Raw genomic sequence first — 72,089 nt, forward strand, 5'->3', positions numbered from 1 at the left:
CTGGTGGTAGGAAATCACCAAATTTTCCAGATGGTTAAAAAACATAATTAAAAATGCCAGCCCTCTTTACCCACAGCGTCCCTCCCCAGTAAGATCATGAGATGTATTAGTGAAGTTCACAGGGTCACAGAGCAGATGTAATCCATGACTGCACAGTGGTTCCCTTCCCAACACTTTACTGCTTTCCGGAAGGCCTATTTACTTTCACTTTTGTTTTTGTTTTGTTTTGTTTTTTGTTTGGTTGTTTTGTTTTGTTTTTGTGGATTTGGTTTGGTTTTTGTTTTACAATAATAGCAAATTCAAAATAGTCACAAATATAATTTATATTAATCTAACTGTATAAAAACTCATCTTCATCAATATTGTGGGTTCACCAACATTAAAAGGACACATTACTTTGGATTAAAGTGAAAGCAAACATAAACTACCATATGTTTTCTCCATGAAACACACTTTAAGTATAAAGACATATATTAATAGCAGAATAGAATAATGCTTATCACACAACACTAATCAAAAGTAGAAGTAGCCTTATTAATTTTAGAGAGAGAAGACTATGGAACAAGCATGATTCTATTGATGCTATATCTTAATGAAAGAGTAAGTACTAGTGTTCTCAACTTTGTCAAAATAAGTAACCAAAAAAACCTTATAAAGCTGCAAGAAGAAACAGATGAATCCACTATTATAACTGAATACCCGATTATAATTAAACACACTTATCACAATCTCCACCCTACACAAATGGATAGATCCCATAGGCACAGGACCAGTTCTTCACTGAACTCACAGCATGCTACATCCATCAACAGATTATAATCCACACCTTGTTCACGTGCAGCGTCATATTATCTGCTCTTCTCAAACTAACAAAGAACATTCACTGAGACAGACCACACCCGGGATGTGATACACATCTTAAGAACATTAAAGTAAATGACGGAATGTCTCCTCTTACACCACAAGGGAATTGAACAAGAAATTAATAGGATAGATTAGAGAGAATAGAATATATAATAGAATAGAAAATATAGAAATAACACTAGAGATCAAATACATGTCCTAATTGTAAATTGCTCAAAGAATAAATCCCAAGAGCAATTACAATTCTGGGTGCTCATCTACATGAATTCATCCTTTGACATAATAAACCATCCATGTTGAAGTCTCATCCTTGGTTATTGTTCTGAGTTTTATTTGCCAAATCTTTCTGTCGGGTTAATGCCCAACAAGATGTCGTGATTTGATATACATTATTATTAATTTTAAAATAATAATTCACATGTGATTTTTAAATCACTGCTTACTTTATGTACACATTAATGAATGTTCATTTCTTGGGTTTATTTACAATAATTCTAAATTTAGCTCACATAAAGCATCAAATGAGCTACGTTCTTTCACTAATACATAAATTTCCAAACTAAATAATGCAAAATATGTAGCTAAAAGAACTTTCTATGTATTTTTAAAATGCCTCTATAAACAAGATCAGAGCTATGTTTGTGAAACAAAGATAAATTTAAACTATAATACTAAAACATTGGCTTTTGATCCTAATATGAATAAAATATGATACAGTTGCCTGAGCACAATGCCACCCAGTATATACATATTACTAAGCACTTAAAGCACTCTGGGTGCACAGCTATACATCTACTGTCTTTACATTTTGCCTCATTTGACTACCAAAATCTCAAAATATTCAGATACTCTTGTTTTTCTGACTTCTGTTTGTTTGCAAATAAAACTACAGGCATGATGGTACATACCTCAACTCCAGCACTCTGAAGCAAGAGGTCAGTAGATTTCTGTGAACTAGAGGCCAACCTGTTCAACAAAGAGAATTCCAGGTCAGACAGGGCCACATAGTAAGACCTTGTCTTCAAAACTCATTTAAATGAACATAAAAAAAATATATCTATTATGTTTAACTTAAAATTAAATTCATATGTATTTCATATTATCTGTTGATAGGAGAAAACTCTCTCCCATTTTAATGCTTACTGACATTTTGAGATCTACATTAAATCATGCAAGTATACAATGAATTTTCTATTTCATAATAGTAATAACAATATCAGCTGATGCTTATCGACAATAACTAAAAACAACTTAGCTATTTCCAACTCAATGTGCTGCCTTAAAATAGACTTCATAATCCTCTTGCCCAAATATGTTAGGATCAAAGACCAAGATGGAAGAGATTTTGAAAATAACATTAGCAAATATGTGTTACTTTCTTGACCCTGGAATCTCTAAAAGAGCTGAGGTGCTAGCAGGACTGTATCTGACTCCATGAAGGGCTTTGCTGAAAGCTCTTTGCTGCCCTTGCATTTCAGTGTCTCAAGAGAGCTGTTAAAGCATTTGGATAATTATAAGCATTATTGACAGGCAATAACTGCTTTTCAAAATATCCATTTAAAATCATAATAATACTCATATTTGCATTACAAAAGAGCTGCTTAAGCTCTCAGCCTATTTAGAGGAGAGGGAAAATGTGTTGTATTCGTTGCTCCCTATATGATATTCAATTTGAAAATTCATTTTCACATCAAGGAGGAATATTGTAGGAGATTTGAACAGAAAATTCAATACGTTGAAACTTTAATTTTTTTGTAAAACCCATCATTTATGCATCATTAAGGCATTGAGTACAAACATTAAAAACAACTTATTTTTATCTACCCAAAATATCCACTTTTCCTGCCTCCTCAAATGATTCAATTTTTCAAAAAAGGACATTAGATTTCTTTTCAATTATGTTGTATGTATTCTCTAGCCTCAAAAAATGTATATATCCCATTTACTATTAACCATCAATATTTAATAAATATATGCATATTTTTCTTCTTTTAAAAGTGATGGCTGGCATCATAAAATATATATTCCCTAACTTGCACCAATACATGAATGGATAGTATACAATATTGCCATTGAGGTGAAATAATGAAATGTGGTGAAATAAAAGACAAATAATTTTCTTTGCCAGTTACAATGTTCAAATTTATGCACAGAATTTTCATGTTCTAAAAACATAGTATAGCTCAAAACTGCAACTGCGAAAGTCAAGACATATAAACACATAAACTGTGAGATCATAAAGGAACACAGCATTTACATGGGGGCCAGTTGGGATTCCTGGTGAGAGGGATGGCTTTCACTTGACTCTATGGTTTCTCAGATAAGTTTACCTAGCTGTGGGTATCCATCCCACAAAACATGCCTTGCTTGAGTCCCTGTATGTATGTTGTCACTCTGAGGTGTTAATGCAGAAGCTTCCAGAATGTCTGCACTGATCAGCTCCTTAGCTTAAAAAACAATGACATGTTCTGCTTTTGTATCCCAATGGCCCCATGAGACCAGGTTACAATTCCTCTTGGAATTCTTTTATGCCCTGTTTTCTGTCTGTGATAGGTTCATTTCACTTAACATATGGCATGTAAAGATTTTTCTATCTTACCACATTCAGACAATCAAGAAACTGTGTAGCCCAAGTGCAGTGGGTAGAGGTTTGTAAACTCCTATTACTGGTAGACAGCAGACCTCCATATAACAGGGATGCTTTATTATTATTATTATTATTATTATTATTATTATTAATTTATTATTATTTGCAACAGTAAACTTGCTCAGCTCTTTAATGAGGTCAAACTACATCTCCACTCAGGATGTGTCTCCCTTCATACAAAGCAAAACAAGTATATTGCACAAAACATATGGGAATTTTTTTTCTCTGTAGTGATTCTGGTATATTCATTGAGAGGTTGCTGATACCACAGTCTATTTTTGTGCAGCACTAACAAATAATAATAAGTCATCAAAAGGTGCCACATCACCCACGTCATTTACTCTTTATTGTCAAAGGAAATCATGACAATCTTGTATATATATTTTGGGGCCTATATAAAAGTTAATGACAGGGTTGATTTGTTCGTACAAGTTTTTATCCCCCACTTAATGTAAGCACTGATAACTTGATAAATGGGTAAGGATTGTGTCCCTAAAAAGCACAAGCCTCTATAACCAAAGAGGACCAGCGTATGCTGTGTATCTTCTAATGAGTGAGATGCAGTGCTGTTCTTATCTTTGCCTTTCAGAAGGCAGCAAAACGTCCTCATTCTTTGAAATAGAAACTCTATGAGTTGGCACAATGATAAAATTTCAAATTTCTCACCTTCAACATCTGTTGTCTGACAATGACTTCTAGGTTTCTTGTACATTTGTGTGCAGAAGTTCCCATCGTATACTGCCATCACTCTAAAGAACTACCATGTGATAGCTCCCACTTGCTAATATGGTCAGGGTACCTGTCCGTATCTTCCTTGAAGAGTTTCACTATTGTTAACTAACCTGTTAGAAAAGTTAATTCTAAGACCTCACCCCAGAACTGCTGAATCAAAATTCCTATTTTAATAAGAACTCCAGGGGATTTAAATGTATGCTTGCTTAGGTATAGACACCTTAGATTTTTGATATGAAAATGAGAAGAATAATTAAGATAGCCTGGAGGCAAGACAGTTGAAGTGCAGGTCTGCTGTTGCCAGGTGAAGGGGAACGCCTTAAGACACGCACCTGAGGTTGAAAGAAAAGAGCTTTGTCCAATAAATAGATACACGCCGAGTGCTGCTACGTGGCTCTGGATTAGAGGGAATCAAAAATACCTGACGTAGCATCCAAGATTCACACACCTTCCTTAAGACAACATGGGCTTAAGACAGGCCACAACCTCAAGCTTTCCTGGTGGCCATGATCTTTCTATTGCAAAAAAAATTATGTCCATCTTACTTTAGATGAAAATGTTGCTCCCTGCCTTCTTGTCAATCCAGAATCCCATAACCATCACCTTGGCCTGTATCACATATTTACCATGGAGCTTTTTAAACCTGCCAGTGCCTTGTTTAGTGAATTCCCCATTTCCTTGGTTAAAGGTATTATTTGTGCTTGCAGAAGGGAAGGAGCACAGTCAGCCACTGTTCATGTCTATGTACAAGGCAAATCCATTATAACATATGGAGCACAGGTCTTCCTGATGTACACACCACACACACACACACACACACACACACACACACACACACACACACACACACACACACACACACAAATATGTATATACGTATATGTGTGAGATATAATTATATATCTAATATCTCATATAATTCTCCATAGGCCACATTAATGTATACATTTCAAAGAGACATAAAATAAGACCAATGAGACTGACTTCAAGAACTCTAATATAGCACTGGATGTTTTATTACACACTAGCATTTCTCTATTGATGAGATCTATTTTTAATGTTCTTACAGCGGTTGCTTCTGGCTTTCCACCTTAAAAGCAAGTTTGCATTGACAGTCTGCCATCTCTTATCTAGTACTTTTGATCTGTAGGCTACATGTAGTGCATAGCCCATATTTAATTTGATATTTCTATCATCAGCTTCTAACTCTTAAGAGTGAATCATTAAGAATGAATCATATAGACTGCCTAGCCTTCTGTCATCTCATTTGTTAAAAATAAAAACAGAAAACAAGAGAAAAGAGAAATTACTAAAAGTTAATAGAAATTCAACCATACTCCGAGTATATGCACATTGGGTATAAGAATATAAGCATAGAGACTGGATGCAAATACAGAGGTTAAGTTCCAATTGGGGTATAAAGTAAATTAATGAATGAATGAAAAATAAAACTCATATGGCAGATTTTTTTAAAGGGAATTTTATAGAGATGTTGGAATTTTAGCGAGGTTTTAGATATTTTAAAGAAACTTGGAACTTTGAAAAAGACTTTAGGTGACTTTTTTAAAAAACTGGACTTTATACATGTTTGGATTTTTAAAGATTGTTAGACATTTAAAAGCTTGAATGTTTTATATTGTAATATTTGTATTAATATTGGATCTTGGAGATAAACAAGGAAGAAGATGCATGCCTTAGCAGTAATGTATCTGTGTGTCAAGTGGATGAGGAGTCAGTTATGCTGGCTAGTTTCATGTCAACTTGACACAGCTGGAGTTATTTTGAAAGAGGAAAACTATTGAGAAAATTCCCAACAGACTGGGCCTATGAGGAAACCTACAGTGTGTGTTCTTCATTGGCGATTGATATGGGAGGCCTCAGCTCATCTGGGCGGTGCCACCCCTGGGCTGGTGATTGTGGTGCTATGAGAAAGCAGGCCAAGTAAGTCATGAGCACCAAGCCAGAAAGCATTGTTCCTCCATCGTCTCTCAGTTCCTTCCTCGAGGTGCCTGCCTCGAATTCCTGCCCTGACTTCCCTCGGTGATGGAGTGAGATCCGAAAATTAACTGAAATAAACCCATTCTTCCCTTAAAAAAAAAAAAAGAATATAAGCATAAAAATGCTCTATTCCAATGGGGAAAAAAAAAACAACAAATATTATTAAGGCACAGTCACATATTGCCAAAAAATGCAAACCAAACTATGATATCCAGTATCCATGTCTCCAAAATTCTTTGATTAATAATTATAATTATGTTCCATTAAATACACAAATATGTTTTGTGTATGAATAAAATTTAAGAAGTAAAAAAATGCAAAAGTATAGAACATGTACTTAGTTCCATGTACATTTTTTTACCAAAGACACGCAGACATAAGGAAGGATAAGAGCATCATGGTGGTAGGCAATAGCTCAGTCAGTAAAGCTCTTATTGTGAGAACGTTGGGACCTGAGTTCCACCACCTCCCCAATCCTGTAATCCTAGCACCAGGAGGAGGTAATAGCAAAATCCTTTGAGCTCCTAGCATGCTAGTCTTTCCAAATGATGAGCGCAAGGCTCTCTAAGAGCAGGTGAGCCTCTAAAGAAATCAAGTTGGTGAGGATCCAAGAAAGCCCTGATACTGAGTTCTGGCTTTCATGTGCACACACCTGTCTATGCCTCCAACACAGACATGAACATGCAACATGCATACACCACCACCACCACTCATACATACAAAATAAATATTGAAAAACCATACAGAAATATCTACTGAAAATGAAAGAACGATAATTTATTAAAAGAAACTCATGAAGGCTTTAGTAATGCTCTAATCCTTACTCTGGGTAGTGGGTACACAGGAGATGTTTTCAGTACATCTTAAAGCCCTATGGATACTTCACATATATTATTTCATATATATCAGTAATAATAAAACAAATGCTAAAGTTCAAGAGTGAAAGGGCAAGTGAACAACTTCACAGTGAGCTGTGTGTTACTAATATCATTGGTTCTCTATATTTATTTCTGCTGTCTATAAATGTAAAGAGTGTAGCTATAGGACTCTGGTTGGCTGATGTACATCAGTGTGGTGAGGCATACATTTATGCTGAGGTCACCATGTAGTTCATGGAAGCAGCAAGAGCAATGAGGGGAAAAAAAAAAGGTATTTCATATTCAAATGAAAGGCCAGAAAAGTACATGTAAACTAAAGCCTCCTCCTTTCTCTTTCCAAGAAGAGCCTATGCCTTTCACTGAGAAGAAAGCGAGTAGTTGCACACGTAAATAGTCTCTGAAAAACATTCATTACAGAAGCATGAGTAAACTTTTTATTTATTGCCCATAAATCTGATTCATTTATTAAGCAGAGCTTGGCATGCTTCAAACTAGACACCCCCCACCTCCCTCCCTCTCCCTCTGCCTCTGCCTTTGCCTCCTCCTCTCCCCCACCCCTCTCTCTCACACACATGCTTTCATTTAACTCAGCTATGCTCAGAACTGGAGACCATATCTCTCAGAAAATATTTTACCAGAATAGATTGGCCATTACTAATTGAAAGCCTTCCAGCCGAGTGGCCTCCACCATCCAAGTGTGCAGCAGAATCTCATCAGTCTCTAGTGTATTGAAATCCTGTTAAAGATCTGATTTTTGTTCCAGATATGTTTTAACTAAGTTTTTCCACAACTTTATAGCTTGTGGCTAAAGAGGGTAGCAACTGGTAAATGCTTCTATTTTACAATAAAAGAGAAGTCATGCATAGTTGATGGGTTTTATTCATATATTTAGCATACAACATTTCCTTTCTTATTTAGATATTAATTCTACATTAAATTTTTCACCATGTTGGAAAAGAAACATACAGCTTGGAGCTAATTTGGAAAATAGTTTCCCCAAAAGAAATTCCTAACATTTTTCAAAGAACTTAAAAATTTTTTAACATATTTCTATCAAAAGGTCAGTTTATGTTTTTAGTGTTTAATTTTTGTACGTATGCAGTTATGTTTTATATTTGCATATATATGTGAGCTGATGCCTTATGGACATATATGTGTGCATGTGGGTGCAGACGTTAATGTTTGGTGGCATCTTCAATGGTTCTCTGCCTTACTTTTGAGACAGGGTGTCTCACTGAAGGTACCACTCACTGATTCAGCTTGAATGCTGGTCAGAAATCCTTAGGGCTCCTGCCTAGGGTAGAGTTATATGCCATCTTGCTTGACTTTTTATACTGGGGGCTGAACACATGTCCTGTGCATGTGACGTGAGCAATTCTTGAATGAGCTGACACTCTATCCCCTGATATATTATGTGTATATAACACACACATATAACTATATAACATATATTATATATAAAGAATACACATATTTCACTATTCGAGGTTATAAGGGGAACTTTCACTCAGTGTTCACTTGACTCAGATTTAGAAGTAAACTTTTTCAGTTTCTACGATCACCTCATTTGTTCCTATTTTTTGTCATAGTTAAATCTAAGCATGTAGGACTACCAAAGAGATCTTAAGGGGGGAAATGAAAACAATACACTACAAAGAAACGAGCAACATGACTTTTTCAACAATAAAAAGACTTGATGTACATAGCATGTAAATAGGTGAATTTTGGCATCCACAAAGCCATTGCCAGATTCATGTCTAGGGTAGATAAAAAGCCCAGAAAAACATGAGCAGGTTGCACCTGAACTTCAGCCTGAGTTTTTGAGGTATGAAGCTTTGAGGCCTGTGCATGAGTGTTTAAATATAAAGAAAAGAAAGAATTACGGATCAATAAAAAAACACACATTAGTGAGAATTGAACTTCAGACTGATGTCTGTGATATTATTGTGTCTTTTCCTGATGGCTTGACTTGTTGAAATGCTTGACTATGAAGTGAGCTTCAGAGCAGCTCAAAGTCATTGGCATTTTTATGTAGTTTGTCCAGATGTCATTTTTAATATGTTCCTTCTGCTACCTCAAATATTAAAATGAGCCATGGTTGAATACACTTTGGGCTGTGGAATCGACCACTGTTTCACCTGCCTACTGTCACAGACCTACATAAAATCATGGGCAGGAGTTGGAAAATAATACCTCTAAATAATGATGGTTCATCAACTGTGGCTTAATAAGCAACCAGTTTTGAACATGCACACACACACACACACACACACACACACGCATGCATTGACATACAGACACACACACACACACACACACACACACACTTTTAGATGATATTTAGGAAATCTATGATCTTTTCTATCATTTGAACATATTGATATTTCATTACTTTTAAAATTTAAAAAAAAATCAAGTTATAGATTAGCATAAGAGTTAATGAGCTTTATCATAGTATCTTTATAAATGCATGCCATTATACTTTGCTATTTTTCTGTATCACTAAATATAAAATAAAAGAAACAATCGAAAGCAATTTAGCATGATATTCTACTGTCTGGATGTTGATGGCTTGCTAGTCATTGGATCTGAAGGGAAAATAGACAAACGAATATTAGTATATATAATATCTGTTTTGGGGAGTATGCTTAGAAAACCCAAGGCCGAGTATGATTGTAACAGGAATATTTTAGGCCGGCCACTACTTAATGCCACTGTTTCTAGCTTTGTGTGTTTTTATCAGATGATAGGATGGTTAAAATTAGTCTATAACAACTCGAGATGTACTGGCTGCTTTAAATAAAGAGTTCAAGGATCAATATCCTAGGTAGATACTGCTCAATTATCCCTCTACAAATGATGCTCAGAGGTCCACTAAAATTGCAAAGGTCTCCAACAGGAAAAAGATATTGTGTCTTGTTGGCTCTGAGCAGTACGCCTGGGTTATAGATGGAGTTATACCTAAAGTAGTCACAGAATAAGGAAGTCTTATCAGAAGTATTAAGACCTAAAATGACTTTAGGAGGCAGGACCAAAGTCAAGTGATAGAAAAATGGACTGTACTTGGGTGGCAGGGACATCAAAGACCTCTATGACATCACCTGTACGCTGCCTTGGCTCCTATGCATGAAGGAGAGCATTTGATTCTATAGGATAAAAATCGTCATGGGAAGAAGCTGCTGTGCAGGGTTAGGGAGATTGCGGTGCTGCTGGATATGCTTTCTGCAAATCTAGTTGTGGCCACGACTGCTGCAAAGAGATTTCAGGGCTAGAGCAAGGAAAAGGTGAGACCGTCATTGGTGTGACATTCCATATGCCCTGCTACAATCCATACGACTATGTCCCCACTGTCAGTCTCAAGTGCAAGTCTCAAATTGAAAGTGAGTGAGGTTACTTTATTGTAAAGTTGTCTTGTCATCAAGTGCTGAACTGGGATCTGATGCCAAGTATCAGGACTCACCAAGGGAGACCTGACTTCTGAGTGGCTTTCGATTGCCTAGATAATTCAACTCAGAGATGTGTGGAGACAGTGTGACTACAACATGTGGAGGTCGGTGTTTAACTCCCGTTCACTGTATCACTGGAAACAATGATGTTGCAGGGCACCACACTTTGACTAAACACTCAGTACTTTGTCCAAAAAGGTAGCCAAAGCAGCAACAGCTAGGGCTCTATAAAAAAAAAATTCAAGCTTTTCAATCACTCCATGTTTTACTGGAAAAATTATGGAAGGAAAACACAAAGTCGAAGACGATAGTACAAAATTTGCTTGGGATACTTCTTAAATCAAATGCAGTCCCAGATACTGACTTCTAAATATTTATCAAATAAAAAAGCCAGGGGTACCTGAAGAAACATGTAATTCTAAGATTCAAGGAAGAAAAAACATAAGAATCATGAGAAAATGCTAATGTATAAATAATTAATGAATAATAAAGCATGGAGATGTAAAATGAAATTAAATAGTAAAATGTCATTGTTAATTTTTAAACTAGAGAATATTTTACCAGAGTATACTTTTATAAACAATAGAATAAGTTCCAAAGAATTGTCAGACTTCCCTTAACAAATAATTAAAATATTTTAATGTATAAAGGATTATATGTTTTTAAAAATAACCTAAAAAAGTAAAAACCATTTTTAAACATGGTCCACTAATTTAAAAATTCTCAATAATCATAATATTGAGGAACATTACAGTACTTGCATAGTTACAAACGATTACTGCGGGATTTAATATGTACTAATGTTATTGGCCTAATGGCAGAGTCATTAGTGACACAACCTTAGAGAGACCATCTTAATCAGTACTTAATGATGACACCACCATAGTAAGACATTTAAAACTGTAATTGTTTAAATGGGTACATCCCTTCAGTGGTGAATATGTCAGTATCAAAAGTCATGTAATATGTGATATTAAAATGGACACATCCCTTTAGTGGTACATAAGCCAAAAATACCTTCATTTTGGGGGTATTGATATATGAAATACCATTTTATGTTAGTAGGGCTAACAACAGCAGCAACATATTAATTTATACCTAATTAATATTATAACCTTGCTTTCATTTATGGAGAGAACCTAGGACCATAATGAGTATATTTCACAACTAATAGAAATATGAGTCAGAACATTTTATTGGATAAAAACACAAAGGCAACCCTGTTTTATGTCTAGGACTACCATAATTAATACTTTATGGTCTTAAGAATGGAGAAGACCTTGTTGAAATGGGCTGTGCTACCTTCTCTGTCCGTTTAACACTTTCAATTTGAGCCAAGACATTCCTTATCTTTCAAGGTCAAACTTATGTACTTGGTGAGGTTTTGTTATGCGTATCGGAAGGGAGTATTTTGTCTTTGTTGAGATTATTAGAATTTCAGAATGAAAATGAGATATTATGAGGCAAACTCTTTAAGATAATATCATATGCATCTATTACTTAAAATTATATTGGAAAATACAAACTTACAGATATGAGAGAAAGAAATATATTTGTGGGGATAGAAAAGTGGAAATTTTTCCAGACCCTCTCTCAAGGAGAGAGCTTTTCAATGTTCCTCTGTCCTCATCCATTACTTTGCTAACCAAGCCCCAACATTTAGCAGTACTTAAGACAAATGTGATATCAGCATTATCTCTTCATTCATCTGAAGCCATCCTTTGTAGTTGGCCAGTCACATTTATCACTGAGGTCTTATTTATCATGGAGGTCTCAAGACATGTGAAATCCTGACAGTGGAATTGCTGTGTCTAAAAAATTTAGTTTGACTTCCCACAGGAGGAGTTTGGACAAAAATTCAAAAACTTTAGAGGTGAGGAAATCACAAGTACAAGGAAGAGACATAACCAACAAGTCCATCATAGACCTAGGTTAATTGTGGATGGCGTGATGAGGAAGTACAAACTAGGGTGCAGCACTTCCTCAGAATTACTGGAAATATTAAGCACAGTGGACTAGATTACCACCCTCACAGCCTCTTCCTACCTTAAAACACCTGCTAACCATATTGCTAATAATCCGAATTCTTGGTAAACATGTCTTCTTTAAAGTGCTCTGGTATAGTGCCCTGTGTGCAATGGAAACCTGGTTAAAGAATTCATAGTTTGAAAATTCTATTAATGAAGTCTAATCATGTGCTCAGGGAAGTCAGTGTGGTTTAAAACGAAGTGGCCACTGTGCATTGCACAGCTGCCCATCAAAGGGTTGAAGTGACAGGCTTTGGGGTGAGCGGCTGTGTGTCCTTTTCATGGTTCTCCTTTTCTTGGAAAGGTGGAGTTACCTTTTCTGGTTTTCACAGATAAATTGATACAGTGAATATTTTACATCTATCTGACCTTTTTATGAAAATGACATTCAACTTCAAATAGTGTCTTATCTCATATTAATAGAATAATCTGTCCAGCTATCATTGAGATAGACAGAATAAAAGCATCAGACAAAATACAGCATACTCTCATGAATAGAGAAAAAAAAGGAGGTAGGGGACCACTCTGCCAGCTTGGGCTAATAACAACTCTGTCAATCTGAAGAGAGAGAGAGAGAGAGAGAGAGAGAGAGAGAGAGAGAGAGAGAGAGAGAGAGAGAGACAGAGACACAGACAGAGACAGAGACAGACAGACAGACAGACAGACACAGACAGAGACAGACAGACAGAGAGAGAGAGACAGACAGACAGACAGACAGACACAGAGACAGAGACAGAGATAGAGATAAAAAACCCACAATGGATATGGTATTTAACTGTATATATATTCCTTCTAAAGTTAAGAATAAGACAAGGGTGCTCATACTCACTAGGTTCATCATCCTAAATGATCTCTCTAGTTAGAAGAAATAACAAAGAAGATAAAATGAAGTGAATTCCAAATACAAAAGAAGAAACAAGACTTTGTTGATGGTATAACTGTGAGTACATATAACCATAAGTAACGGACAAAAATAGTGATTAAACTGGGTAGCTATTTGCATTGTATTCACTGTACAAGCATCGACTGCATTTGTATTCAGTAGCAATAAGTAAACTGGAAGGGTGGTGAGGAAAACAACTGTCTTTAAGACAGCATTTAAAAAATTGCATCCAATAGTGAGAATAGTGAGTCAAGTGCTTGCTGTTCAAGCCCATGAACCTCAGATAAGAGGACCAGAACCCATAGGGAGGCCCCAGGAAGTCTATGGGGTCAGCCCAGCTGAGACTTCTAGCAGAGAGGAATATGGAGCCTGAAGTGACCACCTCCTGTAGCCAGGTAGGATTTCCAGTGGAGGAATAAGGACGCCAACCCACCCACAAAACCTTCGACCCAAAATTTGTCCTACCTACAAGATGTGCAGGGACAAAGATGGAGCAAAGATTGAGGGAACAGTCAACCAAAGAGTGGCCCTGCTTGAAACCCATCCCATAGGAGAGATCCCTGACACTATTAAGGTTACTCTGGCATGCTTGTAGACAGAAGCATACCATAACACTTCTGAGAGGTGTCACCCAGAAGCTGATGGAAACAATGCAAAGACCCACCACCACACATTAGACAGAGATCGAGGAGTCCCATGGAAGTGATGGGTGAATGATTGGGGGAGCCAGAAGGGTCAAGGACTTCACAAGAAGACCTACAGAATCAACTAATTTGGGTCCATAGGGGCTCACAGAGACTGAACCACCAACCAAAGAGCTTGTATGGACTGTTCCCAGCCCCTCTGCAGGTATGTAACAGATGGGCAGCTTGGTCTTCATGTGGATCTCCAAACAACTGGAATAGGGCCCTCTCTGACTCTGATACCTTCCTTTGGATCCCATTGCCCTAACTGGTTTGCCTGGTCTGGCCTCAGTAGGAGAGGAGGTGCTTAGGCCTGATGTGACTTAATGTGCCAGGGTTAGTTGGTACCCATGGGGGAACTCCCCCTTCTCTGAGGAGAAGAAGAGAAGAGAAAGGGGGTAAGGATGAGTGAAGAGGAGTGGGGGAGCTGCAATTGGGATGTAACTGAATAAATAAATAAATAAAAATTAAAAAACAGTATCCCAGAACCTACGTAAAAATACTTTTAATCTATAGTTAGATAAACAAGGACTGGCAGATGAATCCTTGGAGCTCATTGCCCACTCAGCTTTGCCAAATTAGTGAGCTCTAGGATCATCAAGAGACCCTGTGGTAAAGAAAGGCACCTGACATTGACCTCTGGCCTCTATTTTCAGGTACTTATACACATGCACACACACGAGCACTTACACCACATATGCACTAAGAAAGAATTTCAGTAATAAAACTACTTAGACATACATCTAGAAAAAATAAAGCAAGCCATATATTCTGAACACTATACAACATTATGGGGGAAAATTACAGGGGAATTAAATAACTGAAAAAGTACCCAGGTCCATAGACCAGAGGGCTAGACTCCAGGAATTGATGCATAGACCCAATGCAAAGATCATTGATATATTGCATAACATCTTATAGAAACTGTTATCTGAAACTGAAACCCTTGGGGAAGTTGGGTTGCTCAGAACAACCAAAATCAAATGACGGGTGGATTGGGGCCTGGGGGGGGGGGTCTGCTCAAACTATTGCACTAACCAAGGACAATACAAGTAGTAAAAATCGAACCTCTACTCTGACCTACCCAATGGACAGGACATTCTCCACAGTTATGTGGAGAGCAGGGACTCACTCTGACATGAACTCTGGTGCTCCATATTTGACCACCTCCCCTTGGTGGGGAGGCCTGGTGGGCACTCAAAGAAAGAATAAGCAGACTACCAAGATGAGACTTGATAGCCTATGACCATATATTGGGGGTGGAAGGCCCCCTCGGTCATAGACCTAGGGGAGGGGAATAGGGTGAAAGTGGGAGGGAGGGAGGAACAGAAGGATGCAAGTTCCTGACTTCAGAATTTACTCAAAAGAAATAGCAGTGAAGAAGATAGATTCAGAGAGGGAAAAAACATCCAACTCACAAATCACTATAAAGAGACTTTGAGTATCCAGAGATAAATATTCAGACATTAAGTAAATTAATTTCTTTCCTGTCATTTTTTAAAATTAGCATGCAGAGAATGGGTTTCTTCATATCATTTTCAGGTCTACACCAACTTTTCAGATGTCTCTCACCAAACTCCCACTTCTCTCCCGCTGCCACCTCTTCCTGCTCCCAGTAGCCCATTGCTGCCTTCATGTCAGAGGGGGCCAATTGTTCTTTTCACTGTTCCCTTTATGTTAAGGTCTCTTTTCACCTTTTCTTGGCCTTCTTTCTAGTTTCATGATCTCTCTCTCTCTCTCTCTCTCTCTCTCTCTCTCTCTCTCTCTCTCTCTCTCTCTCTCTCTCTCTCTCTCTCTCTCTCTCACACACACACACACACACACACACACACACACATTTGCATTTGTTAACACTTACACATATAAAATAAATTAAAATACATATAATTACATAACTCTACTTTGTTCTCCTCCTTCCAGCTACTTCTACATTTCACTATTAACCACAAAATTGACAGTCAATTGTCTTGATTATTATTGTTATTTACATATAGCTGTATTTACATATCTATGTACTTACATATATATTCTATATTATATATGCATAAATATCCGAAAACAACCAGCTGTACTTATCATGTATAGCTTGTGTGTTCATGATTTCAGGGCTTGTTCTTGGTCATATTTTAAGAGTCAATTAAAATTTCATTGTGCACACATATCACATTTTCCTTACACAGTCATCAGTTGATGACACACAGGCTGTTCCCAGTTCTTAGCAATTGTCAACAATGCCAAAATAAATATAGATATAGCAAGGCTTAGAGTCCTTCAAAAATATCCTTAGGAATATTATAACTGGTTCATATGACCATTCTATTTCTAGCTTTGAAACCTTTAGTCTATATTCCTGGCTACACTGATTAGTACTTCTACATATACAATCTTTAAACTCAATGAAGCAATTGAAAAAAAAAAAAAGAAAAAAAGAAAAAGAAAAGAAAAGAAAAAGAAAAACCAATGAATGCAATTGAATGAAATATCTTATTTCAAAAATTGCAATAGGAACATAATTGATGTACTAATAATGTAGTTAAAATTCATCTCTGCTTAATGCAACCTTTCCTTTTCTAATGGAATGTTTACCAATTACGAAATTAATCATTCTAAGCTGAATAGCACCACAATAAGTGTGTAGAAGCAAATTTTAAGTTCAGGTATCCCATGTTTAACTCCCAACCCGCAAGGACCTCTTCTATAAAGTATTTGTGGGAAAAAAAAAAAAAAAAAAACACCTAGCATGTAGATTTCAGTGGCCACTACATTTCTAAGGCATCTCTGCCACTCTTTAATTAAAATACTTCCCTAGAACTTTCTAGGTACTCTTATGGACTAAGGAAACACAAATATGGTTCTTTCATTCTGAGTTTTGCCCTTGGGGTTATACCAAAAGGAAAACAGTGCCACCTAATGTCAGCCATCACAGTAATAGCTCTCAAAGTTTATGTAGTAGCAGAAGGAATTAGACTTTCCAGGAGGCTTGTTCCAACATTAATTTATGACCAATTAAACCACAGTTTGAGAATCATAGGAAAGAGAAATTCTGTATTTGAAGTTATATTTAAACAACAATTACAATGGCATTAGTGACATTGTCAGCAAGTCATTTGTTCAATGTTCCAAAAAGTGTAACTACTACACCAAATGTAAAGGTAAACATTGTGGGTGTGTCTCCCATCACTTGTCCTGAGCGTATGTGTTGGTTAAATGCTTAATATGTTGAACTCTCCTATATAATATAAACTATGACACAAAGTATTTAAATGCCAAATATACTTAATAATAGTAAAATAATAAAAAGAGGAAATAGGTTCTACTTGTTGTTTGCTTTGCTGGGATACGATTTTAGGTATCCTAGGCTGCCCTCTTGAGCTCGCTGAGTTTCAGAGGAAACCATGAACTCCTGGTCCTCATTCCTCCACATCCTACATGCTAGAATTTCAGACTATGACTTGTAATAGTTAAATCAATTCAGGCTGTGGTTTCCTGCATGTGATGTGACACTGAAAACACAGCTACATCCCCTGCCTCAGCTCTTCCTTTTTTAGGGCACAAAGAAGATTTATCAAGATCTCGGAGATTGGATGACCCTCAAAGCAGAGAAGGACAAATAAATGGCCTCAGTGGAAAATAATTACTGTTCATTTCAAGACCGTTTCTCCCTTCATGTATGTTTATGCACCACATACCTGTCCGGTACCCATGGAAGTCAGAAGGAAGGGGAAGAATTTTTGTAACTAGGATTACAGATGGTACTTAGCTACCATGTAGGTCTGGAAACTGAAAGGAGATCCTATTGAAGAGCAACCAGTGCTCTTATGACAGGACTGTCTCTCCTGACTCTAAGTCATTTTTTTTTCTTGACACAAAGCCTTCATAGAAAGTCTCAACTGCCCTCAAACTTAGCTCCCCTTCCTTCCACTTATGAAACACTGAGATTGCAGTCACACATCACCATTGCTTGGATGTATCAGTTGCCTTTTTTCATTTAAGAGGCAAAATCCATGTCAAAAGTAAAGGTTTGTTCTGACTAAGGGTTTGGGAATAGAGGAATGTCATGGTGGTTGGAACAATGGGGCAACTGGTCACACTGCAACCATATTAAGGAAGCATAGATAAAAGCTGGTGCTCAGTTCATTTTCTTTTTAATTTTTAAAATTAATTTACTTATTTTGCAACTTCTCCTTCCTCCTTCCCCCCTCCCAGTACCTCCCTCCCACCTTGCCTCCCCACAATCCTCCTATCCTCTCTTTCTCATCAGAAAAGGCTCAGAAAAGTGGGGACCTTCCATGGATCACATTTTCATTTTTATTCAGTCCAGAACAGAAGCCAATGAGGAAATGCTCCCCACATTCAGCATGAGTCTTCCTAGCCACTGGTTCTCATGTCATGGATGATTCCAAATCAAGTCAAGTTGATCTGGAGATTAACTAACACACTGGCCTAGTTCTGGACTATTTCTTTAGGAGCTTTTGTAGGTGTATTTTATAGTGTTTGGTGTAAAACTTTTGCAAGGTATACTCTCAATCTTAGAATAGAATTTTCTCTTTTCAACCCAGCAATCATACACAATTACACTTTATTTTAAAATTTTAGGCAGTCATCTAATTGCCTTGTGCTTATTCAAATGAAATGGTGGCCTTGAATTACCCAGTTCACCCTGTTTGGACACTCACAATGTATTGCATCTAATGCACTTAGACAAGCATATATTTATGACAGAAAAGATTGCTCAGTGGTTAATAGCATTTGCTGCTCCTCTAGTTGACCTGGATTCCACTCCCAGCACTGTCATGATGGCATACAACCACATATAACTGGTTCTAGATGTTTTGATGCCCTTTCCTGACCTCTGAAGGTACCAAGAATGCATACTGTGTACAAACATGCAGGTGGACAAAACGCCTATGCACAGTAAATAAATATTAAGAACACATATTTAATATATAAAAGCATGCACAATGCTTTATCTCTGATGTATTGTTTGAAGTATTTTATGTGTGTGCGCATAAGAGGGGGCAGCACCTGTACGTGTGCTACAACACACATGTAGATCAGAGGACAACACTTTGAAAGTCAGTTCTTTCTTCCTAGTTTTGTGTGCCTGTATGCAAGCAGCTTCACCTACTCAACCGTCTCCCTCTCACACACACACACCAAATCATATTTTATAATATATTTTTAGTAAATTATACATTAGGGGTAAATTCTCCTAATTCCATGAATGTCTTGGTGTTCTAATTTGCTCCATTTATAACACTGTCTTCACAAAGTTATTAAAGAATAGGAAAAAACTCAATATTTTATATTTCATTGAGCACAAACATTTTAATTGTATAAAATAAGAATTTTCAAAAAGATTCTCTACAGTACAAAGATCACTTTTTTAATGTTTCCCATCCATAAATACTTTAAGTGATACAAAATCATGAAGGATATCAACAGTAGCTATGTAAACTTTTCATCTGAAGGACAAGAGAAAGAACAGAATGTTTTCAGAAGGAAACCAAAAGAAAACAAGACAAGCTGACCACACTCATAGAAATCTTGAAAGAAGGACTACAGTAAATGACCAAGACAATGAGAAAGTGGGATAAAGATAGAGAACAGCTCAAACTGATCAAGGGGAGGAAACCGAGAATGAATGCTGGCTTTTGCCATTATCTAGGTAAATCTCTGTTTTGTTTTGTTTTGTTTTGTTTTTTTTTTTTTTGATCCCATAGGTGACTTTAATAATCTTGTTACAAAACTGGCCCAAATTCTATGGACCTTGTTGACATGTTGCATGTTGATGGTGCCCTCGGTTCTATTACACCAAAAAAGAAATCAGTTCTGACAAGAAAACTCCACTGTGTTTTGATGTCACCATTGGTAGGAAGGTCTTGAGCTGGGCCAGATATAACCCAGTGACTTTCTGCCAGCTGAGACCAAAGGAGAGAGAAGATTGAGCCTCATTGCTCTATCAAGTCCTTGGAGCTGAAGAAGCAACACAGGTAGCTGGTGCAATGAGACAAAACATGGAAGAAAGAATGCTAAAGTACAGAACGTGGGTGTTTGTGTAATAACTGGTGTCAGGCATCTCCTCTTTCTGCTTCTTCCTGTACACAAATCCATTAATGAATGTCTCTCAAAGGTACTCTAGGAATCATGATAACTCCACCTCCAGTGGTGGTTTGGGTTTCTCGGCATTTGGAATGTCTTCACAATTCTTAGCCTACCATCCATGCTTCATGTGCAGAATCATGAGTTGGTTCCCTTGCTCTCAAAACACACTTCAAATACCATAATCTTCCACAGTAAAAGCAAAATTCCGCTTAGCTGCATCCTCCTTGGTGCACAGAATATGGCTAGCAGAACCTGTGATCTTGAGTGGGGTGAAGGTTGCCAGAGTTCCCAAACTGGCCAGTGATCTTGTATTTGTCCATCTACTGACATTCGTCCATTCCTTGCAGATCTCCTCATGGAGACACTTGAGAGAGTTCAGGAGTAGATGGAAGGAGATGGTGAGGACAGAGTGGGACCAAGCAGTAAAAGAGAGAGCAAAGCTGATGGGCAGAGCAAAGGCAGGATTGTGGGCCAGACAAAGGACAGCTGGCCTAAGAGCCTAGTTCACCACCTGGGGCTTATAGTAATTTATATTTTCATTTAAGGAGTGCAGAACCTCCAAGTTCCGACCATTTCATAGTCTAATTAGAATATAGCTTTTGTTTATTAATTTAATATTATTATAATATGTCTTCCAGTCTACTACTTTAAAAAATCATGCTTTAGATTTTTTAATATTCACTTATGATTGAATATGACTTGAAAACTTTTGACAGGGTTTGGTTTTATGGTTTCATTTTAAAGGTAATTTAATCTTCTTTCATTTTTCTACCATAATGAAATAAATTTAAATTAGTGTATGAAAAACCTGAATGCCTGCTGCTACTCGATTAAAGGGTATGAACCATCCATTTTCTTAAGACCATCCTTCCCCATGGAACAGAGCCATATGTACTGATCAGAAACACTTCATGAATCGCTTGATGAATTTTCACAAGGTAAAATGTATTTCTAGCCAGGAGCTAGTTTGAAAGAGAATAGCATTAGCTATTCAGAACAGTCACTCATTCTGAACTCTCTGCTCAGACTTCCTGCATAGGCTGTTGCTAGTCTACTCACAAAATCACATCAACACACATGCATGCATGCACACACACACACACACACACACATACACACACATACACACACACATACACACACACACATGCACACACACATACACACATACACACACACACATACACACACATACACACACATGCACACACACATACACACACACACACACACACACACACACACACACACACACACATACACGGGGGAGCCATCCTTCTGATTTGCAGTACCATAGTTGGCCACTTAATACACAGAATATTACAGTCTGAATATTTACAGGTGTGCTTTCTTTTTTTTTTAATGCAGAAGATCCATCTATGTGGATTATGTAGCTATAGTATTTTATGGCCTTAGGTTTTTAATACCCACTATTTAAATATGTAATGTTTACTTATCTATTCCAAATTAATGGTAAGGAACTCCTTGACCAAATCCAGTTAAACCACCTGCTTTTTCAACCAAACTGTTGAAATACAGCTATGCAAAGTTAGTTACAGATTTTCTAGGTTTGGTTTTACATTACAAAATAAGAACTGATTATTTGTGGCAGAGACCACATGGCCTACAGAACCTAAATAGTAGCTGATTCTTGCTCTATTCTGCAAGATGGGCACTTGGTTGACTTCAGTCCCGACCTTTGCACAGCACTACATTAAACACTAGTATAACTATCTTTCAAGAATATATGAACATATTTATCCTGTCAAAGAGGAGAATCCTGGATCAGTATTTCTGGATATATATAATTTTAAAATGTGTGAACTTTATCAGTTTACATTTCCAACAACCAAGCTGGAGTGTACCATTGATCTCTCTGCATTGAGGCTGAGTTAGGCATGTTTTTTTTTTTTTTCATTAGAGATCTTCTGTCTGGGAGCTCCACAAAGAGACCAAGGGAACCAACAAATTTGTGTGGGTGAGGGAAGTGCTGCACCAACCAAGGACCATGAATTGTGAAGACTTAGACCCTCTGCTCAGACGTAGTAGCTAGGCAGCACAGTTTCCTTGTAGGTCCCATAATACTTCTGACATGGGCTCTAGTACCCACTCATTTATCACTACTTCCCCCCTGGGCAGCCTTCCCAAGTGACAGAGGAAGAGGATGGAGGCAGCCCAGATGAGACTGATAGGCTGAAGTCAAATGATAGGGGAGGAGTTCTCCTCCTTTTTGAGGACTAAGGGAGGGGGGATGAGGGAGGGAGAGGGACTGGGAGGTGACAAAAAGAAAAAGGAAATGGGTATATGATAGTGTTACATTGTAATCTTAGTTTTATATATCTTCAATACATAATAAAAAGGATGTTAGCCACTCAATTACCCCTCTTTACAAAGGAACTGTCTGGGCATCCAGTTTCCTAGAGGGTGATCTTACTTTCTCTATATAACACAAAGTACATATAGCTCCGTTGTAGATATGTTTATTATACCATATTGTCCCCTTGACTCTAATTTTCTTTTTTATTCCATGAACTGTCTCTTAAAATTATAAATTATTAATTTTAATATTTCTTCTAAGTGGTCTGTTTGTTATCTATGCAATTAGATATTAAATGTTACTGCAAGGAGGAAGCATCACCATTTTATTTAGCATAAAAATCAAATTCATCCAATATTATTAAATGAAAATGAAATTCTCTGATTTTTTTTCTTTCCTCTGATACACTGTGGTGTTATGTTACCACATTCAGGTTAATGTTTTCATTGTACGCATTCATCTTCCTTATATTTGTGAACTAATTTGCAGTTTCTTTTGTATCTATCTATTTATGGGAAGATGGATGGATGGGTGGGTGGATCTCTATCTCTCTATCTCTATCATCTATCTATCTATCTATCTATCTATCTATCATCTATCTATCTATCTATCTATCTATCTATCATCTTTCTATTTATCCATCCAGCTATCTATCTATTATCTATCTATCTATCTATCTTTCTATCTATCTATCATCTTTCTATTTATCCATCCAGCTATCTATCTATCTATCTATCTATCTATCTATCTATCATCTATAGTCCTGGGGTTGGACCCTGGTTCTGTAACAGTCCAGTGCTCTATTACTGAGCTACACCCTCCCTTGGGGTTCTTAATAAGAATCAGAAACATTAGCTTGTTAAGTTTTAGTACCCACACACAAGTAGCCTTCCACAATTCCACAGATGGTTTTAGATGTTTTATAAACCAATACTTTATTTATCATGTGTGCGAGTGTTTTGTTTACATGTATATCTGTGTACCACATATAGGCCGGTACCCAGGGAGATCACATAAAGACAGCAGAAGCCTTGAGTGTGAAGTTACAGGGGGTTGTGGGCCATCATACGAGTCGTGGTATTTGAACCCATGTCCTCTGGGAGTGCAGCAAACTCTCTTAACTGCTGAGCCATCTTTCCAGCCCCATTTTAAAGGTTTTTTTTTTTAACAGAGATATTAATTATTCCTAAATATTTCCTATGCTGCCTTTCATTGTCTTACCTCTATGACTCTAGGCAAGGTCATATGACCAATCTTTCTGACCAGGCTTCAGACTCTGGTGTAATTTCTCAGCTAAAACAACTGGAGACAAAAGATAAAAGTATTGAAAGTATTCCCTTCACTTCTGTTCTGACTGCAGAGTGGAATGACCAACAGGCATTTACAAACCTTTGACCCTAAGTCACCGTAAGTTATTACCCAAAGAGTCACCAAAGCCAACAGATACTGAATACACAAGAAAATGTCCACTGAGATTTTTGAGAGCTATCCCGCTCCTATACCATTACCCTATGTTTCTCAGACTAATTCAATTATTCCTGGTAGTGATTTATTTCCAAGAGAAAAGTGTCACTATCTATTGAAGTCTAATTACATGCTAGCCAGAGAAGTAGATGCCTTATTTATGACAACAGCCATCTCCCTTCGATAGATTATGCTGTCACTTGTGCAAGAAGCCAATGCTGGGGGATAATATATGCACACAGAGCAAATGTACTCAGCCAGTCAGATTTTTTTCTACAAAGTACAGCAGGATTCATTTCACATAAATACACAGGCTTTTAGCACTGTATGGACATCTCTGTCTCAGGATCCTTACAGCATCTTGACTGACCATAAATTATGTAAAATCTTAGGTGGTGTTATTTCTTCCAGGGTGTTTTCTTTTCCTTCTCCTGAGTCAAGAAAGCACTGACCAGCTCAGCAATAGAGTTCTGCACAGATGGTTTCCCTCCAATGTTTGGAAGTGTACAGTAATCCTCTTGGTTTTTACTAGTCACTATCATACCTTCTGCCATACCGAGCAGGAGAGCCTATAAATATACACATTTTATTTTCCCTAGGATATCTTTACTTGTTGCATTCCAGGAGCAGTATTGGATACTTTGTTGAAATTTTATCCATGTATTTTTTTCTTTTTTATTATATGAAATAGGGCACTAGCTGGCTACTTGGGTGACTCACACTATAAATTTAAAAAATACATATGCACACCACTCTTTCTGCCTACTTTGGGGAAAGGAGTGGCCATTGAACGTCAGTGAATATATTGTTAATATTAACATGCTATGATATCGATCAGCCAAAATCCATTAAACTAATTTTGAGAAACAAAGCATCTACCTTTATAAATATTTATTTATTCATATGTTTGTTTGTTTGTTTGTTTAGGCTTTCTGAGACAGAGTTTCTCAGGCCTGTAGGCCTGGCTGTCATGGCACTTCCTTTGTAGACCAGTCTTACCTTAAACTTAGAGATCCACATCCCTCTCTTTCAAAAGTGCTTGGATTAAAAGCATCATATCTCAGCTCATTTTAATTAATGTCAAGGATCAACATGCTTTCCAAAACTATGCCTCTTACTGGATCAATTATTTTCTTGGGGAAAGTACTTGTATGAGTGATTAAACTTATATCATAATATACAGAGGGTATAAAAATTGGTACATGTCCACTCACATAGAAAACTCTCTAGTGAGAATTAAATAATCATGATTATGTGGTTTCATATAAAACTCAGTTCTTAAAAGAAAGAATTTTTAAAAAAGAAAAACACAATTTTAAGGATAAGCTTGGATCAACTGATAACTGAGGAAGGATAACCTCGCAGTTACTATAGAAACCCACATAGGGAGACATGTCTCTCTCTCTTATGCTTTCACCCTATTGCTTTCAAATCCTTAGAACATTTGGGCACAGAGCTTTAAATTAGTTTCCAGCCATCATGGTTACATAGTCTGAGGATAAGTGATGAGATCACAGGGTGGGTTTGACCACTGATCCATGCCTCACATGGAGACCCCACAGCAAGTTTAGACAGCTGCTAAGGAGAGAACAGATTTCTGAGATGTGAGATATAAATTCAAAAAGAAAAAAACTGAAGAAAACCAAACATACACTATACCTGTGGTACTAGCAAAGCAAGCTGTGCCACTCACCTCCTGTAAACCAACCTACGATAACTCCTAAAGGATGAAAACATCATTAAAAAGAATAGCTTAGAGAATAAGCCCTTCAGCCGCTTAAGACAAATCAGTAAAAGCACACGCACACACACACACACACACACACACACACACACACACACACACACACACACACACACACACACACAAAACTTAGAAAAGTTAATGGCAGCAAGAGAGAGAGAGAGAGAGAGAGCAGAGAGAGAGTGTGTTCCACTCTTAGGGGCATTTCCAGTTCTTGAAGCAGATCTCCAGGTCTCCCTGAGTTTATTTCCCAGCACCCATAGGACAACACCTAATGCCAGTAACTCTAGTTCCAGAGGATCCTGTGCCATATCCTCACCTCCATGAGCTCATGCATGCATGCATCACACATGTGTATACTCAGACCAACATGTGTACACACAAAATAAGTGTTTTAAAAATGAGATTTCTTTAGACAATATTGTATGTAACAGAAACTTATTATGTACATATAGCTAGTTTATATGTATGTTTTGTATTTACTATCAGAAAACGTTCCTCCAAGGTTCATGTATGTTGTTCTATTGAGCTTGTCCTAGGAATAAAGATGTACAATATGTTCATACATTAGTTACTTGAGTATTGTTCCTATTGATTCTGATATCTCCTGTGTATTTCCAGGTACACATAAGACAGGTCTTTTGACTTTTTTTTTTTTTTTTATAGTGTCCCTGTGCTGCAATAACATGTATCTGGGATTTTCTTTCTTTCTTTCTTTCTTTCTTTCTTTCTTTCTTTCTTTCTTTCTTTTTTTCTTTCTTTCTTTCTTTTTTTTCTTTCTTTGTTTGTTTTTTGACACAGGGTTTCTCTGTGTAGCCCTGGCTGTCCTAGTCACACTTTGTAGACCAGGCTGGCCTCGAACTCACAGCAATCTGCCTGCCTCTGCCTCCTGAGTGCTGGAATTAAAGGTGTGCGCCACCACACCCAGGCTCTTGACTAAATTTTGAAGTTTGTGTAATGTAGAAGAACATGATAGCACACAGAATTCCTTGTTCCCTTGATGTTTACAGAAACCACAAAGAAAGAAATGTCTATAAATATAGTTAATACTACTCACTTTTCTTAAAGGAGTAAAGAAACCAAACTACAGAAGTGAAGGAGCTAGGTGGAATGGACTGTACACCTTTGTAATATTTACCAATAATTATGCACACGATGAGATAGATCCAAGTGTGTCCATCACTATATTTAAATTATGAACCATTTAAACCTCAAACACAAGATTTGGTTCTATTCTGTGGTCTCCATTACACGGAACGGTAATAAAACATGTACAAGGACAACCAAGGAGAGCTTCTATGTATATGTGGGGATGTCCAAGGTCTCAAAAGCCTATTTCAGTGTGTGATTCTGATTTTTATTTATCTACATCTTCATGTTATATACCAAATAATATTACAAATATTCAAATTCTGAAATGTAAATTTTAAGGTAATGTACTACTTGTCTGGCAAGTATTCCTTTTGTTTTGTTTTGTTTTTTTTCATTTATACTGTTTAAATTGCTTGAGAATTTCATCCACCCATACATGTTTTGATAAAATCTCCCAACCCTCACTCTCTATTGCAATTCTTTTCCTATTCCCTACTTCACTTTTCCCGCACAAGTCGACGTGCTCTGCCTTTAAGCCCACTAAGTCCATTTACTGCTGCTAATATGCACATGAGCATAGGATAGTCTATTGGAGCATGCGAAGCCTCTTGGAACCTGCATCCTTGGAGGAGGATTGGCTTTCCCCCCACTGGTAGCCATTAGCGGCCACTAGATTTCAAACACAGGGTGGGACTTCATGAGTCCTTCCCATATCCATGCTGGGACTTTGCTGCCTTGATCTAGAACAGGTCTTGTTTATGCAGCCACAGCCTTCATGAGTCTCTAGCTTTTGAAGGATCTATGCAGTGGGGGGGGGGCAGGGGGGAAGTGATCAATAGTCTTACTTAGCTGTGAACCCTGTGAAATATAATAATGACTTGTCTGGCAAGAAATTTCCACTGGTACAATAGTATCATGGCTCTTATGGGGATAACCAATAATAACTCTGGATAAGGCCTACTCTAGAGAAGGATCTTAGAACTCACTCCTGTTGCCACTAATTGGAACAAAATCATTGGCTAGGCAATAGGCCCTAGGAGAGCACCTAATAAATAACCATTATTTAAGGAGGAGAGCAAATAATTTCATTTGTACAAAGAGAATGAATTTGTGCCAAAGATACACAGAGATTTAAGAACAGAGCTTCAAAGACTAATGAGGTTCCAATATAATCCATCTCAGCATGCCAGTAATTACAGGCAAATATTCCAAACCTACAGAGTCACTTCTACCTATCCATCTCATGCCTATAGTTTAGTTTCTTTGCTTCTTTTAACAAAAACAAATAATAGAAACTATTTATAAACATTTCATTCCTCATGATTTCTAAAATATCAGGGAAACAAAAATATGATTGATATTACAAGTCTCCCTCAAAATATGAGAAAATCTTATTTTGCATTGAACTATTATTTCCTTTGTTCTAGCCACAGCTCTCGTGATGTCGCATAACTTCCATTTAATATGGTCACTGTGCCATGAAAAGAAAAGAGGAAGGAAAGTTGACTGAGTCTTTTTATATCAAAAGGTTAAGTTTTCAGACGTCTTAATGTTTTTGTGAGAAAGTTAAACACTTTTCTTTTTTTTTATATATATATGAATTTAGGATACTTGTTCATGATTGGTAAGCACACTGAATTATCTCACGATACAGCAATTTCTCTTCTAGAAATATACTCCCAAATTGAAAAGCAAAAAGCAAGTACACGAATGTACATAAAAGCGTTACTAAAAGCAAGCACAAGGTAGGAGGAAATCAAATGCTCCCCAACAGATACAATGTGGTATATACAGCTTATGTATTATTACTCAGTCTTTTTTGTTTGTTTGTTTGGTTAAACACTTTTAAACTTGAACACCTGCCCATGAGCATCTTTGACCCCAAAATGACATTGGGAGGATTGGGTTTCATAGCCAGAAAATGTGAAAGAGAGAGCTACAACTGATTCTGAACTGGGAATACAAACAAGTGCAGAACAGCTGCTTTTTCGTGTTTGCTTTCCATGTTTATGTTGATAGAAGTTTTATTTCTTTATCAAAAACAAAATCTATCCAAGAAGGGCTGTAAAATCTCCTAAAGAAGAAGTAAGATACATTTACTAAAGCATTTTTCACAACAAGTTTCTAATATTGATGCAGAAAAAATAAAAGCATTGAAAACTTTATCAGTTTCCTATTTTTGAGATTTCTTTAAAAATTCACATTTATACAAGAACTACTACTTAGCTCAAATGTCACAATGCTTACTTTCTTACCAAAAGATGCTCTTACATTTAGCATTGAAAGAATTGTAGCCAGCATATTGTGTTTACAATACTCAGATGAGTACCTAGTAATTGTCATTTGTGAAGTTAATCTGACATGTAAAGCATACTATCAATTAGACAGCACTGCCTGAAACTAAAACAAACCATACACACTATCATTTCCAGATACTACTGCCAGGCTTTCTAATCTGTTCAGGCTGAATCTTCAAACTACTGTGAAGTTCCAGGTAAATTAAATAATTATGGCATTTCATATTAAGATTGATTAATATTAAAGTCAAGACTGAAATTAATAGTTTTAAATAATCCATAAAAGTTAGGTATGACTCAGAAGTTAGGAGCACTTCTATGCAATCGTACGGATCAAAGCTAAGAACACCCCTCCAGCCAATTGTTAGTTAATCCAAATCTGAGTGATTTGATGTTCTCTCTGGCCTTCAAATATGCAGGCTTATACCCTGTACCTGCACCACCTGCATCCTCTTCCTCCTCCTTTCTCCTCCCCCCTCCTCCTATTTCTTCTTCTTCTTCTTCTTCTTCTTCTTCTTCTTCTTCTTCTTCTTCTTCTTCTTCTTCTTCTTCTTCCTTCTTCCTTCTTCTTCTCCTCCTCCCCCTCCTCCTCCTTCTTCTCCTCCTCCCCCTCCTCCTCCTTCTTCTCCTCCTTCTCCTCCTTCCCCCTCCTCTCTCTCTCTCTCTCTCTCTCTCTCTCTCTCTCTCTCTCTCTCTCTCTCTCTCTCTCTCTCTCTCTCTCTCTCTCTCTCTCTCCACTCCTCTCTCATGTGGGTATGTGTGCTGTGTATTTGGGTGTATGGTCATTTTCTTATGTGCATGGGGGTACTTGTACATGTATGAAATCCTAAAGAATAGATAAAATATTTTTAACATATGGTCTATTTACACAATGGAAATCTATTGAATCATAAAAGAAGCATGAGCACTGATATATGCTAAAATATAAAAAACCTTCAAACATCAACAAAGGGAAAAGCAGTCACAGAAATTCACAATTAGCATTACTAATCTCACTTGACATACAATTTAATCAAATACAACCCAGCCCTATCACTGGAAATCTTGTATAGCTAGTACTTTTTAAAGCATTTTGTTTCTTAATTGAAACGTTTCAATTTTTTAAATCTTTGTACAATTAATTGTTTATTTCACTGATTTTTCCATTATACTTTTATACTTAAAGTATTTCTTCTTTCTATATTACAACTTTGATATGTGTTTTTAAGTTTATTTACTCTTTTCTTTTTTTTTAAATAATTTATTCAGATTACATCTCAAATGTTCTCCCTGCCTCCCTCCCTCTTCCACCCTATTCCCCTCCCCTAGGTCTATGAAAGAAGGGGACATTCTCCCCTACCATATGATCATAGCCTGTAAGGTCTCATCCTTGTAGCCTTCTTACCCTTCCTCTGAGTGCCACCAGGCCTCCTCACCAAGGGGAAGTGCTTGAATAGGGGGCAACAGAGTTCATATAAGTGTCAGTCCTTGCTCTCCACACAAGTGTGGAGAATGTGTTGTACATTGGCTAGATATGAATAGGGGTTTTAGGTTTATTGCATGCATTACCCTTAGTTGGTACAATAGTTTGAGTAGACCCCCGTGGCTCCAGATTCACTAGCCATAATAGTCTTCTTGTAGGGTTCTAGGACCCTCTGGATCCTTGTATTTCCCCATTCTTCCAGATCTCTCTCACCTGGAGTCCTAATAGGAAGTCCCAACATCGTTCCCAATCTTTTAGTAAGTGAAGACTTTCAAGGGACATCCCTTTTGGGATAGTGTCCAATTATAAGTGAATATATATCATGTGTATCTTTCTGGGTCTGTATTAACTCACTCAGGATGATCAGTTCTAGTTCCATCCATTTGCCTCCAAATTTCAAGAAGTCATTTTTAATAGCTGACTAGTGCTCTATAGTGTGAATGTCCCACACTTTCTTATCCATTTGTCAACTGAGGAACATCTACGTTGTTTCCAGACTCTGGCTATTATGAATAAGGCTGCTATGAACATGGTTGAGCATATGTCCTTATTGTGTGGTGGAACATCTTTTCCTTATATTCCAAGGAGTGGAATATCTGGGTCTTGAGGTAGCCCTATTCCCAGTTTTCTGGGAAAGTGTCACATTGATTTCCAAAGTGGTTGTACAAGTTTGCACTCCCACCAGCAATGAAGGGGTGTTCCCCTTTTCCACATCCTTGCCAGGATGTGCTGTCACTTGAGATTTTGATCATAGCCATTCTAATGGGTGTAAGATGGAATCTGAGAGTCATATTGATTTGCATTTCTCTGATTACTAAGAATATTGAGTATTTCTTTAAGTGTTTCTCAGCCATTTGATAGTCTTCTGTTGAGAATTCTCTGTTTAGTTCTGAGCCAACTTTCTTAATTGGGTTATTTGGTTTGGTGGTATTTAAATTCATGATCTCTTTATATACTTTTATATTAATCCTTTGTCAGATGTAAGGTTGCTTAAGATATTGTCCCAGTCTGTAGGCTATATCTTTGTTCTGTTGACAATGTCTTCTGCCTCATAGAAGTTTCTCAGATTCATGAGGTCCCATTTATTAACTGTTGACATTGGAGTCTGGGCTGTGGGTGTTCTGGTCAGGAAATTGTCTCTTGTTCCAATGAGTTTCAGGCTCTTCTCCACTTTTTCTTCTAACAGATTTAGTGTATCTGGTTTTATGTTGAGGTCTTTATTCCACTTGGACTTGAGTTTTGTGCATGGTGATAAATATGGAACTACTTTCATTTTTACACATATAGACATCCAATTAGACCAGCAGCATTTGTTCCATTGAATAGATTTGGCTTCTTTTTCAAAAATAAAGTGTCCATAGGTGTGTGGATTTATTTCTGGATCTTCTATTCAATTTCATTGATCAACCATCCTTTTGCTATTCCAGTACCATACTGTTTTAATTACTGTTGCTCTATAGTACAGCTTGAGATCAGATATGGAGATTCCTCTAGAGGATCTTTTATGGTACAGGATTTTATCATCTATTCTTGGTTTTTATTTTTCCATATGAAGTTGAAAATTGATATTTCAATGTCTTTAAAAATTGTGTATGTATTTTGATAGGGATTGCATTGAATCTATAAATTACTTTTAGTAAGATGGCCATGTTTACTGTTAATTTTCCCTCCAGATCCACAAATAAGGGAGATCTTTCCATCTTCTGATGTCCTCTTAAGTCTCTTTATCAGAGATTTGAAGTTTTTTTTCAACCAAGTCTTTCCCTTGCTTGGTTATAGTTGCTCCTACATACTTTATATTACTTGTGGCTGTCGTGAAGTGTGTAGTTTCTCTAATTTCTTTCTCAGCATGATTGTCATTTTTGTACAGGAAGGCTACTGACTTTTTAAAAAATATTTTGTATCCAGCCACTTTCGTAAAGGTGTTTATCAGCTGTCGGAGTTCTCTGGTGGAATTTTGGGGGTCATTTATGTACACTATCATATCATCTGAGAATAGGGATAATTTTACTGATTCCTTTCTCATCTGGATCCCTTTGATCTCGTTTTGCTGTTCTTTGCTCTAGCTAGAACTTAAAATTTTATATTGAAGAGATATGGAGAAAGTGGGTAGCCTTGCCTGGGTCCTGATTTTAGAGAAATTTCCTTGAGTATCTCTCCATTTAATTTGATGTTGGCTATTGGCTTGCTATATATAGCCTTTATTATGTTTGGGTATGTGCCTATGTCCCTGATCTCTCTAAAACATTAAACATGAATCGGTGTTGGATTTTGTCAAATGCTTTTTCAACATTTAAGGAGATATTCATGTTTTTTTTCCTTTCATTTTGTTTATCTGAATGCCGAAGAATGGTGGGTCTTGTTTATGCACCCATTCAAATAGTATGTGTCTTTTTATTGGAGAATTGAGACCACTGGTGTTGAGAGATATTAATGACAAGTGACTATTAAGTCCCTTGATTTTGATGTTGGTTGCAATAGAATGTTTGTATAGTTATGTTTTGCAACAGTGAAATTATCTATTTCTTGTGTTATTTTGGTTATAGTTTGTCACTTTGGGTTACTTGGCCTTTTTCCATTGCCACTTTTAATAATTTTTCTTTGTTCTGTACAATTTGTGTTTTGGTTATTATGTGGTGGGAGGATTTTCTATTCTGGTCTATTCTATTTGGTGCTCTGTAGGCCCCTTGTATGTTTATGTGCATTTCCTTCTTTAAATTGGGAATATTTTTTTCTATGATTTTGTTGAAAATATTTTCTGGGCCTTGGATGCATGTGTCTTCTCTTTCTTCAATTCCTACTATCCTCAGATCTCATCTGTTCATTGTGTCCTTGATTTTTGGATGTTTTGTGTCAGGAATTTTTAAGATTTAACATTTTCTTTGATGGTTGCATCAAGTTCTTCAATTGTATCTCCTACACCCAAGATTATTTCCACCATGTCTTGAGCTCTGTTAGAGAAGCTTATCTCTGAATTTCCTGCTTTCTTCTCTAAGTTCTCTCATTCCCTGCCTTCTTCTATCTGTGCTTTTATAATTGTTTCCATTTTCATCTTCAGATCTTGAACGGTTTTATTGATTTCCTTCATCTGATTGATTGTATTTTCCTGAATTTCTTCCAATGATTTCTTCATTTCCTCTCTATAGGCCTCTTTAATGTCTTTAATCTGTTTGGCTGCATCTTCCTTCATTTGTTTATAGATTTTATTTGTTTCCTCCATTATCATCTTCATTACTAAGGATCTGAGATAATTTTATTGTGCTTCAGCTGTGTTTGAGTTCCCAGGATTGAATTCTTTGGGACAGGTGGGTTCTGGAGATGTCAGGTTGTTTTGGTTTTTGTTATTTATGTTTTTTACACTGGCCTTTAGTCATCTTGTTGTCTCTGATATTGGGAGGTAGTTTCTAGTGATCTTCACTGGTCACTGAGAGCAGTTTGCTGGTGAGTGTCTATAGGTCAAGAATTCTCACCTGTGAGGATCAGGAAATCCTTCCTGGATCAGGCAGGTGACCAAATTTCAGTTCCAGAGGACTTTGCTCTACATGCTAGGCTCCATACTTGGTCAGCAGAGGCTAGTGCTGGTGTTCTGCAGCCCAAGAATCAGTTTTAGGTAGTGTGGCTATAGCCAGTTAGCCTATCATTGCCTGCTTGAAAACCTTGCCCTTTGGCACTGGCATTTTGGGAGCCTAGACTCAGTCTGCTCTAGTGTGTTAGAACCCCCACTGGCTTGTGGTGGTTGGCTAGGCTTCTGCCTAATCAATTCAGGTGATTCAGTTTCTCCTGAGAGCTTGGGAGCCCCCAATGAATTGTGGTGACCAGCTAGCTTTCCACCACATTTATTCAGGCTGTGCTGCCTTACATCAGTTAAACGGAGAGTGAAGCTATGGAGTAGTAGCGATAGAAGGCATTCACAGCTGCCTGGGCCACTGCATGGGCCCTGGATCCCTCCATGTACTGACAGGATGATCTGAAGTCATATCTATTCCAAATCCACATTCTCAGCTCCATCTGGGCAAGCAGACACTAACATTGTTTCTCTGTAGCCCACAGATGAGTCAGAGAGGGCGAGTTAAAGAGTACTGTTAAGGCATGATAGATTGATCTGGGCTTTGGACACTGTGCTCAGGTGGTCTCCAGCTCCTGGGGCTTTCTATGGACTGGCAGAGTGGTCTGAGGTCAGATCCACCCATTTTCCTGGGTACTCCCCAAGTCGGCAGATCCAGACTCTGGTCCTTCACCTCCCCACAGTTCAGCTCCAGATAAGGAGTCCATGATATAGAGCAAGGCTGCAGCATGCAGGTGGGTATGGGTCCAGACTCTGGAAACTGGGCACCCATGCTCTGTGGGTCAGGTGGATGGCCTGAGACTGGGCCCACCTCTGTTCTGCACTGTGGACCCCTCTCAACTAGGGCGTCTGGGTCTTTGGTCTGTAGGTCTCAGCCTGGTCCCTAGTCTCCATTCTGCAGATCAAATACCATGCATGTTCACAGCTTCCATCTTGGATCTCCGTATTTACTCTTTTCTTCCCAGGTTCTTGACCTGGAAGCTTAGATTCTCAATATAAGTTTCATTTTTTTCTCCATGTATGTTATAATATCCCCATTCAGTGCTTTTTTATTTGTATGTCACAAATTTTTATAGGTTTTATTTTTACCCAGAATAATATTCTTTGTCATTTTTAAATTTTACCATTGACTGATGAATCATTTCCAATTTTGTCTTTCAGCTTCATAGTGTTGAAGAATTTTTGAGTTTCCTATATTGTTGGTTCCTTTTGATTCATTCTTGTGTGTGTGTGTGTGTGTGTGTGTGTGCGCGCGCGCGCGCGCGTGTGTGTGTGTGTGTGTGTGACAAAAGGCATTTAGTATGACTTCATTTAAAATAAATATAAATGTTGAGGCATGAGCAATATTGTATTGCAAGGCTAAAAATAGAGTGGAACGAGCAAATCGACCAAGATGAATAAATTAGGTAATGCCCCCTGTCAGGTGTTAAGCTGGGAGGAAATGATGTCTCACATTCTATAGCGTAGGCTTGCATTGCCTTCACTATGGCTGGTTACTGCAGACTATGACCTTCATGGGTCTGTTGAAATTTCTATTTCTACAGAGTGACTACTCTTCCTTTCTTCTCAAACATACTCTCAGGAATTGACAATGCACACTATTTTCCCTTCTCTGAACCTCCAAGAAATATACCTCCTGGTAGGGAAGTTATCACCAATGGCATTTCAAGTCACTAGGTGATTTAAACAAATGCTTATGAGCTATTTCTGATAGGGAATAGCTGTGGGAGCATTGGATGGCCTAGCTTGTGTGAGAGAGATAGGTGGAAGCCTGCCTGAGAGATGACTGGATTTAAATAGTCCTCAATAGCCTACAATTTCTCCTTCGTGTGTTATCTTATCTTCATGTACAAATACCATAGACTTGTTCAGTCATAGCTATGCAGTTCTAAGAAAAGGAAGAAAAGGCTGGAATATCTTTGAAGTCTAGATTCAGAACTGGCACAAATGTGGATTCTGCCAAATGCCTTTGATCAACACAAGTGTAAGACCAGCATGGGTGTAGGGATAGATAAGATTCCTCTGGGGAGAAATCAGAGAGTATGATTTAAAGAATGCACAGAGAGATAGGGAAATCATAATAATGGTAGAAATAAACAGATAGGAATCCTAGAAATTTTTATAATAGCTCTAATATACCTGGGCATATTTATAGATTTATTATAATCTCCATTACTTTAGATAGATATTTAGGATAATATTTATGTTTACTAGATATACTCTGAAGCATAGTTGACCTAATTTATATAGTCTAATACTAATGTTGGAAGGAATTTATTTTCTTTTTGTGTGAATCTTTTTTTTTTTTCAGTTTTTATTTTAGTATATGTATTTTTATTTATTTTTTATTAATTTATTCTTGTTACATCTCAATGTTTATCCCATCCCTTATATCCTCCCATTCTTCCCTCCCTCCCATCTTCCCATTATTCCCCTCCTCTATGACTGTTCCTGATGGGGATTACCTCCCCCTGTATATGCTCATAGGGTATCAAGTCTCTTCTCAGTAACCTGCTGTCCTTCCTCTGAGTGCCACCAGGTCTCCCCCTCCAGGGGACATGGTCAAATGTGAGGCACCAGAGTACGTGAGAAAGACATATCTCACTCTCCCCGTGTATAGAGTGGTTCAGCTATTACAGACAATTTGTATGTGAGAGATGGGTGAGGAAAGGATGGAAAGAAAGCGGGGGAGGGGGACATGGGGAGGGGGAAGGAGAAAGAGGGAGGCAGAGATTAGGTAGTAATATCCATTCACATTCATAGCTGCAGAAAGACTAAAAAAGGTCAGGCAGTTGCTTAGCGGTACTCACTTATCCCCAAAGCACTCCTGTACCTTTAGACTTCCTTGTGTTCTCTTCAAGTGGATATGTCATGTAAATTTATTCCTTGACATGCAATTCAGAAAATTGAGTCTCTTTTATAGAGTTCACTGATTGTAAAGTCCATGAGCAGTTTATTGGGTAGTTTCCACTCAATCAGACTGTCTGGCATAATTTTTCCCATGGGACTGAAGCCCATGTTGTTATTTCCTTCCCAAGTAGCTCTATTTGGCGTGCAATCCTGGGGAACTCATGATTACCATCTGCGGTGACTTTCACAGGTTTGTTATTAAGTGGTTGTTTCCCTTGCTTGAATCTCTTAGCAACTCCAAGTTAAAAAAAAAAAAAAAAAAAAAAAAAAAAAAAAGAAAAGAAAAGCAAATGAATGAAGATTGTTTAACCGAAGCCATATTAAACACACAACCATCAGGGATATTTCCTGTTCTTTTTCTGGTATTCTCCATCAGAAAGAAAATCAAAATCAAAATTGTAATTTGGCACAAAGTGTCTTTTTATTTCTTTTTCACAAGGTAGCTTTCTTTAAAAATTAAGTCAATCATGTTGACCACAGGTTAAGACACCACACAACTATTTCAAAATCTACTTCAATGGTGAACTGTGCTACATTCAAAGGCAATGTGGCATTGTTCAGACTTTTTGGCTTTATTCTTTTTAATATATCCTTTCATATATCTTATTCATTAATAAAATGATCATCCAGTATTGGGTAGTCTGCTATTTTATGACTTGTACTAACCTATTGCCACTCAGGATACAGTTAAAAATGTTAACAGTAGCTCATCATGCTTGAATAGGTCAGTGTGTGGCGTTTTTAGCACTGCTGCTAGGTGCTATGAGGGAAGTTCAGGCAAGATCCAGAGTCATGACATCATGGGTATAAGAGCTTCTGCCATCTTAGCTATATTACAGGTAGCAATACAAAATGAAGGGCAGAAAGAACACAAAATCTGGCTGAAGCAATCACCTTCAAAGTGTTTTTTGAGAGGGCAAAGATGGCAGTGCCAATCACACATTGTCTAATCAGCAGGACAGCAGTGAACACACAGTGAACAAAGGACCTAACTGTGGACTACAAAACAACAGTGCTGAAGTTTCCGAGGTGAGAGGAATCACACACTGTAGAACACAAGTGGGTGGCATCTCAGGTCAACTGGCTAATCAAAAGAAAAATTCCTGGGCCCCTGCAGACCTGCATGAGGTCTCCAATGTCTACAAAAGAACCTTACAGCAACACAGTGTGCTCAGGTTTTTGGACTAAGCTGCAGGACACATACACCAGTGTCTGGGTCTCCCAGCTGAGAGTAGACTCCCTCGGTGTGGAACACAACTAGATCTGACCTCAGGTCACCCAGCTGGTCCACTGAAGGTACCTGGGTCCCCACAGGCATAAGGTCTCAGCCTATAGTGACTCACCTACAAGCTGGTCTTAATGGCCAGTGAAGAACACCAGAAACTACCACCCAACTCCAGAGATAGCCAGATGGTTAGAGGCCAGCATAAAAACACAAACAATGAAAGCCAAAGCAATATGGAAATTCTATAACTCAGTTATCCCAAAGCAATCAGCCCTGGACACGAACACAACTGAAACACAAGAAAATTACCTCGAATCTTTTCTTATGAATATGATAATGGAGGAAATGAATAAAATCCATAAAGCAAATAAGAAGATACAGTAAAACAGATTGAGACCCTTAAAGAGGCCTATAGAGAGGAAATGAATAAATCATTGGAAGAAATTCAGGAAAATGTAAGCAAGCAGGTGAAGACAATCAATAAAACAGTTCAAGATCTGAAGACAGAGATGTAAACAATAAAAAAGAGCTAACTGAGGAAATCCTAGAGAGAACTTAAAGAAAAGAGGAATTTCAGGGGTAAGCATTTTCAACCAAATACAAGGGATGGAGGAAAGAATCTCAGGTGTAAAAGATACAACAGAAGAATTTGATGCAGCCATCAAAAAAAAAGAAATTAAATCTAAAAAATTCCTGACACAACGCATGCAAGAAGTCAAGGACATCATGAAAAGACAAAACCTAAGAATAATAACAATTGAAGAAAGAGAAGATTCCTGGCTCCAATGCCCAGAAAAAAAAATATTTTCAATAAAATCATAAAATTGCCCTATTTAAAAAAAGAGATTTGTATAAACATACAAGAGGTCTACAGAACACCAAATAGAGTAGATCAGAAAAGAAATCTTCCCACCACATAATAGTCAAAGCACTAAATGTACAGAACAAAGAATAATAATAAAAGCCACAATGGAACAAGGCCAAGTAACATACAATAGCAAATGTATCAGAACCCTTCAGGTCTTCTGGAGCGACCATAAAAGCCAAAAGGGACTGGGCAGACATGTTGCAAACTCTAAGAGACCACAGATGCCAGATCCGACTACTATGTCCAGCAAAAATTACAACAATCATAGATGGAGAAAACAAGATAGTCCATGACAAAACCAATTTTAAACAGCACCCATTCACAAATCCAGCCCCACAGAAGATACTATAAGGAAAACTCCAATTCAAGGATACTAACTACACCCAGGAATACATAGGAAATAGATAATTTCACTTCAGCCAAACAAAAATCAGACAAGCACACAAACACCCTACCACAACCAACATCAAAATAAAAGAATCTAACAGTTACTGGTCATTAATTTCTCTCAACAGCAATCTCTCTCATCTCTTTAATAAAAATACAAAGACTAAGACTGGAGCCATAAACAGGACCCAGCATTCTGCTGAACACAGGAAATACACCTCAGTCACAAAGATATACGTTACCTGAGGGTAAAGGGCTGAAAGTCTTAGAGACAAATAGAAATAAGAAGTAAGCTTGGTTGCCAGTCTAATATTTAATAAAATAGAATTTCAAATAAAATTAATTGAAAGAGCTGCCACAAAGACGTACTTTATCTGAGAGTAAAGGGCTGGAAGAAGATCTTCCAATTAAACAGACACAAGAATTAAGATGGAGTACCTATTTTAATATCTAATAAAATAGAATTTAAAGCAAAATTAATCAAAAGGATGTGGAAGGACACTTCATATTCATCAAAGGAAAATTCAACCAAGATGACCTCACAATTCTGAACACCTATGCTACAAATAAAAGGGCACCCACAGTTGTAGAAGAAACATTAATAAAGTTTAAGCTTCACATTGGTCCTAACACATTAATAGTGGGAAGCTTCGACACCACACTTTCACTAAACAGACACTAAACTGAGAAATAATGACACTAACAGATATCATGAATCAATTGGACCTAACAGACATCTACAGAACATTTCACACAAACACAAAAATTTATGCCTTCTCTCAGTACCTCATGGAACCTTCTCCAAAAGTGACCACATTTTAGGTCACAAAGCAAGCCTCAATAGATATAAGAAGATGGAAAGAATACCTTGTATCCTATCAGACCATCATGGATTGAAGCTGGACCTCACAAACAACAGAAATAATAAAAGCCTATACACACATGGAAACTGAACAAGTCTCTCTACTCAATGACAACTGAGCCAGGGAAGAAATAAGAAGGAAATCAGGGACTTCCTAAAATTCAATGAAAATGAGGGTACAACATACTCTAAATTATGGAACATAATGAAAGCAGCATTAAGGGGAAAGTTCATAACCGTAAGTGCCTTCATAAAGAGATTGGAAACATTTCATATAGGCAACTTAACCACACACCTGAAACCCCAGGGAAAAAAAATAAGCAGGCACACGCAAGAGGAGTACATGGCTGAAAATAATCAAACTCAGGGGTAAAATAAATAAATTATAAACAAAGAGAATAATTCAAAGAATCAATGAAACCAAGAGCTGGTCCTTGAAAAAATCAACAAGATAGACAAACCCTTAGCCAAACTAATCAAAAGGCAGAGAGACACTATCCAAATAAAAAAAAATCAGAAATGAAAAGGGAAACATAACAACAGACACTGAGGAAACCCAAAGATTCACTAGGTCTTACTTCAAAAGCCTACATGCCACAAAAGTTAAAATTCTATATGAAATAGATAAGTTTGATGATAGATTCTACTTACCAATGTTGAATCAAGATCAGGTAAACAAATTATAAAGCCCTATATTCCCTATGGAAATAGAAGCAGTCATCAAAAGACTCTCCACAGCAACAACACAACAACAACAACAACAACAACAAAAATAAACCCCTGAGGTCCAGAGGGTTTCATTGTAGAATTCTGCCAGGCCTTCATATAAGAGCTAGTACTAATATTCTTCAAACTATTATACAAAATAGAAAAAGAAGAGATGTTAAAAGAAAAACTCATCCTCATCCTATGAGGCCTCAGTAACCCTGATACCTAAACTAAACAAAGACCCAATGAAGAAAGCAAACTTCAGACCAATTTTTCTTATGAGCCCCCATGAAAAATATTCAATAAAGTATTGACAAACTGAATTCAAACATACACCAAAAATGTCATTCACCATGACCAAATAGGCTTTATCTCAGGCATACAGGGGCAGTTCCATATATGGAAATCCAAAAATGTAATCCACCACGTAAAGAAAAGGAAGAAGGAAAAAAAAAAAAAAAAAAACATGATCATCTCCTTCAATTCTGAAAAGCATTGGGCAAAGTCCAACACCTAAATTAGCTGTCACCATTTGCAATCCCACCAAGAGTAAATAAGGGCTCCTTTTCCCCATAGCACATCTAGCATTTGTTTTTTTGGGTGTTCCATTGATATTTGCCATTCCGACTGGGCTAAGTTGTTTTGACTTTTATTTCCCTAATGATACGGATGAGAAAAAATTGACATATTACTTAACCACTTTTCCTTCTGTTCAGACCATTTTTAAATGAGTTCTTTGCTTCATTTATTCTTTGGGTTTCCTCCCCCCCCCCACTTTTTGTGAGCCTGTTTATATATTCTGGATAGTAATAATCTCTCAATTGCATAGTTGGAAAAGATTTCTTCATCACATTTTCAGGGTTATTGTTGTTGTTGTTGTTGTTGTTTTTCTACTAACAGTATCATCTACCTTCTTTGAACTTTCAAAATAGTGAATCTATACCACTCTTACCACCTAAATTTTTTTCAAAATGGTAACTATTATCAGAATCCATGTCTTATTGATTTGCACATACTTTATAATTATGTCAAGGTAATATGTAAACAAAGAATTGAATAGTTATGCATAATACATAAAATGCAATTTAGTAGATACTGAATAACTTACAATTTACTTTAGAATATTATGAGGTTAAGAATAGGACTTAATTTTTTGAATATCAGGAATTTAACAATTCAGAGGATAAAAAGAAGGTCAAATAATCTGAAGGTAGTGGAATCAACATGATTATAATGTGGACTAGAGATTATTAAGATATGTAGAAGGGACGGTCTAGAGTCAATCCATAAAAGTACTTGAATTCCAGATGTCATCATATAAGGTGTAAAATATAAATGATTTTATGTGTAATCCTAGGTCATCATATAAGGTGTAAAATATAAATGATTATTCAGTATAATCCTTCATTCTGGATATTTATACAGTGTTTCTGAAAATTTTATGAGGAGGAGAGCAAATTTGTAAATTCATGTTCTAAGGGACCCTCTCTTTTTATTTAAATTACAGTTGCTGTTGAGTTTCCTTTTATAGTATTTCCTTAATGATGCTACTGAAATTCCCATGGAGGAGCGGGAGTTCGAATCTACAGTGCAAATGTTACTAAAGTCAGTGCCTATTGAGGAGTGCCTGCTTGCATGTGTGCGAACATGCATATGTGTGTGTGTGTGTCTGTGAGTGTGTGAGTGTAGAAATTGAGACAGCACCCTGGTACCTGAGTTTCTCACACAAGGACAAGAAACCATCTGCAGATTACAATATATGTAACAATAAGGGGGCATCCGTGTTTTGGGACTAACAGGAAGACATAATTGAAGTTTTCCTTGGTTACTTCTTTTCTAACTTCTTGCCTACTTAGTCTCAGTTACTTTAGATAATAAAGATGGAAACAGCATAAAAATTCAAAGATGATTATAATTTCAACTATAACATAAGAAGTTCATATCAATAAGAGGTCTATGGAAAATAAATGTATTCACCTTACAGGAAGTAAATAGTGTTAACGTTAATTTGGAAAAAATTGTAAAGTAGTTCTTAGTCATTTTTAATAAACAATGAAAGCTAGTTGAAAAATGTAAAACTATATTAAAACATTTTTGTAAAAATGCAATTCAATGAAGAACATTCAACAAATAGTGGTGAAATTTTCAATATTCATATATAAAAGAATGATTTTATAGCCTCTCATACCTATAAACAACTTAACCTCATGGAAATTACATGTATACATAAACACGCACATACACAATTTAAAATTGTAAAAACTCTATAAGAGAAAAGATGAGTTAAGCCTTTATGACAGAAGATTAGGCAGAGATCCTTAGTTATAGCTGAAAAGCTAAAATCAATATAAGAAAGCTAAGCAGATCAGACTTCATATCACATTCTGATACTCCTTTTCTTCATATAAAACTGTTTAAAAATGAAAAACCAGAGACACAGTAAGTTTTAAAGTAAATATAGAATGTTTTTCTTGCTATATGTATTAATGGGGGTATACCCACAACCATCCACCTCCTAAGTGTAAAATAAGCAACTCAATACAAATAGACCAAACACATAACTACTAACAAAGGAAACATAACTCAGAAAATGTATATGGCTCACAAATTAGATAATCAAAGGATATTTGACACATTGTCACTAGAAAAATGTGATTTAAAGACAGTGAAAGTCTAAAAAATTGTGTAAAGCTTATTAAAATAGGGCAATTAATAGTATGGCGTGCTTGACAACAGTGCAGGAGATGGGACTCTAGGGAAATATAAATATCATTCTGCAGCAGGTGCTCCCTGCTAGCCCCACGGCCACTTCTATCAGGGAGGCAAGTAGGCTATCTGTAGATCTTTGCTTCTCTTTCTGCTCCTCTGGTCCTGACCTGCCTTATTTCATCCCCAAGTCTTTAGCAGAATGCCGGCTACATTCTCTCTTTCTTCTCTGACCCCATACTTAAGATTAGAAAGATCTTCTCCAACCTTCCTTCACCTAACACATATTATTATCCCAGCCTCCAACACCAGTAGCAGGCATTTTCTGTGAACACATCAGTTGAGCAGGCCAAGGAAAAACATGTAAGCTAACTAAAGACATTTACCACTTCCCCACTAGCCTCCAGATTAATCCCCCAGGCTCATTCCCTAGGCCTGCCATGGAACACCTGCAATAGCTTACCACATCTCCTGTGGATCCCACAGGCTTTCCTCTCCTAACTTCCCATCCTAATTTCATCTATTTATTCCAGCCCCCCCCATCTCCAGCAGGCATCCCCACTGTTAACCAATAAGCTACTTCTACAAGGACCCAGGTAAGTTGACTGCAGGCCTCTCTCCTTATGTTTTCCTGATCCAATCCTTTGTCCTGCCCCCAGCACAGCAACAGGACACCTGCTTTAGCCTTTCCCAGCACCTCTGCTCCTCCGTCTCCTGTGGCTCCCAGAGATCTTGCTCTCCCAATCCCCTACCCCCATTCATTGCTCTATCCCAGCCTCCAACCCCAGCAGGCAACCTCTGCTAACCCAAATGCCATGCCTGTCTCCATCTGTTCCTTCAGACCCATCCCCCAGTCTCTTTCCCAGTGCTATAGCAGACTTTATGGGGTGACTTCTTTTTAATGTGTACCCCACTCCAAGAAGGTTGAATAAGTAGATCCTGGTGAACAGTCTTCTATCCACCATCCTGGGAAACTCTTAGACCTCTATCATATCCCACTCTCTAAGGGTCAGCTTCCAATATCCAAAAATACATTTTACCTGAAGACCCCAGTGTCCACACCTAGCAGGGCCAAAAAATGTTTTACCAGATAACTCACAGCCATTACATTCTCCTAAAATCCAGATAGGAAATGGAAACCAGGGATAAAACATCCACCGAACAAAGACAAAACTAGAATCAGCACCGAGACCTAAAAGTATCTCTATTCCAGATTCCAAAACACTAACATAAAAACACATTAAAACAGCCACAGCCATGGCCATACGTCTCCACAAGAGCGCAGCAACCTATCACAGCAAGCATTGAATATTCCAACACAGCTGATACACATGAAAGAGACCTTAAGACTACGTGTAGGAAGGTGAATGAGGTCCTTAAAAATAAATTAACAAATCCCTAAAGAAATTCAGGAAAATACAACAAAAAAAATGGAAGGAAATTAATAAAACTGTTAAACACCTGAAAAAAAAAATAGAATTAACAAAGAAAACCCAAAACTGAGAGGTTCTGGGAATGAAAAAATTTAGAAATTGGAACAGTAATTATATGAATAAGGTCAATTAAGTTGGCCACCTAGATTTGTACCTATGTATAAGAAAACATGTTCAACTCACACAATTTATGAAAGATATTTCAGAGAAGTTAATATTTACAATAATATTATATACTCATGAAGTCATTTTCTTGGAATTCTAACGCCATAAACTCATAGGCGTTTTCTTAACTGTGATTGATAGGTTTGAGTTGATACCACAGGAGGTAGTTCCAGCACTGGGCAGGTGCTCTTGAGTTATATAAGAAATCAGGGTGAGAAAACCACGAGAAACAGGCAAATGAGCAGGGCTCCTCCGTCATCTCTGCTTCAGTTCCTGCCTCTTGGTCCCTGGGTTAGAGTTTCTACACTGACGTCCTATCATCTTTGTCACCTTGTACTATGATTGGGACATGTAAGATGTAGTAAACCCTTTCTTCTAAAAAATTTATGAAAAGATAACTACAATTGATTGCTACAAAATGTACACTTGCCTTAATCAAAATACTCAGTATTGATGACATACACCATGATGAATTCTCTTTTATGTTGTATATAAGGGAAAAACACTGGAGTTTTCAGCAAATTATACATTCCTTTGTGTTGTTATTAATTACATCTTAGAGTCAGATATTAAGTATGTGTGGACTTACTAATTTCTGCCAAATTTTCATTTCCCTTCATCTTATATTTGATTGTTGTAGTAGTTATAATAAGAATTTATCTGATACAGAAACATTTCAGTCAATCTAGATTTTGTTTCCCCCAAAGTACAAACTTGATATATCCTTAATGTTACAGTTTATGCTGTATCAGTTTATGCTACAAGTAAATAGTCCTTAGTGATTAAAAGTAAGACAATGCATAGCAAAGTTGTCATGCAAATGACCCTACTTTGCTTGAAATACTCTCATCTGTTTCTGAGTTCAATTTTGTGGACAAAAGCATTAAGGCACATTTTATCTTGTCTTTCCAAATGCCATTTGGTTGTTTGATAAAATTATAGTTAAGTTTAAGGCTATTGAAAATAGATTTTAAAGCATATTTTTAAAAAGTACTTACAAAATCATAGTAGCATTATTATAATAATAGCCAAATTTGAGCCATTGGGGATTTTTAGAATTCTAGTTTTTCCTCTACGAATCTAAGTCCCTGACCATTTGATGTACCATTCACACCACTGCTGAGTGTTTCACAGGGGGAATCAATGATGATTTTCTTCTTGGTCAGTGCTGACACTGCTTAGTTAGACCTACAGCATTTCTTACCATTATAAATGTTGCCATCAAAGGCAAATAACTGAAAAACAATAAAAAGAAGCCCAGGAAAGTAGAAAGGGGAAAATAAATGATGGTGCCTGATCATATCCATTCACAAACAGCAGAAGAGAGGAGTGAAAAATAGCTATGAACGAGGGCTTTGAAGATTGGGTGAGTAATAACCAGCTTTGAGCTTGTTCAGGCCATCCATTTTTTTCTGAACACTGATTTTTTTTTCTATAAAATATCATTTGCTTTCCATGTCTTCCTTTATATCACTCTTCAGACCATTTCATGAGTTTCAATAATGTTATACATGGTATTATTCTACAGAAATGTAAAATATTTTGTAACTCACTGCTCTGATTGTGTGTGCTATGTGTGTATTCCATGTCCAAACTAGCTTCCTGGATAATAGCTTTAAAATACTCTTAACATAGATTGATGGTTATATAGCCTTTAGCAATCCTTTCATACTCAAAAGAAACAAAATCTGTTCTCAATGAATAGAAGTACAGTAGCTTGCAGGGTATAAAAAGTAGTTGTTGCAGCTGGGTCTCAGTCTACTTGACTAAGCTCAGTACCTTAGTGTGGGCGGCAGCCCACAAGCTTCCTATGCTCTAAGAGCATCTAGTAATGCTCTTGTTCTTGGAAACAAGTTCTAATGAGCCTTCTTGAATGAATTAACAAATTGCAGAAATGTTAAGGTCATATAGTGACAAATGCAGAATATAACTAAGGTAGATGGTAGCAATGAAATATTAAGTCTACTAGAAATAATTTAAACATTATCTTTTCACAAGGTAAATGGTTTCATGAAAAACTGTGTTCATATATTTACAGGGTTATCATATGAAAAGAGAGTATGCTTATTCACTTTTCCATGCAATTGCCAATGACTAATATTGAACAAGAAAATGTGATTTTTTCTTCTATATAATGATTTTAGCTGGTCAAAAAAAAATAACTTTCTGATTTCTCATTAGAAAAGTTACTTCTTTGATACCAAACATGTTAGACAACAGAGAAATAACAACTTACTTAGATTTGCACAAATTGTGCTAGTGAAATCAGATGGTAAAGGTGAAGGGCCAGATGACAGAAGCCTCCTGGGCAAACCCAGAACCCAGAGCCTGCTATGTTTGGGATATCAGTGAATGCCTTACACAGCTCATTATGGTCTGCCTTTATCACATTATGTTTTTCTAAAATGTAAACTCAGGTTGGGTACTTCTAAAACGGGTACTGGGATTCTGAGTTTGGAAGCAGCTTTTTCTATGGAGGCTTTGGAGTCCACTTAGACGTAATAAAACAACTTTCCCATCAAAGTATCACAGACATTGTAAACCAGAAAGGATTTGTTGGATTAAATGCAGAGCCCCTCTTGAAGCCCCCTCACACACAGAAGAGGGTTTTATGCCATTACCATCAATGATTTATAATCATAATGCTTCACTTGGATAGTGGGAATCTGGGATTTGATGACCATCTATTTAAATATCCTGGAAATTCAAAATGTACATCTTAGACCTCTGTTGAAGCTACTACTAAAAGACAATTTTCACGATTTAATCGTTTTTGCTTTTCAGGGACATTGCTTGGTTTTCAGTGCTGCCAGTGATAGGTTGCATCCTTCTCAGAGGCTGGCTCTTACCTATGCAGTGAGAAACTCTAACTGGACTCAGTAGTTATATTTAAAGGGGAAAAAGACAAATTACATGAACTTGGAAGGGGAGTGTGTTGGGGATCATATACTGAACATCTATATGAAATGTTCAAAGATAAATATTTTTATAAAAGAAAGCTGCCTGCTTACATGGAACTATCTTATGATTTTATAAAATAGATAACATGAAAAAATAAACACACAGTATTAGAAAACCATGTCTTCCTGCTGGAACAGTAGGAGGGAGAAATAAGGAGGACTCAGTGTTGTTTTAATGTGACCATTTCATCTATTGTGCAATGGTAGACAGACCCCATTTAAAATTTGTTCAAACCCATAAAATACACAAGATCAAGACAACGCCTAATGTAAGCTACATAACCATAAGGTAACAATGTCATATCAACATAGTGCATCATGGGAAACACACATGCCATCCAGGCAGAGGAGTGCTAAGAACAGAAGAGGTTGTCTTTGTTGAAAATCTTTCTATAAATACAAAACATCTATAACATAAAATCTGCTTCTCTAAAGACCATCTTTGTTGGGAGCATAGCATGAAGTCCTTGAGTCCACAGATTTCCAGGGAAACCAAGAATGGTAAGCACACAGGACTGTCTTTCCAATGGGAAAGATGAGAAACCTGCTCTTCCATCCAGAAAACTGAGAATTAGAGATGATAAACTGGTGATCTGAACACAACCAGGACCAAGGTAGCTAGCAATTTAAATGACCTTTATAAACTAGAGGCTCCTGATGCTACCACAACCAGGACCAGAGGTGGATAATACCCAAATGACCTTAACGCTATATATACATATATCCAACACCAGGCTAGGCCCTTGGGCCTTAAGCTAGTACAGGCAGGCTATCTCTAGAACCCATCTTCTTGGAAGAAATAAGAGTTTCAATGCACACTCCTTTGTGCTCTGGGGATTGTTGGCATAATGTTCATGTGTACTGTGTACAGTTTACCCTTGTTCATTCAGGTGCTGATTTCTCCACCCTTCTCTCTGGATCAATCCTGACATTACATTGTGATGCTTATTCTTGGAATCTCCAGTTTCAAGTTTGTATAAGCATGTCATGATTTGTTCTCTGTGTTGTCAATAAAAACAAACTATCCAATGTTGAACAATAACAGAGAACAGGGTGGGACATCCTGATAGAGTGGAGGGAGGGGAAAGAAAAGGAAGGAGAGGATGGAGCCAGGAGGAGAGACCTGGAAACATCAAGATAAATCAACTGGGCCTAGGAGATGATTTAAAAGCAAGTAGAATGTGGGAAATCTAAATGGGGAGAAATGATACTAGCATGGAGGTTTAGGAAGGAGTAATTATTGCTCAGTATTGTGCTATAGGCTAATAAAATAGATCCTGGTCTCTCTGTGTGGTTATTTGGGTATAAAGCAGGTTAAGGAGTAACTGATGATCTCATAAAACAATAATTCAGTATGGAATATTAAATATTTATTCAACAGGGGATTGTATTGTATCAGGACACCTTTTTTTTTTTTGAAATTGTACTGGGTTTAAATACAGTAGGAATAAACTGCCTGTTATTAGACTCCCCTAGTCTGCTCCTAGTTGAAGTCAATCAGTAGTGGATTTTCATTTGTATTTCTTTGCTGTGTTCCCCTCCCTATATAACACCTCCAGTGACTACCTATATCTTCACCCAGCACCATCTCAACACAGGCTTGATGCATGTTAACATCACAAAACCCCAAATGGAACCTTCCCAGGTGTGCAAATAATGACTTGTAGGGCCAACCTTTTGTTTAAATATGGAGAAATCCAAGGGTTTCAATATCTGAGAGATTTTAGCTTGATCAGTACTTTACTGACTGACTTTACAAACAGAGGAGAAAACATCATCTTTATTTTGCTGAACTACTTCCACATGGATAAAACTCAACAGAACATGTAAAATATTATGTGTAAATTCTGGTCTCTAATAGCATCAAGCAGTTAACATTTTCTGTTTATTTATCTGGCCAATATCTTAGGTTTAAGTATTCTTAGCATTAAAAATAACTTTTTAAAATGTTAAAAAGATATGATTTCAGATTCAGAGGTCTTGTACAGTGAATAGAAATTACAGAGTATTTGGGAAGATAGTTCATGAGTGACCAGTAAAGCAGCCAGAAGAGTCTGTGGGTTGATCAACCATGAGGAAAATGGATATCTCATACAATTTCTTGCAACTGCAAGAAAAAAGAGAAATGTATTTCTTCAGTAGTATAATAATATCATGGAAACTTGTTATTGACTAAAAGAAACATTTCTGAAACACTGCTAAAAGGACGGCAGCACATTTCTTTGTTGTTACCTGTCTGTGGAGAACAGATTAATTTTTGTATAATAGCACAAGAGGTTACAGAAGAATAGGTTAAATTAGGGAGGCTCGTAGCTGCAAAGATACCATGCCTGATAAGCCAGCAGCTACATAATGAAAAAGCTTTTCAGTCTATTCATGATAGGCGTTTTTTATTTCTCTTGTCATTTGCCTACAAGGCTAAAGAGAAAGAAAATCAAAGCATCACAATGCTCATGAAAATCCATTCTATCAACTGCCTTCATTGTGTGGATAACATTTTTCTTTCAATAAGTGACTATATTAGTACAAAACATATTTTCACATATTCTAAAAAAAATATTACTGCACACAAACATCTTTTACATGCTGGCCTGCTTTTATTTCCTTTTTAAACATTTAACTTTAATCCTCTAATCTCATCAGCATATTAATGAGTATATATGTTGTCCTGAAAATACTTACTTTGTATATGCTCGCTCCTTGCTGTGCATAACTCAAGAAACATTTATGAAATGCTAAATCATCTTTGGTGGTTATATATGGAAATGGAGAAGGTAGAAACAGCTACTGTGTATACCGTGGATGAGTTGGCCAGCACAGTCAGGTAAGAAATAAAAGTAATGGCCTCTATTGTTTGTTTGCTGCATCTAATCTTCTCTTCGAATCACACATCCTCCTTACAACCTAGTAATGGGAATCTTACACATGGGCTCTTCCTTTATTCCTACCAAGTGTTTTTCATAGTTCTCAAAATACTATCATATTTGTGGTAGAAATATTTGAACTGTGGAAGTAAAACTAATGCTAGGTATCCTTAGGACTGTGTGACAGTAGGGTAAAGGTGTATGCTGACAAGCCTAATGACCTGACTCCCATTGTAGGAAGAGAAAGTGACTCCCACAAGCGGTGCTCTGACCTCTACTTGTGCACTATTCCGTGTGTATGCACACGTAATGAATAGAAATGCAATTAAATCGTATTTATGAAGACCACACATATAGGAATTTAGACTTTGTTCTTTCCATGTAAAAAACAAAACATATTTTTTTAGGGAAAAATACTAAATGACATAAAGAGTTGGATAAATTACTGAAAGTTAATGCAGGAAAGAACAACATAGAGAAGCTTGGTAATAAACTTAAAGAAGAAACAATGTTCTAAGTCACATCAAATATCTTGCCTAATTCATCTTCATATTGCTTTCTGCTGAGCCTTTTCCCTGAAGTTAAATATGATGTACATCTTAACATAGTGTTTAATAAGTTTTTGAGCGAAATAAATTTAAAGTGCCACAGTAAGTGTTAATCAGGGAAATAATAATACAACTGAAATCTGAAACTGGCAAAATGATATCCTTTAATATTTTGTAAATTTTAAATGCAATTTCAGCAATGAGTTCAAAACAAAGCAAGTAAGACCAAGTAATTTGTGAGTTGTGCTGATTTTGAGTTTATATAAACTTGTACCTCCCTACTATTGAATGTAAAATCATTTTGGTAGGAAGTTCCTGAAGCAATGATTTCATCTTTTTTTTGGCAGAACTGGATTTCAATCAACGTGTAGATATGATTTACATATAAGGGGATGAGATGTAACACATGTTCAACATTGTTATAGCTTGTGTTATAGATCTGAGTAACATGTGACTAATTTTAATAATTTGACAGCAAAACAGGGAAGTTTTCAAGTAAAGGTACATTAGAAACCATCTGCGTTAATTACTTAAAAGGTAATTAGTGCCTCATTGCTGTTTATCAAAAGAGAAAACATAGAAGTAAAAGCAAAGGGTTGCTTAGGAGAGATCCCTGGGAGTAAATTCCAGGGTACCACACAACTCTTAAACTGCTTACTTATGCTTGTCGAAATCACTTCTGAGAACTTGATTCAGATGCACTGATCGCACATCATCTCTGTTCTGGAGACATCCTATCTTCAGAACATTTCCCAAACATGGTCTTCTATATTTGTTGAGAGAAATTTCACTACTAATTTCTCAGGGAATTTCATCCCAGCAGTCCAAGAAGAAGAACCACTAGTACCTAGCAGACAGCTAGAAAGATAGTTTTCAGCTAGGCTTAAAAGCATCTACATGGCTTCTTGCAAGATATCCTGAGACTTACTAAGAAATTTTCTACACACCGACGCTTCCCTATAGCCCATCATGAACTTCACCATCAGGACCATTTTCTCTGTCCCAAGAGGTCTCTTTCAGCCTCCTGATGTCTGCACTCAGGCAACACTTTCCTTGGGCTTGTATTTGCAAGCAGTCATTTACTTTTTCTACTTAGTGCCTTTGATCCAGGTAGCAATTCTTTCTGTTTTTTAAAAAAGTATTTGTTTCCCCTAATTGGTTACCCAACACAAAACAGTCAGCCTGAATTCATATACAAAAAACAGACTCAGCAAGTATTGTTTACGTGTGTGTGTGTGTGTGTAACAATAATCAAGGAAAACTTGACCATCATTTTAAGACTGAGTGAGGAGTCCATGGGAGGAAAGCATTGGAAGGAGGAAGTTGATAAAATTCTATATTTTAAAATACATTTTGGCTGGGCGTGGTGGTGCACACTTTAATCCCAGCACTCGGGAGGCAGAGTCGGGCATGATTGATGTGAGTTCGAGGCCAGCCTGGTCTATAAAGCGAGTCTAGGACAGCCAAGGCTTCACAGAGAAACCCTGTCTCTTAAAACAAAACAAACAAAATACATTTTTAATCATCTTTAAAGATTAATTTATATTTATATCCATGTGCCATGTGTGTGTGGCTGTCCATGGAGGACATAAAAGAACATGAGAGCTCCCCTTAAGTTGGAGTTAAAGGTGGTTGTAAACTGCCTGATGTATGTACCGGAAACCAAACTCAAGTCCTCAGGCACAGCATCAAGTGTTCTCAATGGATGTTGCATCTCTCAGTCACTTTACTAATTTTCTTTTATTTCTATATCCAAATCATGACTGATAAATCTAAAAAAATTGGTTGGGAATTTTGAATACCATCAGACTTCATGAGTGGAATGATCTCATCTGTAGTAAAATATTTCTCTCAACTAGAACGTTTTGGTTCTCAAGATGGGCTTTGAAAATTATTTAAACTATACTATTTCATTTTATTTTATAAAAAAGATTTTGCTACATATGTATTCATTATCACTTCTAAAATCTACATCTTAGTTTAGCACAGTCATTTTCTAAACATGGCTCTCTTTTTAATTTTTCTTAATTTTGGAGAAAATTTATAATTTGTCATCAGTGAGCTCAACTGAAAGTTAAGTTTCAATGTAATGGCTGTGATTGGGAATTCTGTTTACCTAATTATCTTTTATAGAACTAATTTTGATTACTAAAATTATTTGAATTATATATTATTTAAATGGATGTTTAGATAATTCCACATAAAATGAAACTTTTATTTGTGCTATTTTTTTGAAATCTTTTGGATATGGTCTGTTCCTTTTATAACCTAATAAAACATTATAAATAATCTCAGTAGCTTTAATGTAATGTCTTTTAATTTGACTACATATCAGCTTTGGAATCTGTTTAAGATAAGACTATACCACTTTTATTCGATCCTTCTAAATAGTTTGTTACACAAGGAGCTCATCATCAGGTTGATGTCCTAAATGCAAGAATTTAATATTTGTTTACTGTGACAAAATTGAGAGAGCTTCATATTAATACATGCATGCTTGTTCCAAAAAGCTGTATCAATATCACTAATGGGAGGCATAGAATTGACTTTGGAAAAGTTGAGTTTTACGTAGAGTATTTGGTAAATAAAACCCTATAAAAAGGATGGAGCCCAGTAAGATATGAATATCCTGCTTCCAAAAGGCATGGCAATTGACATGTGTGTTTATATTATTATAACCAAAATATCATACATACGCAATGACAATAAATACAATGTATTTTAAACCTTATGTCATATCTTATCAAAAAAAAGTACTAAGGAGTAGTGGACTGACAAGAACTTCTTTTATGTGGTGTCTCAATGGATACTTAATAACAGGCAATTTGGAATGTGCTAGTTTATGGAAATTACAGATTTTCTCATATTGCTTGCTCCTTGACCTAATTACTTGTCAAAGGTATGGACAAAAAGAGTACAGGATTGTTTGTTATTATTTTTAAATACCTCTTCCTTCATTATTTGAACTATAGAGATTGGCCTATAATTTACATTAACTATTTAAAACATGTGTCTATTTACTAAAGCTCATTTTTTGGTTGATACATAAAATAGAAAAAAATTTATGTGTATGGGGCTGGAGTAGTTGCCCAATGGTTAAGAATGTTTACTGCTCCTCCAGAGTACCCATATTTGGTTCCCAGTGTGTGTCTGTGTGTGTGTGTGTGTGTGTGTGTATGTGTGTGTGTGTGTGTGTGTGTGTGTATGTGTGTGTGTGTGTGTGTGTGTGTATGTGTGTGTGTGTGTGTGTATGTGTGTGTGTGTGTGTGTGTGTGTGTGTGTGTGTGTATACTGTTGGGCAGCCATCCATAACTCCATTTTAGGGGACTTGGTACCCTATTCTTTCCTCTACAGGTATTGCATACACATGGCTCACATACATACATACAAACAGAACTACACTCATATAACAATATTAAAATAAATATTTTTAAATTATGTATAATCATGGGGTAACTTTAAGTACATGCATCTCTGATACAACGTTAAATAAAGTTAGAACTATTCATATAATTATTATAGATATAATCAGCAGGAAAAATAGAAAATATCAGTTTGACATTAAACCCATACCAAACCACAACGCTATGGATATTCATGTTTGTGCATTTTAATTATCTTCATTCATCTCTTCATTGACCCCCTGCCCCATTCTTGGTAGAAATCATTTCAATTCCTGGTCTCTTGGTTTATCCCTCATACTCCTATCAATTACAGAACAGAAACTTGAATAATCTTCAGGCGATCTAGGGATGAGGATGGCACCATTTGGGAATCCCAGCTAATGAATGAAATGCAAAGTTGAATGAGTGAGAAATAGAGCAGATGGTAATGACAATCGGTATACAGTAGGCTACTAGCTTTTAAATTGATATATAAAGCCAGAATTTGAGGATCATGTAGGTTCAGGGAGATAATCTCAGATTACGGCAAATATATTCATAGCACAAGAAGAAAGTAAAAAATTTTAAAGGACAAAGAAGAAGATGAGATTCATTATTCACTTTCCTGATCACTTCCTTTTAATCTTTTCTTTTTGAAATTTCCTTATGCTGATAAAAGTCAATACGCTGCTGTTCTTTAAAATATAATATGCTTATTTTTTTAAAAGAAGACTTGTTCACTTGATATTTAACAAAGAAGCCAAAACCATGCAATTGAAAAAAAATTCTATACTATTGACTAATATTGATTACTTTTACTTTTTGTGTACTAAATAATCACTATATTTTATGAAGTATAATATATATATATTTGCAACTTTTCAGGTTTTTTTTATTTGTTTAGAATATTTGTTGTTTTATGTAATGCCTTTTTTCCAATAAATTATAGATCTTAATAACTAAAAAAAAAAAAGAAAAAAGAAAAAAAAACTTCAACAAAGTGTGCTAGTCTAACTGGATGGTTGAATGTAGAAGAATGAAAATAGACCCATATTTATTTCCCTGCAAAAACTCAAGTCCAAGCAGATCAGAGACCTCAACCAAAAACCAGATACACTGAATCTGTTAGAAGAGAGAAAGTGGGGAAGAGCCTTGAACTCATTAGCACGGGATAAAATTTTCTGAACAGAATGCCAAAAGCTCAGGCATGAAGATCAACAATTAAGAAATGGGACTTCAAAAAACTGAAAATCTTCTGTAAGCCAAAGGACAGTCAATAGGAAAAAAAAAATGTAAACTACAAACTTGGAAAAGATCTTCCCCAAGCCTACATCTGATAGAGGACTAATGTCAGGTTAACTCCTGGCAACACCCAGCCTATGTCAAAGAACCTCCTTATGGAGACAGCTTCAAATGTGACAAACAAGCCACTGGGGAAAATGTCCTCATTTCCATGACAGACAAAATTCTGCCTAAAAAAGGACACGCTTGGATACAGGCAGAGTTCATGGCCAAACTGCCAGGACAGGGTAAGCAAGTCTTCAATAGTTCCTGTCTCACAAATATGTCTGCCAGATATATTGGACCCGAAGGCTGAAGATGGTGCTGCAATATTCTAGAGAGTTTTTGGTGACTATTCAGGTAGCAAACTGTCTCTGTCATTTTCTCATTTGGGAAGCTGCTAACCTGTACCCCCTAAATACTCGGGTAATTAATTTTATTCCTTTTCAAGTCTCTGATGTAGTGGAGGACCAGATAGTTTAGTTTTACAATTAATCTTAGTTGCTTAGGGGTTAAGATGTTTTTAGGTCTAGATAAATGTTTTAAGTTGATAATGATGAGATATGATAAATATTGACTAGCTTTCAGAGTTTTAGACATATCACAATAGGAAAGATGTTTTCTTCAAGGCTGCTCAATACAAATAGCCAAAACAATAAGAACATAACATTTATATAATTCCTGATTGCATCATGGTTCTTCTTGCTGTGGGTAGTTTAGTATATATATGTTGGTCTGATATACGTTGATGCTAATTAATAAAAAGACCATCACCCTGGGCAGAGCAAATGGGATAGGCATGGCTAAATTTATAGGGCTGGGGATGACAGAGAGAATATTGGGCAGAGAAAGACCTAGGAGAAAGAGGAGAAGGTTGTGCCATTATGGGTTAGGTGGAGGAGAAGCACATGTCCATTGTAGATGGAGATTTGGCCCAGATGAAGAACATTAACAAGTATATGGGATTATGGATGGGAGGTAGCTTGATAGAAATTATTAGAACCATATGGCATGGGATTGGGACAGGGATTCCATATCTTCCCCACTATGGGAAGTAGTTTAGGGGATGTGGCAGCCTTTTATTAATTAGAATAAAAATACATCAGACCAACCCTGATATATATATTTACATATCTGTATGTATGTATATTTAGTAATATAAATGTATATGTAAAAAATAAAAAAAAAACAATTTAAAAGAATGAGAAAAAGAACTCAAGAAAGTAAACTCCAACAAACCAAATAACCCAATTAAAAATAGGGTACAGAGTTAATCAGAGAATTTTTGACAGAGGAATCTTTAATGGGCAAGAAGCAGTTAAAGAAATTCACAGTGTTTTAATCATCATGGAAGTGAAAATGAAAAGATGGAAATCTTATACCCATAAGAATGGCTAAGGTCAGAATCTCAACTGTCAGCACATTCTGGCAAGGATGTAGAGTAAGGGAAATACTCTACCATTGCTAGTGGGAGTGCAAACTTGTACAATCACTTTGGAAATCAATCTGGTGGTTTCGCAGAAAATTCAGAATGGTTTTACCTCAAGATTCAGGTATACCACTCCTGGGCATATAACCAAGATACTCCACTATACCGCAATGACACTTACTCAACTGTACATAGCATCTTTATTCATAATATCCAGAAACTGGAAACAATTCAGATGTCCCTCAACTGAAGAATACATTAAAAAAAAATGTGGCATTTACACAATAGAATACCACTTAGCTTTTAAAAACAAGGAAATCATGAAAATTGCAGGCAAATGAATGGAACTAGGAAATATCCTGAGTGAGGTAACCCAGGACCCAGAAAGACACACATGGTATATACTCACTTATAAGCAGTTATTAGCTCCCGAGTTCAAAATAACCATACTACAGCTCACAAACCCAAAGAAGCTAAGGAATAAGGAAGGCCCAAGGATGGATGCTTGAATCCCACTCAGAAAGGGAATTAGAATAGGATTTGAAGTGGATGACTGACATATGGGAACTGGGTGAAGAGGGTGTGGGAGAGGAAGAAGGGTACAGATCATATATCAGGAGTGCAGTGGTGAGAGGGCTGAGAGAGAGAAGGGAAACTGAGTGGGGGGCATATCTAGGACAAGCTGGAGACTGGCGATAGGGTAGACTCCTGGGCATATATGAGGGTGACTCTAGCTGAGACTCCTAGCAGCAGAGTACATGGAGACTGAAGTGTCTACCTCATAGCCAGGCATGACTTCCATTAGGGGTAAGGAGACACCAACCCACCCACAAAATCTTCAATCCTAAATTTTCCCTGCATACAAAATGTGCAGAGATAAAGATGGAGCACACATTGTGGGAAGGGCCAACCTATGACTGGCACAACCTGAGACCCATCCTATAGGAGAGAACCAACCCCTGACATGATTAATGATATTCTGCTATGTTTACAGACAGGAGTTTATCATAACTGTCCTCTGAGAAGCTCCACCAAGCAGTAAATAAAAACACATACTGAGACCCACAGCCAAACATTACGGGAGTCATATGGAAGAGTTGTTGAAAGGATAGAAGGAGCCAGAGGGGACAAGAACTTCACAAGAAGATCAACAGAGTCAACTAACCTAGGCCTATGGGAGAGAGTAAATCACCAACCAAAGAGCATGCATGGATTGCACCTTTGCCCTAGATACATATGTTACTGATGAGCTACTTGGTCTTCATATAGATACTTTTCCAAGTGGAATGGGGGCTGACTCTGAAATGTACTCTGTTGCCTACCTTTACACTATTTTCCCATCTGTGCCTCAGAGAAAGGGGATACACTTAGTTTGGGTGCTACTGGATGTGCTGAGGGGTGCAGGAAGGAGAGTCCTCTTTCGTGAGGAGAAGGGGAAAAAGAAAGAAGGAAAGAAAGAAGGAAGAGGGAGGGAGGGAGGGGCTAGGAGGAGAAGAGAGAGGGGGCTGCCTTCTGGATGTAAAGTGAATAAATAAATTTAATAAAAGTAAATTCATTAATTAATGAATAAATAAATTCTAAGATGGGCCAATAGTAGCAAGGTAGTGAACACTGTAGACAAGGTCCCGTGAAGCTAGCACAAACTTATTTAGAATTTGAAAAGTAAACACTTATGAAATAAATACTTCCTCTAAGACTATAGTCCTGTGTCACACATCATATGGATATATTCCTATAGTAGGAAAACAAAACAAAATATCATTCTTTATGAAGAAAGAATGAAGAAGTGATGAATCCTCATGGAGAAATACCATCCAGATTTCCTATATGACCCAGACTTGCACAGAAATGTTTTGACTGTTTCTGAAACAATAAAGACCCCAATTACATGTATAAAATAAATACATTTGTCACAGAAGAGTAGATGTATTAGAACAAAAGTAGGATGCAAAATTCCCAAAATAGAAATCTTTGATATTGTTTAGAAATCACAGAAATAGGGTTAAAAATAGGGTGGGGGGTGCTGTTAGCAAATTATAGTTGAATTGAAATTCTCTCAGAGTTGGGATTAAAGTGCTGTTGATTACTAAGCTCTGCCTAGATAGCTTCCAAAATTGTAAGAATAAGAGAGAGACACAGCTATAAATTCAAAACACTGAACACAAACGAGCTAATAAAATTTCATTTTGAGTTCCTTGGTAAGAATCTGTGTGAATCTGAAAAATTCACTTAGTGTCTGCGGATCTCACATAGGTTATCTGTGGGATGAAAGACTGGCAGGGTTCTAGACTCATTCAAACTCCTGTTCATAAAGTTAAAAATTCACAAAAGACTGCCTGAAATATTGAGAGATCAACTTATTAAAGATAAAGTATAAAGTAAAGGATTCTGCCAAAATGACAGTGACGTCATTCTATGAAAGTTAATTTGGATGTGTCAACCAGGTTCCACAGTAACAACTGACATATTAAACTGAGATATCATTATTTCTTATTTTTAGTTTTTTTTTACTGTTTCTTTTTAAACATATACATTATATTATTACACATGAATAAAATAAACTACATATAGCAGGAAGAACCACAAGACAATCAGGAATTATATAAATGTTACATTCATAGTGATTTGGCTATTTGTATTTGGCAAACTTGAAGTAAACATCTTTTCTACTTGTTGGGTCTAAATTTCTGAGTGGAGATTAATATCTATCATATCTCATCTCTATTAACTTAAACACCTATCTTGATCTAAAAACAATTTAACCCCTAAACAACTAAGCTTAATTGAAAGACTAAACTATCTGATCTTCAAACCCATCAGAGAGACATGAGAAGGAATAAAACTTAAAAACCTGAGTGAACCCAGAGTGCAGGTTAGCACCTTCCAAGATGAAAAAAAAAAATGACTAAGACAGTTTATTGACTGAACGTTCACCCAACACTCTCTATAATGTTGGAGCATCATCTTCAATCTTCTGGCCCAATATATCTGACAGACATATTTGTGAGGCAGGAACTATTGAAGACTTGCTTACCCTGTCTTGGCAGAGTTTCCCCATTGAATCTGCCTGCATCTAAACTTTCATTATTACTTATAGAGGGCTATGCACATCATCACACCTTCTTTCTACAGGTTTATGGGCTCTATGCTCTCTTATATCTATTGTTCACAATATTTGTTATCTGCCAGCTATATATGCTCTATTTATATAGGAAGAATCTGCTCTTCATTAACAGAGTGTCTTATAATAAAATTTTAGTAACAGCCTTTGCAGTTAATATTGACAATTAGTCAAATATCTTGCAGCTAAAATGTATATGTGTATGGATATATTTTTCTAATTGTATTCAAATAAGCTAATTAATATGTATCATATGTTAAAACCACACTTAGAATCTTATTATAACTGAGAGCCAAATTCTTGATAGTTTGATATGTTTCCAGTAAAAATATTAAAATGAGTGATAATGAATAATTCAGATCAAGTTCTTACCTTATTTGAGGTTTAATGCAATATTTCCATAGCAAATAATCAGAAAATATAATTTTATTATATGTATATATATATAAGAACTTTGAAATAAGAAATAGTTATATTAAACTTCCAGCTCATTTTCTGAAATTAGTATGTAAAGTCAGAACTTCAGCTATGGTCATTCTAACTCTAAATACACCCTGAATCTTTCAATATACTTTTATTGCTTTAGAAAGAGGAGTTGTAAAGATTTGTACAAAACAAAACAAAAAACCCTACACATAAACAAAAACCAATGGCCATGAGTGCCAAGACTCACTGCTGCACAAACAAGGGAGGGATCAATTTAAGGCTTAGGTAAGATGGCAGAAGAAGGTGAGCGAAGTATATAAAACAATGAAGACAGAGTGAAGGGCTACAGAATGCTATTCTCTAGAACTGATAAAACCATTGTGATCATTAACTTACAACTGTAGTTACCTATACTAGACAAGCACAAGATTTATTAACAGTAACTCAGGAAGGGAGGAAGATTTATGGCATCATCATTCCTGGTCTTTTCCACTTTCCCTGTCTCTACTTCCTGTCCATCATGAGGTGACCAACTTTAGTCACCTTTGTATTCTGCTTCATGACATAAGGATCCAGAAATATGAAGACAAGAGACCATGGACAGAATCTTCTGAAAACATAAACAAAATAGTATTCATATTGCCATATTCCATATATATATATATATATATATATATATATATATATATATATATATATATATATATAGCCATTCCACAGCAAATCTGATGTACGCAGGTATTTCGTTGAGGTTCCTTCTTCCTTAATGACTCTGGGTTGTAAGAGTTGACATTTGACACTAGCAATGACAAATGGAATAATATAATAATAGTGTCAACTGCCTATATTAGATTTGCTATGGAATGTTCATGGAGCATCATTTTTATTGTTAGTTGGTGGAAGTGCCACCCTTGACTAGGAAGGCCTATAAATTGTAAGAAAGACAATGGAACAAGCCAGGGAGAAAAAGCTAATCAGCAGTGTTCCTCTGCGGTGTCTTCTCCAAGTTCCTACCTTGATTTTCCTCAATGATAGGCTGTAACCATTCATCCCTAAGCTGCTTTTGTTCGTAGAGAGGCAAACTAAAACAATCTCATCTGCTGTTCTCTCCACTAACTCAGTGACAGTGATGACAGATAACTAATGAAGACAGTTGTCCTTAGTTTCACATCTCCAATTTTAAAATAACCTAGAAACCAATGGTAAAAAAAAAACATGATACTATTTTTAGCATCTTAAAAGATTCTGAAGAATGAAAGATATTGTTATGTAATTTGAAATAAAATATGGGCTTGGTTGAAAATTAACAACATCATTTTATAAATTGTGAAATGATTACAATTCTCATTCTACTCTTGGTAACTGCAACAGATTGTTAGCAAGACCGGAGATTTGTTCCTCAGTGAATGATACAATATAAGCAGCATTTCACTAAGTGAACATATTGCAAATCACAAAATCTGGAAGTATAGAGTAATTAAATAAGAGGTAAATTATATAAACAAAATGATGGTCATTGAGAATTACATAAAGGGCAGTCATTGAGACAGATGGTCCATATGCCTGCCCAATTCCCTTGCAGACAAAACTGACATTTAATGGATATTGAGGAGCATTATTTGTGCTAGTGCCTATCACTGAAGCAGAATATCTGAGAAAAACAAATTTAGAGAGGGGAGATTTATTTTGGCTCAGGATTTCAGAGGTGTTAGTCCATGGTTGGTTAGCTCCATTTCTTTGAGCTGAGAGCAAATTAGATCAGAGTGGTTGGGAGGCTTTTTAATAGCTAAGATAGACTAATGGCTAGAGGGAGGTGGAGAGAAAGAGGAAACACAAGAAAGAATGTTTCTGCAGAATGCATAGCTCCAGTGACACATATCCTCCATCTTTCTCTGAAAATTCTCTCACTGCCAGAATGCCCTTCAGTACAGGATTCTCTATTGATACAGAATTGAGGATGCCAAAGTCCTCAGGATCCAATCTCCTCCCTAAACTCTACTTCGGAATATGGTTGCACCATGAGACAATCCTTCCCACATGAGCCTAGTAGATGTCTTCATATGAAGCCAGAACAGGGTTGCTCTATGGCTATCCCAACATTTATTCCAAAATATCAGCTCCATAGTCCATTTTAGTGATAGCTACATTACCTAGCTTCACAAATACAAGTGGAATAAAATCACATAATCTTGGGTGGCAACTGAGTTTTGCAGCTGGGAACCCTCCAGCAGAGGTGAGTGGCATGATGACCAGTAGGAACTGCAGCAGGAGAGGGGACTCAGTGCAAGATCTGGGCCCCATGTCCTTAACAGAACTCGGCATGCAGTTTGGGCCCCATGACCCAAGCTCAAGTCGGCATGCGGATTTTGCCTGAGACTCAAACGAGACCCAAACGGTTCAGCCCCCAAGACAGTAGCTGAACCCCTGCCGAGGAATACTCCTTCACTGCTGGTGGGAATGAAAACTAGTATAATCACTTTGGAAATCTATCTGGTGCTTTCTCAGAAAACTGGGAATAGGGCTTCCTCGAGACCCAGCTATTTCACTCCTTGGAATAGACACAGAAGAAGCGCCAGCACACAACAGGGACATATGCTCAACCATGTTCATAGCAGCCTTATTCATAATAGCCAGAACATAGAAACAGTCTAAGTGTCCCTCAGTAGAAGAATAGATAAAGAAACTGTGGTACATATACACTATGGAATACTACTCAGCTATTAAAAACAAGGAATTCCTGAAATTCATGGACAAATGGATTGACCTAGAAATGATCATAATGAGTGAGTTAACCCAGAAGCAGAAAGACTCTAATGGTATATACTCACTTATATCTGGACACTAGCCCAAGGGGTATGTCCTATGAAAGTTTCATTTACCACAAACGTGGTATAGCTATAAGGGCAACCTATTGGGATTGTAGGTGAGAGAAATACGGGAGAATGGGGAAATAGAAGGGTCTAGAGGGTCCTAGAAACCTACAAGAAGAACATTATGATGGGCAGATCTGGGCCCAGGGGTTCTGCTCAAACTATGGCAGCAACCAAGGACAATACGTGCAGTAAACATCGAATCCCCTACCCAAATCTAGCCAATGGACAGAACATTCTCCACAGATGAATGAAGAGTGGGGACTGACTTTCGCATGAACTCTGGTGCCCCATATTTTACCACTTCCCTTTGATGGGGTGGCCTGGTGGCACTCAGAGGAAGGATAGCAGGCTACCAAAAGAGACTTTATGCCCTAGGATCATATACAGGGGAGGAGGTGCCCCTCAGTCACAGTCATAGGGGAGGGGAATAGAATGAAAGTGAGAAGGAGGGAGGAATGGGAGGATAGAAGGAATGGGATAACAATCGACATGTAACATGAATGAATTAATTTTAAAAATATTAATATATATATATTTTAAAAAACCAACAATGTCAGCACCATAACACCGTAACACAGAATTCAGTGGGGTATGGCTAGAGCAATGATAGTAAAACCTGATTCCCTGAATGTCCTGTGGAAGCAAAACTTTCTCTAAGCATTTTGTATACTCGTTTATGGGGAAATACTGGGGCATTATTTTGGATATAAGATATTGATTTATATTAAAAATAGGAACACCAATATCCAAGAAATTATATATATAACCTATAATCACAAATGAATTTGACAAAACTTGCAATGATAGTGAACTATATTACACAAGAGTGGATCAACTTCTTAGCTTTTTACCTAAGATAACTTTGTTAAAATTAATAAATTTTAGATCTATATAGTGTATCATGGCTCACTTCCAGAATATTCTTACAGAAAAAAAAATCTCTTTATAAAATTTAGTGGCATTAACCTCTCTGAAATTCACTGGACACTGTTCTGCAGATCTGAGATTGCATTCATTTTTATTATATTTTTCTTGAAGAACTATGATCTGAACTCTATTGAAGAACATAGAATTTTATTAATATATATTCCCATACAGGAGGATAGTAATAAAGACCTTATACAGCTAAATGATTTCATACCCGAAAATAGAAGTAAACTTAAAAAAAAAAAAAAAAAAACTGTTTGTACCGGAGTAACATTTAACAGATTGTATTGATAGAAGCAAAACATATTTGGTAAGGACAAATACAGTAACTAATCTAAAAGGAGCTGTTAATAGCTCAATAAAATACAAATAGGAGTATTCCTTACCTCTTCAAGATTAGTACTCTACCCACAGTTGTTCTAAAAGGAAGAGAACGCCATCTCTGCAGGGGAAATGTTTTTCTTTGTGTGTGAATTTAGGAATAACAAGAAGAGGTTATTTTATCTAAGCCTCTTACTGGGTCAATTCTGATAGAACACATGATTTTGCTATAAGAGTCATGGCGTCTCTTTCAAGTGAGCAATACTATCCAAGTCATTTCAACTAGCTACTGCGTACAGCATATGTCTAGAATTTTTGTCTAGACATGTAAAGAAATGCTACAATTTTTATGTGTGTGAAACAAAAGTGGATATAGTAACTTTGACATATTAACAAGAATTAAAACATTGGATGTTATTATTTTTATTATATTTTTATTTGAAACATTTTTATATGTAAATATATTTTGATCATATCTTACCCTTCCTCCAATTTTTTTCAGATCCTTTTTTCCTCTCTACCTATACTTGCAAAATGAATACCCAGAAGATGCTCCAGCACACAACAAGAAAATTTGCTCAACCATGTTCATAGCAGCCTTATTCATAATAGCCAGAACATGGAAACAGCCTAAGTGTCCCTCAGTAGAAGAGTGGATAAAGAAACTGTGGTACATATACACTATGGAATACTACTCAGCTATTAAAAACAAGGAATTCCCGAAATTTGTGGATAAATGGATTAAGCTAGAAATGATCATAATGAGTGAGTTAACCCAGAAGCAGAAATTATCAAATGGTATATACTCACTTATATCTGCATACTAGCCCAAGGGGCATGTCCCACAAAAGCCTTCACTTACCAGGAAACTGGGACAGAGGGGAAGGCATCCTATTGGGACTCTAAATGAGAGACGCATGGGAGAACAGCAAAATAAAAGGATACAGAGGGTCCTAGAAATCTACAAGTAGAACAATATGATAGGCAGATTTGGGCCCAGGGGTCCCGCTCAAACTAAGGCACCAGCCAAGGACAATACAGGAGGTAAACTTTAAACCCCTACCCAGATCTAGCCAACGGTCAGAATATTCTCTCCACAGTTGAGTGGAGAGTGTGATACGACTTTCTCACGTACTCTGGTGCCTCACATTTGACCATGTCCCCTGGAGGGGGAGACCTGGTGGCACTCAGAGGAAGGACAGCAAGTAGCCAAGAAGAAACTTGATACCCTATGAGAATATATAGGGGGACATAATCCCCCTCAGGAACAGTCATAGGGGAGGGGAATAATGGGAAAACGGGGGGGGGGAGGAATGGGAGGATATAAGGGATGGGATAAACATTGAGATGTAACAAGAATAAATTAATAAAAAAAATGAAAGGAAAAAAAAAAAAGAACACATCAAAGGTATCATTCACTCCAGCCATGCAGGGATGGTTTATGTATAGAAATCCATCAATGTAATCCACCATATAAACAAATTGAAAATAAAAACCCACATGATCATCTCCTTAGATGCAGAGAAAGCATTTGATAAAATCTAACACCCATTCATGTTTAAGTTTTGGAGAGATCAGGGATACAAGGCACATACCTCAACATAATAAAGGCTATATACAACAAGCCAATAGCCAAAATTAAATTAAATGGTGAGATATTCAGGGAAATTCCTCTAAAATCGGGAACTAGGCAAGGCTGCCCACTCTCTCCATATCTCTTCAATATAGTACTCGAAGTTCTAGCCAGAGCAAAAAGACAACAAAAGGAGATCAAGCATATCCAAATGGGAAAGGAGGAAGTTAAATTATCTCTATTTGCAGATGATATGATAGTGTACATAAGTGACCCCCAAAATTCCACCAGAGAATTACTATAGCTGATAAGCCCTTCAGCAAATTGGCTGGATAAAAAATTAACTCAAAAAATTCTTTATCCTTCCTATACACAAATGACAAGATTGCAGAGGAAGAAATTAGGAAAGCCACATCCTTCACGTTAGCCACAAGCAATATAAAATATTTAGGAGTTACTCTAACCAAGCAAGTGAAGGACTTGTTGAAAAAAAATTCAAAACTCTGAAGAAAGAGATTGAAGATGACATGAGAAGATGGAATGATCTTCCTTGCTCATGGATCGGGAGAATTAACATAATAAAAATGGCCATTTTACCAAAAGCAATCTGCAGATTCGATGCAATCCCTATCAAAATACCTACACAAATTTTTAAAGACATTGAAAGTTCAATTCTCAACTTCATATGGAAAAACAAAAAACCCAGAATAGCTAAAACAATCTTGTACAATAAAAGATCCTCCAGAGGAATCTCCATACCTGATCTCAAGCTGTACTATAAAGCAAGAGTAATTAAAACAGCATGGTACTGGCATAGCAACAGGCTGGTTGATCAGTGGAATTGAATCGAAGACCCAGAAATGAACCCAACACATATGGTCACTTGTTTTTCTGTCAAAGAAGCCAAATCTATTCAATGGAAAAAGGTTAGCATCTTCAACAAATGGTGCTGGTCTAACTGAATGTCTATGTGTAGAAAAAATACAATTAGAACCATATTTGTCACCATGCACAAATCTCAAGTCCAAGTGGATCAAAGTCTTCAACATAAAACCAGAGACACTAAACTGGTTAGAAGAAAAAGTAGGGAAGAGCCAGGAACACATTGGCACAGGAGACAGCTTCCTGAACAGAACACCAACAGCCCAGGCCTTACGGTCAACAATTAATAAATGGGACCTCATGAGGCTGAGAAGCTTCTGTAAGGCAGGAGACACTGTCAAGAGAACAAAGCAACAGCCTACAGAATGGGAAAAGATCTTCACCAACCCTATGTCTGAAAAAGGTCTAATATCCAAAATACATAAAGAACTCAAGAAATTAGACAACACCAAACCAAGTAACCCAATTGAGAAATGGGGCTCAGAACTAAACAGACAATTCTCAACAGAGGAATATCAAATGGCTGAGAAACACTTAAAGAAATGCTCAACCTCCTTAGTCATCAGGGAAATGCAAATCAAAACAACTCTGACATTCCATCTTATACCCATCAGAATGGCTAAGATCAAAAAAATCAAGTGACACCACATGCTGGCAAGGATGTGGAGAGAAAGGAACACTCCTTCATTGCTGGTGAAAATGCACACTAGTACAACCACTTTGGAAATCTATCTGGAGCTATCTCAGAAAACTGGGAACAAGGCTTCCTCAAGACCCAGCTATTCCACTCCTTGAAATATACCCAGAAGATGCTCCAGCACACAGCAAGAATATTTGCTCAACCATGTTCATAGCTGCCTTATTCATAATAGGCAGAACATAGAAACAGTCTAAGTGTCCCTCAGTAGAAGAATGGATAAAGAAACTGTGGTACATTTACACTGGAATACTACTCACCTATTAAAAACAAGGAATTTCTGAAATTTGTGGACAAATGGATTGAGCTAGAAATGGTCATAATGAGTGAGTTCACCCAGAGGAAGAAAGAGTCAAATGGTATATACTCACTTATATCTGGATACTAGCCCAAGGTCATGTCCCATGAAAGTCTTCACTTACCAGGAAAGTGGGATAGAGGGGAAGACTTCCTATTGGGACTCTAGATGAGAGAAGCATGGGAGAATGGGGAAATAGAAGGATCCAGAGGGTCCTAGAAACCTACAAGTAAAACATTATGATGGAAAGATCTGGGCCCAGGGGTCCTGCTCAAACTGTGGCACCAGCTAAGGACAATACGTGCAGTAAACTTTGAACCTCTACCCAGTTCTAGCCAATGGACAGGACATTCTCCACAGCTGAGTGGAGAATGGGGACTGATTTTCACATGAACTCTGGTGCCCCATATTTGATCATGTCTCCTGGATGTGTTGGCCTGGCAGCAGTCAGAGGAAGGATAGCAGGCTACCAAGAGAGACTTGATACCCTTATGAGTATATACATGGGGATGAGGTCCCCCTCAGTCACAGTCATGGGCGGGGGGAGTAAGGGGAAAATGAGAGGGAGAGAGGAATGGAAGGATACAGGGATGGAATAACAATTAAGGCATAATATGAATAAATAAAATATATTTTAAAAAGAGATAGAGTAAGTGGACATCCTTGTCTTGTCCCTGATTTTAGTGGAATTTCTTTAAGTTTTTCTCCATTTTGTTGGCTATAGACTTGTTGTATATCGCCTTTATTATGTTTAGGTATGTGTCTTGTATCCATAATCTTTTCAAGACTTTTACCATGAATAGGTGTTGGGTTTTTTCAGTCTTTTTCAGCATCTAATGAAATGATCCTGGTTTTTTTTTCTTTCATTTTGATTACAGGGTGGATTTTGTTGATGGATTTTCATATATTGAACCAACCTCTGCATCCATGGGATGAAGCCTATATGATCATGATAGATGATGTTTTTGGTGTGTTCTTGGTTCATTTGAGATTTTTAAATAAATTTAATGTGAAATAGCCAAATACTCAAGCTCCTCTTCATTCCTGAAAATTTAGTTTTGATTTGTATGAAATACTCTATACATTTCAAATGTTACTCTGGTTCAAATGACAAACACTCCCAGTCACAGGGGAGAGAGTCACAGTACTTTAACAGGAACTTTGAAATCTCGTTGTTATAAATCTAATGTATTGTGGCCTCAAACTTACCAGTTCTATCTAATACCAAACAAGAAGTAAAAGTCCCAACACACTTCAAAATTATTCTTAATTACCTGGTGAGGAAAAATCACCCCAAAGGAAGACATGTTCAGTTCACCTTTGTCTATCAGAGAATATTCCACCATAGAACATGTGTATAATCATAATTCAGCTTATATTCTTTTATGAAGAAAGAACTCCTACAGCTAAGCCTCATATGACCTTTTTTTCATTTCTCAACTTTGGAGAACATTTTCTGCAGGTTCAGATGAAGACATGCCTTAAGGATAAAAGATGAAAAGTGATGGAAAAAAGATATCCAAAGATGACTTCCATTTCCTCATACAAACATGCACATACATGTGCAGCTCTACATGAACACATATACACATGCAAGAAATAATTTATTTTCTAAGATGGATTATTATTCTGTTGAAGCAACCTAACACTTAACTGAGCCAAGTAAAATATGGTAGAACAAACATTGCATCAATTCAATTATAAATCCTATCACAAATAGCCACTGACTTCCATTCTGAAACATAATTTATTCCTAACTTGCTGTTATTTAATGAATGTATGATTTATAACTGTTTGACACCAAAGCAAATGGTAATGAAGTTGAACGAATTTTAATGGTATCTGACAAAGTTTCGAGATTTAAGACATAAAATCACCTTCCTGAAAAAATGAACTGTCCTCATTTGCATTTTTGAAACTCAAAGATGAACTGAGGAATAGGAGAGTTTTTATAATGATATCAAAAAGGTTTTCAGAAATTCTTAGGAGGTTTTTGGCATGAGGGTGTAGGAGATGGACTAATAAAAAGTGGAACCTCTTGGAATGCTGTGGAGAACATATTTGCCCATCTTGGCATATTCTTAACTCTTTTATGGATAGTCTTAAGTTGTACACTGGGGCCAAAAAATCGGAACATTATTTGTAGTCAGAATATTAAGACCCAATCATTTCAAGCCATTTACTATAAAGCGTGTGGCTTGCTGTGTTGACACGGTAGCTACACAAGTTGTGGCTGGATCCCTGGGATTCCTACGATGCTTAGTGTAGGTTTACAATATTGTATTTGTGAACTACTCCTTGTTTATATAGTTGGTTTCCAACATTCACTGAACTATATATTATACATTGTACATTATACATTGTATACTATAATATACCAATTGAAATAAAAGAAAGCTTTGTATTGGGAAATGTGGTATATGATGTTTGGTACATGGTATATAATGTATTATGTTGTATTACTCTTTTTTCTTAGCATGTTATTTATGTGATTTTTACATTCACAGTGATTCAACAAGGTACCTTTAACTAATGTTATAGAGTCCTGGATAAATCACAATTGAACATATACATAGTCTTCAGGCACTATTCCAGGAAGGGATTTGACACCATTTCATATCAAACTACAACTTGAAAATAACTCTTGATATGGTTATATCCTCTAATCAATATCTTCCCCTTTTATCTTCTTTATAGCAGAGATAAAAAGCTTTTGACACCACTTGTAAATAGGAAACAACATGAATAGAGATAAAAAACCTAGTGACATTTGAATATAGGCAACATCGTGAATCTTCTAGTTGTTTGGGACAACTCAACAGGATTTCATAACATTCATGGTACTGGAACTGCTACTATTCACAGACTGATATCATGCAGAATGATAGGATGTAGTCTACACATCTATAATCCATATTCTTGGCAATCAATAATAAATCCAAGTGCAATAATTCTAAATTAAGACAATTATGCTTATTGTTTTCCCTTCTCCAAATTTCTTATGGTAAAGATGCAAAATGCATCACCCAAGAAAAACA

At 36.8% G+C, this 72,089-nt stretch overlaps 1 pseudogene; it reads right to left on the reverse strand.

Annotated features, from left to right (window-relative positions):
• Nucleotides 1-20,120: 20,120 nt before the first annotated feature.
• On the reverse strand, nt 20,121-24,598 carry LOC127195046 (transmembrane emp24 domain-containing protein 10-like; annotated as a pseudogene).
• Nucleotides 24,599-72,089: the final 47,491 nt, after the last annotated feature.

This window comes from Acomys russatus, chromosome 11 (genome assembly GCF_903995435.1).
Source record: "Acomys russatus chromosome 11, mAcoRus1.1, whole genome shotgun sequence".
NCBI classification, from domain to species: domain Eukaryota; kingdom Metazoa; phylum Chordata; class Mammalia; order Rodentia; family Muridae; genus Acomys; species Acomys russatus.